Below are 63,357 nucleotides of genomic sequence, written 5' to 3'. Positions count from 1 at the left end.
ATATATATATATATATATATATATATATATATATATATATATATATATATATATATATATATATATATATATATATATATATATATATATATATATATATATATATATATATAATATATATATATATATATATATATATATATATATATATATATAACATTTATTTTTTATATATTTTGTTTGTGAACCTGCATGTCATGTGACCATTAACTAGCATCAGATAACTGTGAAGATGCAAATGTATTCTTTAAATCTAGAAACATTACATTTAAGTCTCAGGGGTACTTCAAGTTAATAGCTTAGATTATAAGACTTTGGTTTATAGAAAAGTTTGGGAATCCCTGGATTAGACCACACAGTTGCTCTTTAAAATGTCACTTATATATACATGTTAAAATCAGTGAGATTAATAGCATAGATCACCCAAAAATGAATATTCCTGAATGATTTTTTATTTTATTTTGCAGAACACAAATGAAAGTAAGTGAGGTCCAAAATAACTTTGAACACCTATTGTGTTCCACAGAAAAAAAAATAAAGTCATACATGTTTTAGAACATAATGAGGATGACAGAATTTTCATTTTTGGACGAACTGTCCCTTTAAGAAAATAACACAACTTCATAGAGGCCTCCCAGGGCAGCTTTACCCAGATCTGAGCTCTGTGGGTGGGGTGAATTGGAACACAGATCACGAGGCCACTGCACTACACAGCCAGATAATTGTGTTCTGACTCCAGCACATGCAGGGCTAACGATCTACAACTGGCCGGACAGTCTGTGCATCCTTAATTAGAGCCTCTCTGTGTGTGTGAGACATTGGAAATGAGCGAGGCAGCGAGCATCGACCAGTTTTGTCCATGCAAGGAGAACGTCACTCAAATCGCAAGATCACAGTGTCCTCTGTGTCAATCACAACAACCTCACACACACACACACACACACACACACACACACACACACACACACACATGTTGGGTTGACATGTTTTATGGGGACATTCCATAGGCGTAATGGTTTTCATACTGTACAAACCGTATTTTCTATGGCCCTACACCTAAACCTAGCCCTCACAGGAGATTGTGCACACTTTTACTTCCTCAAAAAAACTAATTGTGCATGATTTATAAGCCTGTTTCCTCATGGGGACCTAAGAAATGTCCCCACAAGGTCAAATTTACTGGTATTACTATCCTTGTGGGGACATTTGATCCCCATAGCGTGATGAATATCAGGTACACACACACACACACAGTCTGTAATATGTATGAAGCCATCATTAACATGTTCAAACATACTAAGTTCACATTTATTGCTTTGTTTTTTCTTTTGCATTTTCTACTCAACATGCTGTGCTCTGATTTCTCCCTGCTTCACTCCATCCATCTCTTTATCAGTCAGAACCTCAGAGACTTTGAGTCAGAGTGACTATCAATCAGTGCAAGGGCGTTTGCTTCTGGGCTGCCTAAACCGACACACAGATGCGCTTATTGAAAAATTGATGACAAGTGTTTAAAAAAGTGAACAGGGATGAGAGTGAGACTGGAAAACAACTCTGCACATACCACAACATTTTATACTTTTATATAACATATGCAGAAATGAAAGCTTTTTGGGAAAAACATAACTCACAGATGATACATCTACCTTATTTTCATGCAGACTTGACTGTGAGTAGTTGTTGTTGTTGTTGTTGGTTGTTCAGACAGACTGTGAATTTCAAGGCCACAGTGGGTATTTTTATGCTATTCAAAATATATCTCATAAACACCATCTAATAAGGAGAGGCTGGACAATTACCTCTATGCTTTCCCTCGCTGTGCTTGTGTGGGTGTCTTTGTATTTCTGTCTGGTTTGTGCTTGCACTCAGTAATTCAGCATGACTGCAGTCAATAATTCAACCTCTGATGGAACACCGGATAACTAGTTGGTTGAAAAAACAACAAGAAATGGAAAATGAGTGATAGATAGAGTTTCTTTCTAACAAACCCCACTTCCCTCTACAGCTCCAAACAGAGACAAGATGACGTCATTTGTTGACGGACTCACTTAGACTACAAATTGCTAACTCACTGGCCCCTTGTAAGTTGAAAGTAAATCTCTTTTTGTTTCAGCAACACTCTTCTATTATGTCACAGACGTGCCAAAGACTGAACTGTGGGTCCCTCTTTCAGCAATGACTGCTGATTACATAATGCAACTGCAGGTGCAGTTTGGTTTCACAATAATTATACTCTTGTCACACAATACACATGAATGAAGCTCTGTTTCTGTTCTTTTACTTGTTAATGTCTATTCATTTTAAAGAGGGGCTGTGTTGTCTATTACATCATTCATTTTTAGATCTTTAAAAGATGAGACTTTGTAGGCAATTGGGTTTGAATAAAAAGTTGAATTGAAAAAATTAGGCAGAAACACCAGTATGTTCTTTCATGCTGCAATTGCTTGAAATACAAAACGAATCTTCTAACAAGTGCACAAAAACACAAGGGTAGCAGAAATGTGAATGATTTAGAGAAATACATAAGATGCTATAAATGAACTTTGTCCGTCTCTGCCTAGTCAGGGCAAATATGTTACAATACGTGAGTTAAATAGTATATGATATTAACCTTCACATGTGAAGAGAGAACAACAGAAGTGAGAGAGTACAAAACTCAGGATGTCCGGAAGAAAAAGACTGGGGAAAAGGTGAGAAAAAGGGGGAGAGGTCAGTGTAAGAAAGCGGATGTCTGGATTAGTCAGAGTTCAGTCTGAAATTCTCTAGTGGCTGCATGGTTTCGATTGGCAACATGTGGATTTTGGAAAAAACCTCTGAAAACGGCCTAAAACAGCGTGTCGTCAGTGCCCTGCTGTACTGCACAGGAGAAATGCAACAATTACATACTCACATGCAGGGTAAGAGACCACTACACTACAGTACAGAACATTCAGGTCATACTTATAAAATGTACTAGTACTTGAAGTCAGAAATTTAAGAGTAAGTGCTAAACTGTCAATTCTTCATATTTGCACACATTGTATTTGTACTGATAAGATATGATTTAAGTGCATTATGTGTGTTAGTTAAAAAGGGCTATCGCTTTTTCTTGAATATGTGTATTATATCCTATTGTAACACATGAAAAGTATTGATTCATGAATCAGAGGGATTTGCGACCGCATGGACATCTCTAATGCACAGCTATATTAAAGACAAAGCTCAATCAAAAATGTGACCCTGGACCACAAAACCACTCACAAGTGTCAATTTGTTGAAAACGAGATGTATACATTATCTGAAAGTTGATTAAAAAGCTTTCCACCGATGTATGGTTTGTTAGGATAGGACATATTTGGTTGAGATACAACTATTTGAAAATCTGGATTCTGAGGTTGCAAAAACAAAAATCTAAATATTGAGAAAATTGGCTTTAAAATTGTCAAAGTTCTCAAAAATTAATTTTCGATATATTTACAATAGAAAATTTAACAAAATATCTTCGTTGAACATGATTTTTTACCTAATTTCCTAATGATTTTTGGCATAAAATAATAATTTATCAGTTTGACCCATACAATGTATTTTTGTGCTACTTATGACTAATTTTGTGGTCCAGGGACACAAATACAAATTTTGTCATCATGTAAACACCCAAAATGAAAGTTAATGGTGATCACGGTTGTCGAGTGAAATTTAAAGGCAAAAATGTTAGACAAAAAGTTTCACATAAGGCTATCATATGAGCTCAGAACAAGTGGAATATAGTATGAATTCTATGATATTATAAGGCTTTAATGATGCATCAATATCTGCTATTACCATATTCTGCTAACCATCTTTTGTTTTCTGCAGAAAAAAGAAAAGTATATGTGACCCTGGACCACAAAACCAGTCATAAGAGTAAATGTTTTGAAATTGAGATTTATACAGCATATGAAAGTAGAAAATAAGTCAAGTCAAGTCTAGCTTTATTGTCATTCCGCTACATGTGTGGACATACAGTGAAACGAAATGTCGTGTCTCGCAGGACCACGGTGCTACATAAATAAACAAATATAAACATACAACACTAGAAGAGCAATTTTTTAAACCTATATATAGCTTACTGAAGCTGTAATCGAACTGTACATATACTATAAATAGTTAACTATACACAAGACAAGACTATACAAGTACTTTACATAATACTACACAATATTGTGCAAGATATTGTGCAAAAGAGGTATTAAAAGCAAGTAGTGCATTATGACTGGTGGTGCATTCACAGTAAACATTTGTTAAAATAAGCTTGAGGGAAAATAATGATATAAGCTTTCCATTGATGTATGGTTTAGGATAGGACAATATTTGGCTGAGATAAAACTATGTGAAAATCTGGAATCTGAGCTTGCAAATAAATCAGACTTGAATAAATCACCTTTGAAGTTGTTCAATTCGTATTACTAAGCAAAAATTAAGTTTTGATCTTTTTACGGTAGGAAATTTACAAAATATCTTCTTGGAACATGATCTGTACTTTATATTCTAATGATTTTTGGCATGAAAGAAAAACCTATCTTGACCCTCACAATGTATTTTTAGCTATTGCCACAAATATACCCATGCTACTTAAGACTTTAAGGTTTTGTGGTTCAGGGTCACATACAGGTTTTTAAAACAACAATAAATGACAACATCATTTTCATTTTTGGTGAATTGTCTATATATCTCTCTTCATCTCTTTCCCTATGATTCTCTCCCAGATAAATTCTTCCCACTGCAGCTGGCTGAGTGCTGTTTGCGTGGGATCTCACGTGTGATTCTACTAAACAACCCCCTGAGTGGAGCTCTGATTTTGGCAGCACTGCTGCTAGAGAGCCCCTGGCAGGCTCTGCTGGGAATGCTTGGCCTTTTGGCCTCCACCTTCACAGCTGTAATCCTGGGGCAGGACTGGTGAGGAATTACACCCCCACACATGCACAAAAGTATATGCATAGACCAAAACATGCACAAATAAAAGCATACTTTGCCATCCAATTATGAAAAAACATGCTTATAGCAAAAACAATCATCCATCTATCTGTCTATCTATCTATCAAACCCTGCTCTAGAGCTTCAAACAAAAACAAGTTTGTCATTTGTTGACAGACTCACTTAGACTACAAATTGCTTATACTCACTGACCCCTTGTTAGCTGAAAGTAAATCACTGCAAACAAAAAAAACATCTATTATGTATATTATGTACAACGGAATGCGCAAAACACAAGTAATTACCAGATTAAACAGGTCCAAACCTACAAAAACAAACCCTGGAGGCACAAACTGCTTCGGTCTAGACAAACAATAGTGTGGTAACAGTCTGTTGTCAACTGATGAGATGATTGTAACAAAGAAGACATAGCAAACCAAAAACAAATATAATACAGCTCTAAAGCAATACAAATCCTATGTTCAAACTGTTTTCTTCTCAAAATCTCTTCAGAATACAAAGTTAATTCATGTAATTGAATGTTATTGATTCGTGAAACATAACTGGCTCATAAAATCTATTTTCTTAGATCAATCTGTTTGTTCATGATAAACATACAAAAAAAGGACAATAAAAGTTATTTGTGCGGGATTCGGATTGAATTGGTACCACTGTTTGTTCTTGATAAACAAAAAGTACTGGCTCATTAGAATAATTTGTTAGGTAATCAGAGTAAATGAACATGCTGTATCTTATTGATTTACTAGATAGAACCACCTCATAAGAGTAATTCGTCCTAGAATCAGAATTGCTTTGTTACTGATAAAAAGAACCACCTCATAAGAGTCATTCATTTAAGAATCAGAGTACATTGCCACACTGTATATTGTTGATTATCTACCTTATATTTCCCGTAAGAGCGGCCATGGCCATTTGTAAATTTTATGGGCCTGGCTTGGCTTCCAGTATCATCTGTGACCAGCTATTTTTAGCTGTAAAAAACAGCTCTTTTTGCTACTAGATATTGCAAACTGGTGTATCTTACCCTGTTATTTTAATGTATATCTTAATTATGGTTTGTAATGCAAACAGTACTGTTTACCTCACTGTTTACTGTTATTCTTCTTGTTATTTCCCTATACCGGCTAATGAATCAGAAGTCTTGCCAAGTCATAAAGTTACTTCCACGTTGAAGAATAAGGTGGATAACCAGCTAATAGGGCTTGAAGAGTCTTTCATGTGGGAATCAGATTTTATTGATAGTGCAGTTTGCTATTAACAAACTAAAAAGAACCAGTTTGAGAGCAATTTTTTTTCCAGAATTAGACTACAATGGTCATGCAAAAATCTTCATTTGTTCTTCAATTAAAGTCCAATTAAAGTATATTAAATATGTGTTTTGAGTTTGTCACACCACAGAAAAATGTGTTATTAACCACCCAGCCAAATGTGATTGCTATTAATCAGTAATCAAACAAATTACTGTTTTCTGGCGTTAACGTTACTGACAATAAAAATGTGGCGTTACTATAATTTGCGTTGAGTTCTTCTTCTGAGGTACATTCTAGCTTATTCCTCTCAGCACGTTTTCTTCCTGAAATGAAAAGTAGCCAAGATGAATTTCCATTTTTTTTTGGAGGTGATGTGGGCATTTACCTGCTTGTTCGTGTGTCTCATGTGGATGTTTAAAATTTGAACAATTTTGACAATGCAGTATAACATTGCTACAATTTCATGCAGCCGATGCTCAACATATAGACTTCTAGCCAAAGGCTAATTTGCAGCCCCAGTCCCTGGTTAGGTTTTTTTTTTTTTTTTTTTTAAAGTATATATATAATACAAAACCAAATGAAATAAAGTAGAATAAACAGCTGAGACTATGTACAACCATCAGTGTTCACATATCTGCTTTTGTTTGAACCACTTTTTCAGTTTTGTTTGAAAAATATTCAACTCTGTTTGCATTTTCAATTCAGCTGACAAGCTGTTCCATAGCAATGTACCTTGAACTGAAAATGTAGATTGTGCAAATTTAGTTTTTCTCCGTGGTGCTATACAGTTCTGTGTAGTTGCACCTCTTGTAGTGATCCCCTTACTACTCTGTTTTGATATTAATTTGCATATAACTTTTGGAGCAAGATTATTTAAACATTTAAAAAACATTTTAATAAGAGATGAATTTATAACATTTTCAAAACTAAGCAAACTATATTTTTGTAAAAATGTTACAGTGATGCCATCTGGTTGGTTTCTTATCCAAAACTTTTAGTGTTTGTTTATATAAGGATCTAACAGGTTTAATAGTCAGTTGAGAAACCTGACTCCAGACAGTCACACAGTAAGTTAAGTGTGAAAAAAATCATTGCATGCATGTATAACTTGGCTGCTTTTGTAACAGAGGCCAGCTAGTAGGTGCTGTGCAGGTAAACCTCACTCCCCGATCTCAAGAGACGCACTAGCGACAGACGCTAGAGGTTGCAGCCTTTAGCCTCCTTGTTAGTGCGTCCGCCTCCCGTGCCGGAGACATTCGAGACCCGCTCGGAGCGGGTGCGGTAGGACCCGGGTGTGAGGGGTTACACTTTCAAAGATATATATGGTCTAATCATGTAAAAACAATTCAGATTTGTTCTACACAGCTTCTTAATATACATATCAAATTTCAAATGAGAATCTAAAATAACACCTAAATATGTAAAATTATTAACTGTTTCAATTTCCTTTTGATTGATCTTAATTAAAAATTTCCTTCTTTCTAATTGAAAAACACATTGAGACAATTCAGGGTCAAACAACTGTTCTGTAACCACTGTGACACACCAATCATTTCATTTGTTAATATTTCTGCAGCTAAACTTGGAGTCTTTGCAGATACATAAATGACTGTGTCATCTGCATATAACTGACATTTTGTTTGCTTACAACAGTTTGGAAAATCATTAACATATAAGGAAAACAACAATGGGCCCAAAATTGACCCTTGAGGGAGACCCATCTTATTATTTCGTAAAGCTGATCTTGAATTATTAATTTTAACACACTGATCTCGGGATTCTAAATATGATCTAAACCAATTCATTGCCTGCTGGGAAAAGTTGAATAAATTTAATTTGTGTAGGAGAATTTCATGATTCACAGTATCAAATGCCTTTTTGAGATCTAAAAACACTGCACCTACTACATTACCTTTATCTAAAGATTCCTTAATACATTCTGTGAGATAGCAGTTTGCCATTTCTGTTGAATACTTAGGCCTAAAACCAAACTGTTTAGAATAAAGTAAATCATGTTTTTCTAAATAATTGATAAGTTGTTCAGCTACCAATTTTTCCAGAATTTTTTAAATTGCAGGAAGAACAGAAATTGGTCTATAATTCTGAACCTCATCAGCTGATCCTGCTTTGAAAATTGGAGTTACAATACTAGTTACTAGTTTAAATTTGATAAATTTATCAGATTTACCAAGGGCTTTAGCAAACAAGCACTATATGTTTTTACAAATGCAGTATCCATTCCAAATATATCTTTAGCCCTTGAGTTATTCAGTTGATTAATAGCGGCTTGGGCTCCATGATAAAATATATATTTTCCTCCACGTGCGAGCTACTGAAATGAGCCGCTCTGTGAAACAGCCAATCAGAGCAGAGCTCATCATTATTATGAACCTATCATGAACCTTCCAAATAATAACAGACCATTTCATTCTAGGGACAAATCCTAGGGTTGTAAATGGACCTGTAAAACCGTTTCTGGAGAATTTTTGCCCTTTCCTATATGCCATATACCTTCATATAGCTATTCAGTTGATTAATAGCGGCTTGGGCTCCATGATAAAATATATATTTTCCTCCATGTGCGAGCTACTGAAATGAGCCGCTCTGTGAAACAGCCAATCAGGGCAGAGCTCATCATTATTATGAACCTATCATGAACCTTCCAAATAATAACAGACCATTTCATTCTAGGGACAAATCGTAGGGTTGTAAATGGACCTGTAAAACCGTTTCTGGAGAATTTTTGCCCTTTCCTATATGCCATATACCTTCTATGTAGATATCAGAGTTCAAATATTGTATCAATGCATTCTATGGCACCTTTAACATATTTAATATTGGGGGCATCCAAGTTATTTGACATATTTGAAAAAAGAAATTAAACACATTAGTTACTTTACCTGGTAATTAGTTACTTTTATAATTATGTAACTCAGTTACTATTTGTAAGAAGTAACTAGTAACTATAACTACTTTTTAAAGTAACATGCTCAGCACTGGTGTTTAGAGACAATTCTCTGAATTCTCATACAGATACACACACACACACAAAGAAAACATTGACATGCACACAGAAAACACAGCTGTATTGGCATCTAAGGCTGTATCTAAGAATTCCCCTGGTGTGTTGAAAAACACAATTTATCTAAGCACATGTCAGACATAGCTAGAAGAGAAGCACATGCTGATTCCAATCTCACATGTGATCCTAACCTGCATGTGTGTCTGCAGTGATGAGATATCCACTGGCCTTTATGGATTTAATGGAATGCTGGTGGCTTTGCTGATGGGAGTGTTCAGCTCTGCTGGAGATTGGTACTGGTGGCTTCTGCTGCCTGCGTGTCTCGGAGGAGTTGCAACGTAGGATACAAGCCAATTTACATAATTCTGTCCTCTGCTGTCACATATGCAAGCACAAATATTTGCTGACCATTCCAAACCCAGACAACTCTTTTTTCTCCTGTCGCAGGACTTTTCTTTCCAGCAGTTTGGCTCCGGTTCTGGGTCACTGGGATTTACCAGTGAGCGTCTTCCCATTTAACACTGTCATCGTGCTGTATCTGGCCTGTACTGGCACTTCTAACCCCTATTTTCCAAACTATCCAGCTGAGCCACCAGGGGCACCAGAGAGCACCAACCACACCCAACTCTCTGTTCCACAGGTGAGAAGATGAAACAGAATGGCAGCAACAAATGATAAAGATAAATGAGAACAAAAGGACTGAGTGATATAAAAAAGGCAACTCAAATTATTTGCCATTCATGCTCTTAAAAATATCTATCCTGTCATCTTATTGATTAGGTTTTATTGTTTTGTCCTTCTCGCTCTGCTTCTCATTCCCCATAGCTCTGTCTTTTTTATTTGTCATCTTCCTGTTTTGCCTCTTTAACCTTCTTTATCTGCACTCACAGTCGTCTATTATTTTCTCCATCCATCTTCATCATCCTTCCATTTTGCATCTCTCCTGAGATGTGTGTGTTTGTTTTGATGTTTTATGTCATGATGATGATCATATTTATTGCATTACTCTGGTCTGATGACATTAGGATACATCGGGCTGATCCGCTTTCTTTTACACAGTATAAGAACCGACTATTATGGGCTGTTTATAGCCTACACTTTTATGCACAAAATAGTATCTGTGCTTTTACCACGTCTCCATGGAGACAGCTTGATCTGGTAATGACCGCTGCACAGGGCTGAAAGAGATAATGGACAAGAATTTTTATATATTTATATTGTATCTGTTTTTATCTCTTACTACCATGAATATTCATGTGAAAGCAGCAGAGTGAAAAGACCTTTAAAATTGGCTTTTAAAATTAGATCATATAATATCTAGCTTGAGTCAGCAAATGATTCATGCACAACATTGTGACAGGAATAATATCGGTATACTATTGGTATAAATGTATGAGATATAAATGTATGAGATACACTACCAGTCAAAAGTTTGGACACACTTCCCCATTCTCTTTGATGGAGAAGTGTGTCCAAACTTTTGACTGGTAGTGTATGTTATGTTACAAGTTGACAAAACACAGCTTTTAACATAAATTAAATAATTAAAAACGGCTATAACAATAGATGTCATTCAATAGGAAATACATAAGATCAGAAAAGAAAAATATTTTATAGGGTCTTTAAAATAAACAAATTCACATAGAAAAAAGATACTCAAATATGTAGTAGAAAACCCATGAAAGATTTATGTTATTTAAACGTGAAATGGTTAAGCTTTGAGAGCTACTGCTGCTGCTATTTTTACCACAACACAGTTCAGAATACACAACTCTGAAAATAAATGCTGATACAATGACCACAGCTACTGAAAGAGCTTACAGATGACAAGTTGGCTTAAACCAAATGTCGTACCATTGATTTTCCCCACAAGAAGTCTAAATGTCCACAGATACTCTGAGAACTCCTTTGGCTGCAGCGTCATGACAAGTGTTTACAAACTGCTAGGATTGCATCTAGCGTTTATTGTCTCTGCCAGTTTCTGTAACCTCTTTCAGTAGCTGTTGTCTACCAAAAGCCTGAAAAGGCAACAGGGCTGAAGTGGAGAGAACTAAGACGCAGGTCTTTAGGAAATTTATTCGTCCACAGTCATATTCCCATTCTTTGCTCCTCTTCTTATCTCTATGAAAAGCAGTGAAGACTTAAATCTCTTCACTTGTTGCCCTTTAACTAAAATTACAACCAAAAAGCCGCACAATATGGCATTGTATCAGTATTTTATTTTTACTTGTTGTGATTGAGTTGTGTTGTGGCAGTAGCTCACTGAGTGCAGCCATTTCACGTAACTGAAATAATGGCATTCCCAATAGTCCAAAATATGCATAAAATTATGGCGATTTTTTTAAAATAATGTAAGTCTTTCATGGGTTTTTTTCTACATATTTCAGTGAGACACCATTTACCATTTACACCATTACTCCACTTCCAAAATAAAAACTCCTGATAATTTACTCACCCTCATATCATCCAAAATGTTCATGTCTTTCTGTCTTCAGTCGCAAAGAAATAAAGTTTTTTAAGGAAAACATTTAATGGTACTCAACGGATTGAAGGTTAACAATGCATTTTCAGTGTAGTTTCAAAGAGCTCTACACGATCCCAGCCATGGAGTAAGGGTCTTATTTAGCAAAATGATTGGTTATTTTCTAAAAAATTTACAATTTATATACTTTTTAACCTTAAATGCTTATCTTGTCTAGCTTTGTGATGCGCATGCACACTCTGTGCACTCCAACGTAATACAATTAGGGTATGCTGAAAAACTCCCATCTCATTTTCTCCTCCAACTTCAAAATCATCTTACATTGCTACAGACGTAGAAGATGTTTACAAAGTGAATGCACAAAGGTCAAACACCATTTACAAATAAAGGTAAAACAGTCATGTAGGAATATTTTGAAGTTTGAGGAGAAAATGAGACAGGAGTTTTTCAGCATACTGTCTTGAACCGGAGTGTATAAAGTTTAAGTATATAAAGGTTTAAGTATATAAATATTAATTTATTAATCATTAATTAAAGAAAATTACTTTTATTTTATGGCTGGGATTGTTTAGAGCCCTTTAAAGCTGCATTGAACCTGCATTTTTAACCTTCCATCCGTTGAGCACCATTGAAGCCCACTATAGACGTTTTTCCTGAACGCGGAAGTAAGTCCGACTCTTAACTGAAAGAATGCTTTGCATTTCTGGTCTGCATTGTTTCTAGTCAAATTAGGGTATATTCCGAGCTAATAATCTAATGTTAAACCTATTAAAATGTTTTTAAATAGCACATGGCTCCAAAGCGCCATCACTTGGCAATGTCGCAATGACCATCAGTTGTCAATGCCTCACTTTAATGAGTGTAGATGACACGAAGCAGCTGATGTTAGCTACATTAAAAACAGATGGACGCTATTTGAATGGGTTCCTATGGAGACCGGAACAGAAAAGCATTCAATCAGTCGTAGAATTCGTAATGGCGGCGTTCATCGTTTACACAGGAAAAAGGTCTATACAGAGAAAAATCTTGGAATGTTTTCTTCAAAACTCTTTGCGACTGAAGAAAGAAAGACATGACTATCTTGGATATATGGGGGTGAGTAAATTATCAGGAAATTTTTATTCTGGAAGTGGAGTAATCCTTTAATACCCTTTAACTAAAATATTACCATTTGTAAATATGGCTGGTGTTACTACACTCAGAGAAGGCATTAGTAATGTAATGTATATAGGACTCATCTGCAGGTGTGTTTGCTGTTCCCATCAGCTCCTGCGGGGGGTGGTGTTAGGCGTAGGGCAGATCTTTGCATGTGGGACTCTATGCCCGTCTCTGCTCATCCTGGCTGCTGTTTTCCTCTTCTCACCCATTCTGGCCATCTACGCCCTCCTGGGGTCTGGCATTAGCACTATGGCAGGTAAGGAAATATCAACAGAACAGAACAGACTAATGAGACTGCATGCTGGTTTGAAAGGATATTGGATAGAGATACATGCCTAAACAGAACGAATCAAACATTTGTGGGTAAATCTTGTTTATTGGGTTTGTGCTGAGTATTCTGGCTGTGTATCTGTGATTTACTCAGCTAAAGCAGGCTGCAAACAGATTTCTTCGAACGCCCACTTCACAGAAGAAGATGATTTGCGCCTGCCGCTTGATAATTAGCCAGTTTTACTGTTGCGTTTGGCACCTCAAGACCATGAAAGGTGTTTTTACCCTTTCACTCATTCTCTCTCTCATATACACAGACACAGTCCTTCTTTCTGTTTTATATGTTTTATACACAGCCTTACGGAGACATGAGTCATCGCAGACACAAAGGCACTACAGAGGTTGGGTAGACTGTGTATTGTGTGTGTGTGTGTGTGTGTGTGTGTATGAGGAGTAGGTAGGAGAGACTGATGTAAGATACCTCGTCCCCGGCACAACACCCACACACACACACACACAATACACACTGTTTCATTTCATCCCCTGCAGTGTGATTCACAATCACAAACTTCAAAGCTGTCATGTAATATTCCATAAAAGAGCAGCAAAGAAGCTTATCAGGGACTCTGCAGTATATCTGTGTGTGTGAGACAACTGTCTGTTATTCCCCATAGTAGTGAGGGGGTTGATTTTTTAAAGGAAAACTCTCTTTTTCTGGCTCTCTTACCCTGTCCGAGTGTCAGCAGAACATTTAAATTTAATTTGGAAAAGGTTCAGATTGCTAGAGGGTTTGAACTGTAGAAGACAGATGGAGAGAAGGAGAGAAAGCAGTGCAGGATTATGGATGAGGCCAATGGGGCCAGTGCTTCAGACTGCATGGGTCCTCTAAAATCTCAGGCCCACGTTCTGAGACTGATAAAGGCAGCTGAACAGTGCCCTCGGCACATACACTGCTGTTCAAAAGTCTGGGGTTGGTAGCTGTTTTTTTTTATACTTTATACTTTAATTCAGCAAAGATGCTTTAAATTGGTCTAGTTCAAACAAATAGACAGAAAAAACGTTCTGTTTATCACTGTTTCCAAATATATTAAAGGGATAGTTCGCCCAAAAATGAAAATTCTGTCATTAACTACTTATGTTGTTCCAAACCCGTAAGACATTTGTTCATCTTTGGAACACAAATTAAGAAATTGTTGATGAAATCCAAGCGCTTTCTGACCCTGCAAAGACAGCAATGCAATTGACATGTTCAAGGCCCAGAAAGGTAGTAAGGACATCATTAAAATAGTCCTTGTGACATCAGTGGTTTAACCTTAATTTTATAAAGCTACGAGAAGACTTTTTGTGTGCAAAGAAAACAAAAATAATGACTTTATTAAACAATTTCAATGCATGGGGTTAGACATGTGCCAACAAGCCTGGCGGGAACCATGTTCCCACCGTGAATGTAAGTCTTCCAAAGAGCTGGTATCAGAAGACTGTCCCTCACACACACACACATCCTCACCATCTAATCAATACCACTCTTATCCCTCCACTCATCTTACCGTCCCATCCTCCTCTGTTTTATTGATTAATGGTTCACTCTTGTCTCCCTGGTGTAGAATTTCTCTCTTACTGCAGTATGAAATTACATCTGTATTTTACAAGAGAAAAGCCTACAGAGAACTAGACTCTCTTTACAAGATTGCACTTTCAGAGTTCTTCACAATCGAAAACAAGATAATTGTACAGGTGCTGTGTTTGCTGGTCTAATATTCTAAATCATGTTGAACATGTTGATTGTCAACCTAATGAGCTAAAACCAGAATTTGTCTCTAAATAAAGCTTATAGCCTAAGGGACATCAGATGCAAAATTCTTTATGAACTTTTATATAGTGTGTTTGCATATAAACGTGCCTAAGCAGTGTGTGGACACAACCACCAAACAAAAACATTTGCTCCTTCTTTGTCTCAATTATCAAGCTGTTTTGAATTTATGAGCAGTGTGTTGTCATACTTCTTAGGCTCCACCCACAACCGCTGATGGACTGTCCCGTATTAGCATATTACCACCCTCAAACAGTTGTATGTCGTCCGCCATTTTCTCCACGGTCGAGCAGCTGTGTCAACAATGTCTCGAGAAATGCTGATGTTTTGTAGTTCGATGTAAAAGTGAAAATAAGAGTCCTCATTTTCTCCCAACATCATCATCATTTAAATAGACATGCACCGAAACGACTCGTCCTGAGCTGTTTTTGACTATAGGTAAAAATGGTGTTGTTTTACATGACCACTTAGGAATTTTAACAATAGTATGTTGCAGACATTTAATGAAGACCCTAAAAAATCATACCAAATTGTGGAAAATGGGCATCTGATGTCCCCTTAATGTATATTTACACACCGTTAAGGTCAAACATTTACATACACCTTGCAGAATCTGCAAAATGTTAATTATTTTAACAAAATAGGAGGGAGCATGCAAAAAAAAAATGTTGTTTTTTATTTAGTACTGACCTGAAAAAAAAAATTCACATAAAAGACGTTTACATATAGTCCACAAGAGAAAATAAGAGCTGAATTTATAAAAATGACACCGTTCAAAATTTTACATATGCTTGAATCTCAATACTGTGCTGTTACCTGAATGATCCACAGCGTTTTTTTGTTTGTTTGTTTGTTTGTTTAATGATAGTTGTTCATGAGTCCCTTGTTTGTCCTGAACAGTTAAACTGCCCGCTGTTTTTCCGAAAAGTCCTTCAGGTCCCATAAATTCTTTGGTTTTACAGCATTTTTGTGTAATTGAAACCTTTCCAACAATGACTGTATGACTTCGAGATCCATCTTTTCATGCTGAGGACAACTGAGGGACTCATATGCAATATTACAGAGGGTTCAAACGCTCACTGATGCACCAGAAGCAAAAAACGATGCATTATAAGACGGGGGTGAAAACTTTTGAACTTTTCTTATTTTGCCTAAATATCATTTTTTTTTTCATTTAGTACTGCCCTTTAGAAGTTACAGAAGATACTTACATGTTTTCCAGAAGACAAAATAAGTTCAATTTACCCTGATCTTCCCAGATGCATTGTGTTTCCTTCTGAAGCAGCAGTGTGTGTTTGAACCTTCTGTAGTAGTTTCATATTTTTGTATTTAACTTAGTCTCTGAGTTGTCCGGTGTGAAAGATGGATCTCAAAATCCTACAGTCATACAATCCTACTATTCAAGGGACTCAAGAACAATTATCACTAAAACTGTATTAAGAATCAAGTGTATGCAAACTTTTAAACAGGGTAATTTTAATAAATCCAACTATTATTTTCTCTTGTGGACTATATGTAATTGTCTTTTATTCAGGTCAGTACTAAATAAAAAGTAACATGCATTTTGCATGATCCCTCCTATTTTGGTCAAATAATTTACATATAGCAGATTCTGCAAGGTGTAAACTTTTGACCTCAACTGTACATGTATTTATTATCTAGTAAGAAACATAAAAAAACATGTAATTATAAATTAAAGTCACATTGTCTGGGACAAGGCAAATCTGTTTACCTTGTTATACTCATATGAACAGGTGAACTTGTAAACCTTTGAAAATGGACTGAAATGTGAAAAGTAGTTTCCATATGACAAAGTTGGATAAGAGTAGAAATGGAATAATGAGCCCTGATTAATCATTCACAATTATACCAAGAACATTAAGTTCACTTCAAAGAATATGATGTTTATAAACATTGACAGCAGACTTTCAGCTGTTAGAGGAAAAAATGTGGTATCATTTATCATATGTCTTTTGTACCTTGCAGAAAAACATCTGATCTAAATCTAATCAACAACTAATTAACTCTACAATCAATTCTCAAGACCTTCGACACCAAACATATTAAGTGTAGTGGTTTCATTGTAGATAGAGTCTTAAGAAAGTGGACTAAAAGAGAAAGAACTAAAAGTGGTATATATGTTAGTTTGTCTAGAGATGTCACTAAATCGAAACTGAATAGGGACTCCTAATCCTGTCCCGCAGCATGAAGTGTGGTCCACTGATAATGAGGTCTGGTGTTTAGCAGACAGGCTGTTCATGCTGTCCTCTCTACATGACTCATAGTATAAACCCAGTGAAGTTAGCACGGGTTCACAACTGATGATCCCGCACACGCGGATGCACAAAGAGGGGCCCGTAACCATGGTGATAGTGAAACTAGGAGTATAATGAATCCATTCTGGGTCACAGATGTTGAATTTAGGTTATAGAATTGCATAGATAGCATATCAGTGTATTGTAAGCGTTATATAACCAGATCAGAGATGAGTTATGGAAACATCAGAAAAAAATCCTGCATGCTTTGTGATTCACAGCATTTGCATTGGAAATGAAGACCTGATACCCTGCTGCACTCAAGATTATGTGTCTGTGTGCTTGAGAAGGAATCTTTTAAATCTGTTCTATTGCAATGACACACTAAATCATGAAACGCCACAGCAGAAATAGAATTTTTCCACATAATACAATCTGTTTTTTAATTAGTATGTCGTCTACGGATGTTTACCAATTTGTAACAGCTTGAAGTCTGTATACCAGTCAACAAGCTCCTTGTGTGAAAATGTACAACCATGCAAACGGATTCATGTGACAAAAAAAAAAAAAACATTTGTTTATAAAAAGAAAACAAATATATGAGAGCAAAAGAGAGTGAACAGACGGTACAAGCCTCCTGGGTGACAGTGCTTTCCTGTTCAGACGGGAAAGAGAGTTCTGGGTGTGTCCTTCCTGCTGCTGCTGATGCTAGGTTTTCATCTCGGAGCTCTTTTATTGGCAGTCCTTTTATTGGGAGCCCTTCACTATAAAAGAATGAAACATAAAAGAGTCCCAAAAGTGCAGTCAGAAGAATGCACTCAAATGTTTCGCACTGAAGCTCATTTTCTCTTCGGCGTCCCTGTATACATAAGTTGACATTTTCCATGAACAGGGTATAAAATAGGAACTAAATTTTTTCTCTTTTTTTATATTACGCCATTTTTTAACAAAAAAACTCACAAGTTGGGGTACGATTCTTTCTAATTGTATTCTAATGTTTCTGAGAAGTCTCTTATGCTTAACAAGGCTGCATGTATTTGTGCAAAAATGTAGTAAAAACAGTAATATTGAGAAATATTACTACATTTAAATATTTAAATTTAAATAAAATTATTCTATTTGAATATACACTACCAGTCAAAAGCTTTTTTGGTTTTTTTTAAGAATTCTCTTCTGCTCACCAAGCCTGCACTTATTTGATTCAGCAAAAGTACAGCAAAAACAGTTAATTTTTAAAAATAGTTTTACTATTTAAAATAACTGTTTTCTATTTTTTTAATGTAATTAATTCCTGTGATGTATATGTCTTTTGATCAATTTAAAGCATCCTTGCTAAATAAAAGTATTAATTTCTTAAAATATATTCAAACAGAAAACATATATTTTAAATTATATATTTCACAATATCAATGATTTTGCTGTATTTTGAAAAGTAAATGTTGATTTCTTTAAAAAACATTAAAAATCTTACTGTTTAAACATTTTTGACTGGTAGTGTATTTTAAAATGTAATTTTTTCATGTGAAAAGCTGTATTTTCAGCAGCCATTATTCCATCTTCAGTGTCACAGTTTTGTTTTGCTAATCTGCCACTCAAGTAACATTTCTTATTTATATTATCAATGTTGAAAACAGTTGTGCTGCTTAATAGTTTTGTGGAAACATTGATAATATTTTTTTCCAGATTTTTTGATGAATAGTAAGTTCTATAAAGCTGTACCATAGTCAGGAAAAATGGTGAATGTGACATTTCACATGTCATCTGTGAGAGCAATAGCTCTTGAGAGCAATTCCATGTTCTGAAGACAGAGTAAATTGAGGGGAAGGTGAACACAGCGTTCTCTGAAGGTGAACTGTTCAATGACAGTGTTTTCGTTTTGATCTTCTGTCAGAGAGAATCAGGGGCGGAACTTGTTTGTTCAGTATGTGAACCCAGACAGAAAAACCATACCATAATGGGGAAAAAAACACCCTAAAAATGCTCATGACATGCTCAAATCTATTTTTCACAATAATATTGCTGAGAAATATAACATTACATTCCAAAGCCTTGACTTCTTTTTTTAGGCAAAGTAGTCATCAAATGTGAGCATCCGGCCATGCAAATATCCTATCAAATATCAGCTACCGTAAGAGGTGTGTTCTTGAGTTTTATCGAATAGATTCATGCTGAGAAAAAATGCAAAGAGAGAGAGAGAGAGAGAGAGAGAGAGAGAGAGAGAGAGAGAGAGAGAGAGAGAGAGAGAGAGAGAGAGAGAGAGAGAGAGAGAGGAAGAAGATGTGCTACAACAGAAGAAAGCTCTAGGGAATGGTGGGCGGTTAGTGAAGTCTGAAGGCTTGGGCAGGAACATGGGGGCAGCAACTATAGAGTAAAAACTATATTCTGTGATGAACATACATTGCCACCTTCAGTTCACAATCAGAACTGCAACCAACAACCCAAACCCACTTGAATACATTTGCGTACACCAGATAACCAAAAATTATATTGCAATTTACCCTAAAAATTTAAAACTGACCCATCAAGAAGATTAAGTATGTCATGTAAAACACATTCCTTTTTATGCAATCAAATGTAATACAGTTTAAACATTCATTGTAGGCATACAGTCTATACTATGCAGTATAAAGGTAACAGTATGCTAGTATTTAATTCTGAACACAACCATAGTAAAGAAATCAAAATACCTGGAGAAAGCCATCCGGTAACATTCCTATTTATGGTCTCAATGGCAGTTTCTCAGGCAGCACATGTAGAAATGGAGAACTCTGTTCCAGAGACAAACTAGTTTTAGCCAATCACCAGCAATGGATAGCATTTTACTTAAAAGTGTAGTAGGCCAGAGCTCTACCAACAGCAGCTAGCTGCTAAAGCTAACCAGACAAAGCTTAGTCCCCCTTCCTAAATGCCTTATCAGAAATTTAGTTACATCACAATAGCACATTCTAGCTAATCTACAAGAGCATTTGACATATTTAGATTAAGTTTGCATTACACTAATTAATAAGCCAAATTGTTAGCTTGCTAACTAAAGACTAGGTATACCAGAAAACGAACAAAGAAGTATGTCTAAAGGCTAACGTGGAAGTTAGCATCACTCTCATTTCCTCAACAAAAATCTAGTAGAATTTTTCTATTGGATTTAGGATAATTGCCGAAATTAAGCTTTGTGACCAACAGAAATGTATGATTCTTACATATTTTATGACGATAATCTTCCCAAATGAGCACAACTTTTTTTAATTTTGAAGCCTAAATACAATCACCACAGTCACATGACTTCAACATCACCACTATTAACTCGTTCGTCTATTTAAAAAAACATTTTCCTAAAAGTTTGAGTCAGAATAGAGTTTTTTCACAAAGCGTCATCAATCGGCCATATTGGCTGCACTGAACATAAACAATGCCACTGGTCTGAATGGAACTTGAAAATTTAGCTGATTATTGCTGCTGAAAATGGTCAGTTATTGTCATGTTTTGGGCTGTGCTAATTGGTCAGACTGGGAAAACATTTGGAGTACTGTAGACTGTCAAAAGTTATAACAAATTAAGGAGAAGAGTGCAAAAAACTGTCTGTGGAACAAACAGTTTGTGGTTGGCCAAACTAAACCAGGATTTCCAGGTCAAGAATCTTTACAGCATTCATGTTTTTCTTAATATTTCCAGTCAGGTAGGTGAAATATTAGGCTAATGTCCTAATTAATACTTCTCATACGTATCTTTGCCATCTATTAACTTTAGTTTGTCAAAACATTGCGCCCTTTCCTGCTTACTAAGTCCTTCTCTATTTGATTTAACAGCTTCCACACATTCATTTCTGTGGTTTAAACAGCATGAATGAGCAGAACAACATATTTAGTAGTTCATTAACCATTGCAATCCATGCTGTTGTTTTTATTTGAGTATCACCAATATGGCCATGTATCCGGGTAACTGACCCAATCGTGGCGTAAGTGCAAACCCTTTCCATTTTCCATTGGATTTTGGATAACTACAGAAAATAAGCTCTGAGACCAACAAAAGTTTAGGAATACAATAAAAATACAGTCAACTAAAAACAATCACTAGAAGTAAAAAGCTAAACATTAGCTATAAAGGAACTACACCACAGTCACATGAAGTAATATCACCACTATTTACTCTTTCAGTCTATTTAAATAACATTTTCCTAATACTTTGAGTAAGAACAGTTAGCACAAGTGCAGTTATGAACACAACAAGGCTGTAAAAACACTAGTGAGTTAATGAGTTTACCTGTTAAGTATGAACATGATTACATTTATTGTCCCAGACAACCTCTGTAGTCCCATTTAGCCATGTGTTAGCTTAGTTCAACAAAAATATGTCATTTCTGCTGCAGTCTATTGCAAATTCAGTCTAAATTTTTAGCATGCCGGTCTGTTGTTGTAGTAATATATTTCAGCCCCAAAATGGCATGCAAAACAAAACAAACCTGTCGAGGTGGGTGGTTCTTGGCAAGAATAAGTTGCAGTGTGGACCAGCCATTAGTCTATGACTAGCAAAACTTTGCCATGGGCAATAAGTGTATGGACTCATGTTTTCACTGTTGCCTTCTGCAGGTCTGTCTATGTCAGTCCAGCACGAATTTCTGTACTCTGGCCTCTCAGGGTTTAATGGTGCTCTGGGTTGCATGGGTGTGGGAGTGTTCTACATAATTAGTTGGAGAACACATCTCTTATCTATTGCAAATGGTGAGTAATGCACATTCTTTGTAGTATTTTACTTTTTTTAACAACTAAATTATTTATTCTGTCTGCAGCCTTACTTTCGGCTTACACAGACATCGCCTTGAGCAACCTGCTGGGAGTTGTGAGTAGACACACACACACAAATATGCACACTCTGTCCAGCACACCCTCTGGGTTTCATCTCTGTATTCAGCCAGTTTTTGTTTGTTTCCCTCTCTCCTGTGCAGGTGGGTCTCCCAGCATGTAGCTGGGCTGCAACTGTGACAGTCACTCTGGTGCTGTTGCTGACAGGGAAAAACCTCGAAGAATACAGAATCCCTACTGGAAAAGTAACCTCGCCAGAACAGGGCTTACGCTCACATAAGCAATGGTCTGCAGCCAATACAAACGCAACTGATGTATAGTGTTTACATTTTATGGATAATATATAAATATAAAATTAATAAAAAATGAATTATATGTTGTGTATAATGGTTTCTACAAAAAGAGTAAGCAGAATGTTTTCAACATTGATAATAAAAAAATGTTTCTTAAGCACCAAATCAGCATCTTACAATGATTTCTGAAGGACCATGTGACACTGAAGACTGCAGTAATACATTTTCAGCTGACATCAAAGGAATCATTTATATTTAAAAAAGTATATAAAAAAGAAAAATATTAATTGTATTCATATTTAAAGGGTTAGTTCAGACAAAAAATAAACGATGTCATTAATTACTCACCCTCATGTCGTTCCAAACCCGTAAAACCGTTCATCTTCAGAACACAAATGAAATCCGCTACTTTTCTTACTCTGCATAGAAAGGTAGTAAGGACATCGATAAAATAGTCCATGTGGCATTAATTTTACCTTAATTTTATGAAGCTATGAGAGTACTTTTTGCGCAAATAAAACTAAAATAACGACTTCAACTGTTTTTCTCTTCCTTGACAACGTCGTGTTACTCTCGTGAACGCGCGGCGCGTTTAAGTCTTGACACGGAAGTTACATTTTTTTGAATAAAGTTTTTTTTTTCCTTTGCCCACAAAAAGTATTCTCGCTGCTTCATAAAACTAAGACTGAACCACTAATGTTACATGGACTATTTTATCGATGTCCTTGCTACATTTAAACATTAAAAAATAACCTACAGACTTATGAACAGCAGTGAGTTTATCTATATCTATCTATAATACACATTAGTGTTCTGATGAATATCTTAGACGGATTTCTGTAAAATTAATATAATGTAAATGTACCATACATACACGTAAACAAAAAAGAGATGTTTTGCAAGAAAGGAAAGGTTTTAATGATGCTGTAAACACTTTTTTTTCCATTATTACAAAAACTGCAATTGTACTGTACCATAATCCTTAAAAACATTAAATGCAAACAATTTAACATTAAATATTACTATCTATGCTGAGACCTTTCAGTGTACATATTACAATTCCAACATTAAAACCTGCAGAAATAGTGAAAGAGTGCTCTAAAATGGATGAAAAGTAAAGGTAGCATGCAATGTACAAAAACTATACCCAATAACCTCAAATCAATAAAAGTATATCAAACAGTATCAAACCAATGGTGCAGAAAAGCAGAGTTAATTTTTTATGTTTCTTTTTCTGATTACCTTGGCGATTAAAAAAGGTTAATGGTTAAAGATCAGAAGGCATATTATTGAAAGTGTGGACAGACGTGCATACAATCAGTGTGTGTGTGTGTGTGTGTGTGTGTGTGTGTGTGTGTGAAGGGACAAAGAGAGAAGGCTAGAGCTAACAATAATTTAGCCTCTCAGAAGATTTGTGAGTATGTGTAAGAGAAAAATAGAGTTCATTCAAAGCAAGAGCTATAAAAAGCCCTGCGAGATGCACCATGATTCATCAATCCTGTAGCAGAGGAGGTCAAGGCCCCCTCAGCACACTTGAGGAGCTATTACGTGTCTATAACGTGACAATATTGAGGCGTCTGCTTTGTGAGCCTGTCCATGACCGGCTAGGGAAAGTGTGTGTGTGTGTGTGCTGAATAAAAAAGAGAAATATTGTGCTTTTTGCTCCTACAGCCATCCATAGCTGCAATACAGACATTCTCAATAAAAAACAGCAAGTTTTATTTATCCCCAAAAGCAGAGCCAAAGGTTTATACTCCAAATGCATGGTGCAGTGAGAAAGCAAACTGAATGCTGATTAATGAAGATAAAGCTGTAAACAAGTGATCACTTCACTATTAAGTTCTCATTTTGTCCTTAATGTTTCGTCACGTCACACCCCCAGCTTGGAACATGAAGCTTCAAGGCCTGTTGTTCACACCAAGTCCAGTGTGACTAAATGTGAATAAAGAAAAAATTAAATAATCACAAAAAATGCCTACAGACAATCTCTGGTGATCCCACAACTACTTTCAGTGTAAACAGATAACATACACCCACATTTCACTGAAGCCCCATCCTACTGTCCAATGTCATGGTTTGTTTTGTCAAATTCTTGCATTATTATAAATATTCACCAAAAAAAATAATTTAACACAAAAACAAACAATAAACCCGATGCCAAATGTTTGTTATTCTCTGAAATAAAAATTATTAAAAAGCCTTAAAAATTGTTTTTTTTTTTATCTGATCTTAGATTTGATTTTAGCATGCAAAATGCATTTTGTTTTTGTTTTTTTTGGGAATAGTTCACCCAAAAATGAAAATTTGATGTTTATCTGCTTACCCCCAGAGCATCCAAGATGTAGGTGACTTTGTTTCTTCAGTAGAACACAAGCAAATATAATGGCAGTCAATGGGCTCCATGGCTTTGAGAGTCAAAAAAACATACACAGACAAAACCAAATTAAACCCTGCGGCCTGTGACGATACATAAGACACCAAACAATCGGTCTGTGCAAGAAACTGAACAGTATTTATATAATTTTTCATTGCGGTGGATCAGAGGTAAAAAATTATATAAATACTGTTCAGTTTCTTGCACAGACCGATTGTTTGAATCGAAATTTTCATTTTTGGGTGAACTATCCCTTTAATGCTTCACCAAAGCAGTTTCTAAACCTAGCCAACTAACTCCATCTCCAGCCTCAAACATGGCAAGATGTTCATCTAAAATCTGATTTTGTTTCAGCTAGATCCTGTGTGTTTTGGCTATTCGCTTATAACAGCCTCCCCAAAACTACGCCCTCTCTAGGCCGTGCTTCTCCACGGAGGATCTCCAGAAATCCCAGCTTTGTCAGAAATTCCATCCGTAATCCATCTGTAGGCTGAACCTCACAAAATACACCCTGTGAACCTGAGAGAAAGAGAGAAATAAAATACTCAAGACTAATATCAAGGATACTATCAGCTAGCCTTGTTGAAAAAAACAGGATAGGCTTAGGTATGTTTTGAAGCATGGCATCTGGTTTAAGATGGTTATGTGCCAGCTTAAACCAGCTCAAACCAGGTGCCATGGTTCAAAACATACCTAACCAGCATATGCTGTTTTTCTTCAACAGGAAGTCTAGAAATTTGCTTTAAAGTACAATCAACATTAGCTCACCGTTAGCTTTGAGGGCTGTTAGCAAGGCTGTGAGGAGGCTACGACTGACACTACAGTCCACCAGTTCAGGAAGAGCCTCAAGTCTGAGCTGAGATGGGAAATGATACAGCAGGGAATCTGGGTAGTCCTGTTCTTCATGGAAATACAGCAGCACCTCCTAGGGGTTTGGAGGAGAAAGTGCAATTCACACCATGTCAGGATGTTGCTATTGCACCATTTTAAAAGCACTGCAGAATAACTGTCTAAATTCTGGCTGTGTGTTTAGCTTCAAAGGGATAGTTCATCCAAAAATGGAAATTCTGTCATTAATTACTCATTTCCAAACCCAGAAGACCTTCATTCATCTTCGGAACACAAATTAAGATATTTTTAATGAAAAACACTTTGTGACGTTTGTGACACTGCATAGTCAGCAACGGTACTACCGTTGGGAAGGACATCGTTAAAATAGTCCATGTGTCACCAGTGGTTAATTTTAGAAAGCTACAAGAATACGTTTTGTGTGCAAAAGGGTCAGAAAGCTCTCGGATTTCACCACATCTTAATTTGTGTTCTGAAAATGAAAAAAGTTCTTAAGCGTTTGGAATTATATGAGGATAAGTAATTAATGACAGAATTTTCATTCACCGGTGAACTATCTTTTTAACTCTTACCTTTGTTGCAGTATGTCCACTTGCTCCATGGGGGCGTGAAGGATATTTGTCCCTCATAGCGGGTAACCAGGTGGCCTGACACCGTTTGGCAAAGGAGCGGACATCCAGAATACCCACAGCGCACCCACATACACCCAATTCATCCTCCAGAACCAAGCTGTACTCTGGGCACAAGGCCAGAGACGCACCCAGACACCTGAAACACAAAACACACACCAGAGAGAGGTTGATATTTCTCATATCCCTCACTTATTTTTTAGGACTTAGAACCATTAAGGAATTACGTTTTAATACAATCTCCTTTTTCTTTTTCTTTTTTTTTACAGAATGTGTTTTCCCTTTCTAAATACAGCACAGTTCTACAAGTTTGGGGTTGATATGATTTTTTTTTATGTTTTAGAAAAACGTCTCTTATACTTGCCAATGTTGCATTTATTTGGTAAAAAATACAGTAAAAACAGTAATATTGTGAAATATTGTTGACATTTAAATTTAATATTTAATATACAGTGGTGGTCAAAATGATTAGAACCTTAGTATTTTTTACCAGCTAAAAATGGTTTTAAGTTAGTTATTTCTATCTTTTGCTGTAGTGTGTCAGTAGGAAATATCAGTTTACATTTCCAAACATTCATTTGGCCATTAATTGTAATAATCCAGTCAGATATTTGTTTGCACAAGGGGTCTGATGACAACCAGTGCTCCACACAGAGATCCGATCTCATCATCATCCAGTCTGTCTGGAATGACATGAAGAAACAGAACAAACTGAGACAGACTAAATCCACAACAACTGTGGCAACGTCTTCAAGATGCTTCAAAAGACCTACCTGCACACCTGAAAAACTATGTGCAAGTGCACCTAGGGCAAAAGCTGCTTTAATCGCAAAGAATGGTCACACCAAATGTTGATTTAACTTAGTTAATAGAAGTTAATTGATAAAGAAAACCTATTAATGATATTATTTTTGACAGCATCCTCATTTTACAGCATTTTACACAAGTGCCTTTTAACAGTTTTAAAACTTTTAACAGATTTCTTGAAGCATCTTGGAGATGTTGCCACAGTTCTTCTGGATTTAGTTTGTCTCAGTTTGTTCTGTTTCTTCATGTAATTCCAGTCAGACTGGATGATGATGAGATCAGATCTCTGTGTGGAGCACTGACTGTTTTCAGGCTCTGGATTATTACAGTTAACGGCAAAATGAATCTTTGGAAATGTAAACTGATATTTCCTACTGACACACTACAGCAAAAGACAGAAATAACTGACTTTAAACCATTTTTAGCCAGTGAAAATACTAGAGTTCTAATACGTTTGGCCACCACTGTATGTCAAAATGAAGTGTATTCCTGTGATGGCAAGGATGAATGTTCACCAGCCATTACTCAAGTCTTCAGTATCACATACATTTATTTTGTATCATTATAAATGTCTGAACCGTCACTTCATCTCAAAAATCAGTGACTGCAATGGGAAGATACAGCTTGGTGCTCAGATGGAGGCACCTACTGAACAATAAAAGTCAGAACATATTATATACAGGCTGTGATATGCATGAGAGCAATTCTTGCCTGTCCCCAATGAAGTCTGGATGGGAGATGGCAGCATCCTGGCTCCCTTTACCCCTCTGATACAACTGACGCACCATTCGGTACAGCTCCACCTAAAGTTGTGGGCAAAACAATGATAAGAGTCATACATGTATAATGAGATGTGATTCAATAGGTTGCTTGAAGTATGCTTGAATCACCTTGTCTTTTTGCTGGAATGGCCGTATATTATAAAGTCGAGAGGTGGGAAACAGAGGGGGAGGGTGACTAAACAACTCACTGCTGGTCCCCACAGGCAGAAGCATCTGATTCACACCAACACCAGAGGCAGACAAAACAGGAACAAGACAGAAAAGGTATGACCATGTGAAAAATCTGTCCCTTTATCCTACTTTGAAATTTGTAACTGAACTATTATTCATATCATTCCTACCTGCACCTCTCCAGATAGCCCCCCTTTAAACACCCATGGCTCCGCCTCCACACCATGGAGCTCCGCCCCTGAAGAAGCTCCACACCCTGTTAACAATCATGTACAGTTGAAGTCAAAAGTTTTTGTGTATTTGAACCCTTTCCAACAATGACTGTATGATTTTGAAATCCATCTGAGGGACTCATATGCAACTATTACAGAAGGTCCAAATGCTCACTGATGCTCCAGAAGGAAACACAATGCATTAAGTGCCGGGGGGTGAAAACTTCTTGAATTTAAAGATCAGGGTCAATTTAACATATTTTTTCTTCTGGGAAACATGTAAGTATCTCGTGTAGCTTCTGAAGGGCAGTACTAAATGAAAATAATATGATATTTAGGCAAAATAAGAAAAATGTACACATCTTCATTCTGTTCAAAAGTTTACACCCCGGGCTTTTAACGCATTGTCTTTCCTTCTGGAGCATCAGTGAGCGTTTGAACCTTCTGTAATAGCTGCATATGAGTCCCTCAGTTGTCCTCAGTGTAAAAAGATGGACCTCAAAATTATACAGCCATTGTTGGAAAGGGTTCAAATACACAAAAATGCTGAAAAACCAAAGAATTTGTGGGACCTGAAGTATTTTTCTGAAGAACAGCAGGCAATTTAACTGTTCAAAACAAACAAGGGACTAATGAACAACTATCACTAAACAAAAAAAAAAACACTTTTGTGGATCATTCATGTAACAACACAGTATTAAGAATCAAGTGTATGTAAACTTTTTTCATTTTTATAAATTTAACTACTATTTTTTCTTGAGAACTATATGTAAATGTATTTTATGTGAAATATCTTATTCAGGTCGATACTGAATAAAAAATAGCATGTATTTTGTATGATCTGTCTTATTTTGGTAAAATAATTAACATTTTGCTGAATCTGCAAGGTGTATGTAAACTTTTGACTTCAACTGTATATCTAAAATATTTAATTTATGCCTGTGATTGCAAAGCTGTGTCGTGTGATCCTTCAGAAATCATTTTGAAATGAATAGTCTACAGTGTATAGGTGCATGTCTGACACTCACAGTGGAAGCAGTTCTTCCAGGAGCCTAGTGGAGAACCTTCACTCAGTATACGACCCTCTGTGAAAAGAAGAGGGAAGTTGGGTTTTCAATTTTTATTAATACCATGAGGGGAAAAAGACCTACATGACAAGACAATATCGTCAAGATCAAATCATCCATACTGTCACTCTCACCTAGCCAGCAGATAAAAGCCTTGGCCACCAGCAGGGTGTTTCTCAGGTCCCATATGTAAGGGTAAAGGTCATAAAGAACAGCCCTATTGATGCTGTTCACAACAGCGCTGTGCAGTAATGCCACATCATCACACGCAGCCAGGAAACGGCCTGCATGGTCCCGCCATTCCTCTACCTGAGAGAGCAAAAATTAACAACAAAAAACTCAACTAAATAAAAAGACTTAAACATCTGTACGATGTTCGATTGGAGTTGCCTAGCATAATAAACACAGTTTATGAACTACATCCATAATGAATCATTACTATGATTTCTATAGCATCAACTTTATTAAAACACATCAAGCGACATAGTAGTGAATATAACATTTAATAGAAAGGATCTTTTTACCTTCTGTGGCACGACCTTCTTGCCATTGCCATTGACACTGACGCAGTGACAGTTGGCTTTGAGCCATGTGAGGTCCTGCAGCAGATTCTGAGCATGTGGTCCATGTTCATGCGGCAGGTAGTACAGGCCTACCAGCAGCCGGACCTGGGGCTCGCTGAGAGGTACCCTCCCAGAACATAATCCTCTTCCAGAGGTCTTTTCATGGCTGAAGCTCCTGAAGACCTGGTACTCCCCAGCTTTCAGATCCTGGCTCATAAAAGGGTCTACTGGGATTTCATCGCTAGCAAGAGCGCCTGTGCTCCGGGAAGAGGTTATGGGACATTTTGGCTGGGCTCCATGTTGATTGTCTGAGCTGTCGGAGGACTTTGATTTAACAGAGAGCGTCGAGGGCTTGAGGTCTGTTGGCCTCACCTGACGTCCTAAATGACACAGCGAGCAATAATTGGACTCAAAGATCAAATTCATGTCAGTGCTTACAAGAGATTCTTTGTGATAAAGAAAATAAAGAAATCTTCGATCAGTGATCAATTAGTATAACTTTTACTTTAAAAAAAGTAGAAATGCTAGAAATAATAAAAAAAAAAAAATAGAAATATTACCTTTGCAACTAACTGAAATAAAACTAAGTACTAAAATTAGTGAAACTAACATTTAAAAAAAATAGTGAAATTGAAATAATCAAAAATTCAAGTTACAACTTTAAAAAATTAAAACTTATACTAAAATGACAATTATAACTAAAAATATAAAAATAAAAGCTAGTTCAAAATTATTAATAAATACATAATACATAAACAGCACTAAACAAATATGTCAGCACTTACAAGAGATTCTTTGTCATAAAGAAAATTAAGAAATATTCAATCAATTACCCATTTGTACTTTAAAATAAATATAAAAAAATATATGCAAATACAACTAATAAAAAAAAAAATATCACATACAATTACTAAAACTTAAACTAAAATGAAAATAAAAAATATACAAATAAAATCCGGTTTAAAATGATGAATAAATACCACAATAATAATAATACATAAATAACTTGTAAAAATAATAGGTCAGCACTTAAAAGAGATTCGTCATAAAGAAAATTAGGAAATATTTGATCAAAGATCAATTTGTGTAACTTTTAGAAAATTTTAGAAAAAAAAGAAAAATTAGCAATGTTGCCCTTTTGCAACTAGCTAAAATAAAATAAGTACTAAAATTAGTGAAATTAACACTGAAATAAACAAAAATTAAAGCTTGAGAGAAATATAAAAAATACAATACAACTAATAAAAAACAAAAAGCACATCAAATTACTAAAACTTCAATTAAAATGAAAATTAAAATTGAAAATATAAAAATAAAAGCTAGTTCAAAAAATTAAATATTAAAAAATACCACAATAACACATAAATAACACCATAAAATAATATGTCAGCACTTACAAGTAATTCTTTGTCATATAGAAAATAAAAATATATTTGATCAATGATCAATCAGTATAACTTTTACTTAAAAAACAACTGAAAATGAGAAATGAACTGAAATAAAATAAGTTTAAGTACCAAAATTTTTTAACACTAAAATAAACAGAACTCTAACCTAAGTTCAAAAGAAATATAAAAAACTAATAAAAAAACAAAACGCACATAAAATGACTAAATCTTAAACTAAAATTAAAATTAAAACTGAAACAATGAAAAAAAGTTCAATACTAGTTTATACTATAATATATAAATAACGCTAAAAATAATATAATCATATGTTTTTTAGTCATTATTACATTTTATGAAATAACAAACAAAAAGCCAAATATATTTAATGTACATAAATCACGTTTTTTACAATAGATGTTTTTAGTTATACCAGGCTGTAGAGGAAGGCTAAGCTCCTTCATCCAGTCTTGCAGGGCAGCTGACAATGCTCTGTCCACACTATAGGCCTCTTCATCTCCTACAGAGGTCATACTGGGTCAGCAAGGGGCAGAATGTTCCCACAACAACTTACATTTCATTCAAGATATATATTTGATCAGATTATGCATGCCCTGGAAATCAGTTTCATAATAATGACATTTCTATATCTATCTCTGTTCTCATTCCTTTCTATCCTCTATTCTGCTCTCACCTTTCCCCTCGTCCTTTCCTTTATACCAGCTTCCCAGGGTATGCAGAGGGATAAAATTGGCTTCAAACTCGCAGTTTGGATTTAGCAGCAGACCCCTCAGATGAGCCCTGAGTCCAGGGGGGCGGCCCTTAAAAGGCCCCAGGAAGACACGTCGGGAGTCATAATCATTAGCATGGAGGTTGTCCCAAATGAGGGGTGGCCGTCGAAGCACCGACTGGACCTCAGCTAGCGATTCAGGACTCAGTTCCCGTGATATCACTTTATTTCCTATAGGAGAGTGAAGACCAAATATGTGAATGTGAGAAATGTGGTTTCATAACAAACTGATACTGAGTGTGAATTTTTAAAGGACACATGGAAAATGTCTCTCACCGGTCCAGATGACAGAGATGCCAGGGAGAAGATCCTCCCCAATAGTCAGCAGGTAGGGAGACTTTGACACGCTAGGAGTGCACAAAGAACTACAGTACTCTAGAGAGAAAAAAAATAACAGCACAGTACTGTTTTGGAGGAAAGAAGGAGAGAAAAATGTAAGAAAATGCACAGAGAATGATGACGGGGTTTTAAGACAGGAAGAGTAATGTAAGATCATCCAAAATGTAGATAAGACTGTTTCATCACTGAAACAGATTTGAAGAAATTTAGCATTTCATCACTTGCTCCCCAAACAAACATCTGTAGTCAATGGGTGCCGTCAAAATCAGAGTCCAAGCCTTACAAAAATCCACAAGTACTCCACGCAACTCCATCAATCTATCAATAAACATCTAGTAAACTAAAATCTGGGTGTTTGTAATAAACAATTCATTTAGACTCTCATTCTGATGGCACCCATTCATTGCATATTCTCCAAATATGTCCCGATGAAGACACAAACTTATCTACATATTGGACAGCCTGAGGGTGAATAAATTTTAAACTAATTTTTTTAATTATTCCTTTAAGGTGTCATTAAGGAAATGTGTCCAACCATTAAACTGATTTTTGTTCTGTGATGAACTAAGCTTGATATATTTATGTATTAGCTTACCAGTAGGACAGAATAGGAAGACAGGTGGTTCCCCCAGGAACCGGAAGATCTCATTGGCCACGGTGACTTGGGCGTGAGCAAATGAGGAAAAGGCCTCTGTATCTGACTGGCACATGGAGTGATCAATGTCATCAAATAGAAGGGCAAAAGCCTGACAGCCCAGGTCTGACACCTAGTGGTGAAATAAAACAGAACAGGGCATAAATGAACTAACATTTTAGTCAAAGAGTACAACAGTTGTGCAGATACTACAGTTGGTAAAGTACTAATAGGAAAAAAAACTGTAACCAAATGTGCGTTTGAGCACAGTAAAGTAAGACTTACCTGTCTCAGTTTGCGTTTAAGCAGTGTAAGGTCACAAGAGCTGGAGAAGACGATGTCCTGACCCGGAGAAAGAGCATATACAAACGTCAAACCCCTCGACTCTGCCTCACTCACCAAAGCTTTCAGCTGACCTGGAGACAGTGAGAGAAATATGGAGAGAGAATGAAAATTTGAAAGGTTCTCCGGTGTGATATGGCCCCAAAAACACTGACAGAAATATACTATTGCAATGGTTAAAAGGTAGCATCTAAAAAATCATACCATTACAATTCTAGAATTACACTATATTATAACAATACCCAGTCAATTTTATCATACCTAATGCAGGCATCATTTTATATACACTTCCTGTCAAAAACTTTTTATCAGTAACGTTTTTAATGTTTTTTAAAGAAGTCTCTTCTGCTCACCAAGTCTGCATTTATTTGATTCAAAGTACTCAAAAAGAGTAAAAAAAATTCAGAAGAACAGCATTTATCTGAAATATTTTGTAATATCATAAATGTCTTTATCATCACTTTTGATCAATTTAAAGAATCCTTGCTGAATAAAAATACTAATTTCAATAATAAAAAAACTAAATATTATAATTACATATTGATAATAATAATAATAATAATAAATGTTTAAGTGTAGTTAATTATCTGAAAAAGGCATTCAGGTTAAGATATGGCATATAATATGGCATATAATGGCAAAATATGATTTAATACGAATATGTTTGTATATTAATATGATTAAGTCCAATTTGGAAACTACATTCTTAGAAATTAATCTTAACTATCTCAGCTAAGACGACCAAGCATTTGTATTCTGATTGCTCAGATTATGGTTTTAGATAATGAAAGCTTTTAGCTTTAAATAGACCAGTAAATGAACTTAAAATAAACAAATTAAATAAACACTAAAGTAAAAAACACATACCCTCTTCCTCTGCTGAATAAACTTCCCTCCATAGTAACCTGTGCTTCAGATCATCTTTAGGACCATACAGATATGTGTTCAAACTCCACATCTGCATCCTGAACAGGGCAATAGGGAACAGGTGCATTAAGAAAAAAATCATTTCGGAATTTAATAAGGATTTTCCATCATGCTTTGAGAATATTGTAAGCACAAGAGACCGCAGAGAGAAAGAAAGAGAGAGAGAGAGAGAGAGAGAGAGAGAGAGAGAGAGAGAGAGAGAGAGAGAGAAAATAGAGACATTCATTGATCTTGATTCATTAATAATATAAGGGGTCATATTTCCTGCAGAGAATGAGTCTGAGTTTAACAACAGCAAAGGGTCGATTCCTCTGCAGAGGAAAAAAGTGAATGGTCTGCCTCTCAATGAATTTTAACCTATTTATAAAGAAAAGCAGTTTAACTGCAGTGCAATATTTGATTGTTTTATTTTATTTTGGTGCCAATGACAAAAGCCTCTAAATAAATATAATATCATATAATTCCAAACCCATAAGACCTTCATTCATCTTCAGAACACAAATTAAGATAATTTTGATGAAATCAGAGATCTTTCTGAGACAGCAATGCAACGGAAAAAAAAGGAATTGTTAAATAAAGTCTTTTTTTTTTTTTTTTGCGCACAAAAAATAATTCTTGTAACTTTTTTTGGTAACATGGACTACATGAACGATGTCCTTACTACCTTGAATGTGGTAGTTCCGTTACTGTCTATGCAGGGTCAGAAAGCTCTTGGATTTCATCAAAAGTATTTTAATTTATGTTCCAAAGATGAACGAAGGTGACAGAATTTGCATTTTTGGGTGAATACTCAAATATATACTCAAACACTCAACAGAATAAGTACTCTAGACAGAGTACTGTGATTGATCTGTTTTAGATTGACAAAGAGGATGTTTTTTTTTTTCAAATTAGTGTCTTAATCAAGATCTCAGACAGAGTTAACTATAACTGAAATATTACATCTTTGCCTATCATAGAATGAGTGTGTCTGTGTTTGTATATGTGTGTGTGTGTGTGTGTGTGTGTGTGTGTGTGTGTGTGTATGTGTGTGTGTGTCTCATGAGAAAAAAAAATATTATTATATATATATATATATATATTAAAGAACCTCCCCAAAGGTTAACCTCAAACAAGCGTTTGCACACACTCACACACACACACACACACACATGTTGGGTTTACATGTTTTATGGGGACATTCCATAGGCGTAATGGTTTTTATACTGTACAAACCGTACTTTCTATCGCCCTACACCTGCCCTACACCTAAACCTAGCCCTCACAGGAGATTGTGCACACTTTTACTTCATCAAAAAAACTCATTGTGCAAGATTTATAAGCCTGTTTCCTCATGGGGACCTGAGAAATGTCCCCACAAGGTCAAAATCTACTGGTATTCCTATCCTTGTGGGGACATTTGGTCCCCACAACGTGATGAATACCAGGTACACACACACACACACACACACACACACAACGCTAATTTTGGGTCTCTCCCTCTCCAACCTATTTAAAATGCTAATGCACAGATTGAATCTATCGTTCGCTCTTTCTCTCCTTCTTCCTCCCCCACTTTCTTTTTCTCCTCCTTCTCTCTCTTCATCTACTGCATCAGCACAATCACTTCACTCTCACTTGAGCGTGTAAAAGTTCTCATCCCCCTTCTTTCGCCTGCACTCTTAATCTTTTCATCCAGGGCTGAGTTGGACCAGTGCCTCTATTACTTGTATATGTGTGTGCGTGGGTGGGTAGGATACTCTCTCACTTCTCTCCTTTCTTCCTGTGCAGATGAATTCCCACACACTTTAATTCCTGTCATGTCTGAGCCATTGTACACTAATGTAAATTCTACTGATTTGGATGTCCAAACCCAAGGCATCAATCAGAATAGGTTGAAAAATATAAACAAATCAGTAATACTTCACATATGCCATATGCCATGTTTAAAAAAATGTTTTTATGAAGTTTTACATTAAAGAATAGCAAATGGTAAAGAATAAATCACAAGCAATTATGCCTTTTTTAGTTTAAGAAAATCTGCTGTACTAAGCTAAAGGAAGAGAACTTCTGTTTTGCATATCAAATCTACTAGCTCATGCCAACTCGCTAAGCAAAGTGTGAGCTTGTTCATTAGCACTGCAGCAGAGAGAGGAAAACTGCTTGATGACAAAAAGGGAGCAGGGACTCAATACAGGAAGCATTAAAACATATTTTAGATGCTGGTGTGTTGGTGTCACCACCAGGCTACTTAGATAAACCTGTAAGACTTCCTACACTTTTAACCTGAATGCTGGGTCATTTTATTTTATTAAAAATTGAGTTATTTTTAACTGCTGGGCTGAGCCTGTCTCCAACGAAACACCCAGCTGTTGAGATTGTATCCTCTACAGGAGAGAGTGGTTCTCTGTGCTGCCGCTTTGGTGCACTTCTTCAGCGAAAATAAAGGTTTGTATACATTTTATTTCATTTATAAAGTCTTTACTGTGCTGTAAATTATATTATTTTACACAATGTAACATACAAGGATGAGAAAACGCATTTTGCCTTGCATAACATAAATTGATTTATTTGTTATAATACTGAATTTAATTTAATTTGATGTTAAAATATGTTCTCTAATCTCAGTGCAGTTTTTTTATGGGCAGGTTATGGAGTGACATTTTTCAGCTACAAGTTAAAACACAAAGCGGCGGTCTAAGGTTCATAGTTCCCTTGGCGAACAGCAACCCAACACCAGCTCAGATTTCGCTGACATGAGAATTTGCACTGTTTTGGTTAAAAGTGACTACAGAGAACATTTGAATACACTTAAATTAAAATGCTGCTTTTAAATGTTAATTTTTTTTATTTCAAAAATGCTTGTTTAATGAGTTTAATGGTATGTAATATTGTAAACTATGCTGTATTCACTTAAATAAATCCAGTTTGACTTATATTTTGTCCATGGGTGTTCTTGCTTAATAATAAATGTTAATAATAGTTAATAATCTTTTAATTATTGCTGTTGCCTCTATAATTCTGTTTGTGATTTTTAAATTCCATCCCATTTTATGCCAGCAATATAATCATTTTTAAACAATGGTTGACTTAAATAAAACAACCCAGCATGTTGGGTAAAAACATTTAGCCCAATTAGCTTGGTCAAAATAACCCAGCATGTGTTCTGTCCAATATTTACCCAGCACTGGGTTGCCAAATAACCCAAGTTGGGTTGTTTTTAAGCCTGCATTTTGTAGAGTGTAGGTTAACCAGCTTGACCAACAACTTAAGTTTTGTTGGAAACCACAGTGGCTACGGGCTAGACAAGTACTAAATCAGGCTGAACCATCATAAAAAGGTGATGTTTTCAGAAGGGACACCTCAAAAAGTTTATCTAAAATGAACATTTTCTAAATATTTACTCACCCTCAGGCTATCCAAGATGAAGATGAGTTTGTTTGTTCGTGAGAACAGTTTGGGAGAAATTTAGCACTACATCACTTTCTCATCAATGCATCCTTTGTAGTGAATGGGTGCTGTCAGAATGAGAGTCCAAACAGCTGATAAAAACATCTCAATAATTCACAAGCAATCCACACAACTCACAGTCCATCAATTAATGTCTTGTGAAAAGCTGTCATAAACTTTGTAATAAACAAGTTCACACACGTTTTAAACTTTAAACCCTCACTTCTGGCCAAAATACCATAATTCATAATAATGCTTTCTGCTTTAATACTTGATCTGTGCTAACTGTTAGTGTGGATTACTTGTGAAGTATTGCGATGCCTTTATCAGTCATTCTGATGGCGCCCAATCACTGCAGAGCATCCAAAAAATGAGCAAATGATGCAAATGCTAAATTTCTGTTTCAATCAACAAGCAAACTAATCTAGGATGACCTGAGGGTGTGTCATCAAAATTTCATTTTTGGATTTACTATTCATTTAAAGGGTTAGCTCACCCATAAAAGAAAATTAATTACTCACCCTCACGTTGTTCCAAACCCATAAGACCTTTTTTCATCTTTGGAACACAAATGATGAAATCCAAGAGCTCACTGACCCTCCATAGACAGCAAGGATCCTACCACGTTTAATACCCAGAAAGGTACTAAGGACATCGATACAGGAGTCCATGTGACATCAGTGGTTTAATCATAATTTCATAAAGCTATGAGAATACTTTTTGTGCACATTTTGTGTCTATGGAGGGTCAGAGAGCTTTTGGATTTCATCAAAAATATCCTCATTTGTGTTCCGCAGACGAACAAAGCTCTTGTGTCTTCTTACCCTTTAAGAAAATAATATATCAAATATCAAATATCTCTTCTTCTACTTTACCCATGCTCTGATTTAAAATGGACTTGTTCCTTTCCACTGATTTCATCATGGCTAATGTCTGAAGATGTGTGAAACTGGCTCAGTGGAGTCATGCTGGCACCAATGTCCAGTTATTAGTCATAAAAAGCCATTTGTCTCTCAGCCTACACAACTTTACACCTCTGCAACGCACCAGCTGCTCTGTGCTGCCCCCCGGGCAGCCTTACTGTACAGCTCTGATACCACCAAGTTGCCAACATGATCTGAATAATTATCCCATTTTACATTACATAACTGCGACCTATAATATGTAATATTATGTGTCCCTTTAATAAGCAATCTCATCATTCCATCTAACTGTGTGTGCACTCACTGATCCCATACTCACCACTGAAATAGCACCTTCCTTTGTTCCATTGACCAGGGTCTGCCATAGAAACCTAAGGAGTAGAATATACAGATATATCACACATATAACACATGCAGACACACACGTGATTTGTTCTGTATTTACACAAGGCAGCATTTCATAACCATCACAAAGCTTTAGTATTTCTGTTTGCTTCCACCTCCTCTTCACTGCAACCCACTCAAAACAGACGGATTTTGGGCAGACTCTGAATTATGGGCTTGGTGCTTTCATACTATACTGGACCAGTTATATAATACTAGTCAGGGCCATCGCCGGGGGGCATTAAAAAGCGGCGCAAGATGATATGTATCAAAGTTTTGTTTGAGACACTCTAACTGCATAGTTTACTTGTTACAGAGTTGTTTATACAAAGTCTATAGTATGAAAGCCTGTTTCAGACCATTGAATAAAACACTTATTTGAACACTTATTGTGACTTTTTATCTCACAACTCTGACTTTTTTTCTCAGAACTGCTTAATATAAACTCACAACTGAGTTTATATCTCGCAATTCTGACTTTATAATTTGCAATTGTGAGTTTACATCTCAAAATGTTCAGAAAAAAGTCAGAATTTCCAGTTTGTATCACGAAGTCCTAACAAAACATACTATACATATATTTTAAATTTTTCCTGTTTTCTGTATAAGTTTTCATTGAGACTGCTTGAATTTGCTCTGAAAACTGTGAATTCTGAGAGAATAAACTGTTGCGAGATATAAACTCACAATTCTGACTTTATTTCTCAGACTTCCTTTCTTTCTTTGTCAATTCTGACATTATAACTCGTCAAGTTTATATCATGCTATTCTGACTTCATCTTTCAAAATTGCGAGTTTATTTCTCACAATTCTGACTTTATAACTTACTACTTGTACTTACTACTAACTATAACTTTTATATCACAATTCTGAGAAAAAAAGTTTAAAAAAATAAACTTAATAAATAAAAGTCTAAAAAAATAAACTTAATAAATAAAAATAACTTGCAATTGCGAGTTTATATCACAGTTCTGACTTAATTTCTCAGAATTGTGAGTTTATATCTTGCAACTGTGACTTTATAACTCGCAATTGCGAGTTTATATCACACAATTCTAAGTTTATAACTTGCAACTTCAAGTTTATACAACAATTCTGAGAAAAAAGTCAGAATTGTGAGTTTATAGCTCACAATTATGACTTTATAACTTGCAATTGCTAGTTTATATCATAGAATTGTGAGTTTATATCTTGCAAGTCTGACTTTATAACTCACAATTGTGAGTTTATATCTCAAAATTCTGAGAAGAAAAAGTTAGAATTACCACTCTGTATCACATAGTTCTGAGAATTATGAGAAAAAAAAAGAATTAAAGATAAAAAGTCCCAATTACCCCAATTACCATTTTTATTCAGTGCGGAAACAGGCTTTATACAAATATTTCACTGTTTTTCCTGTGTTTTCTGTACAAGTTATTTACAAGAGACCGCGTTAATTCACTCTGAATACTGTGTGTCTGATCATTTCACATGTTGGTCAAGCTTGGCCAGAATAAACTGCAACGACAAACAGATATTTGAAGCAAGCAGACGTTTTGCTGCAAAATTCTACATTGTTTTATGGTTGCTTGTGCAGAAAACATGAATCGTCTTATGAATAATTAGTAAAACGTTTAAATACACAGAATTCATGATTTATGAAGTTACAAGTAAATACATAATACATAACTTATTATATAATATATATTTAATACTGATTTAATTATTATTAGCATAAAAAAAATTCATCTTACATCCATATCCACATTTATAATACGCATTCCATTTATAATACACACCAATTCCATTGTCTCAATAAAAAACTCAATTTAACTTGTACTGAGAGCTAACAAATAAATTCAAGACACATCCAATGGATTTTTTATCTTAACTTCCAAAAACTTTATAGAATTTGGCAATGACAGAGTTTGGCACCGCACATCATCCTGCTGTTCTAGCCTTCTAGGATTAGATTTTGCTGCATTAGGTAAGACAGTGGTTGGTTATTATTTATTATTCATGCTGGCTGCCACGCTGATGGAAAAACAAACCATGCATATATATTCCTGCTTGATTTGCTTGAGTAATTATGAATATGATGTGATTGGCCTTACTGGTATGTGAACAACAGCAAATCAAGCATTTGTATAGAATACATTTAGGCTATATGGAAATATTTTGTTTGGAATACTTTTTAGTTTTTTAATGTGGTTATTACTGGTATGGTTATTCAAGTCAAGACAAATCTATTTTATTTGTATAGCGCTTTTCACTAAACAAATAAGCTGCATATGAAATCTCATACTGTCTGGCAAGAATCTTCATTTTGGTTTGAAACTTAAAGTATAATATATGTATATAGATAAAGTTGGATATACTTTAATATTTAACTTCATATAGAGCTGGGCGATAAATAATAATAGTTTACAATTTGCAACAATATGAAGGATCACATAGCTAGCCAAGATTTGTTATAGTTCTGTGTGTATGCAAGTTAAGATAGATTTACTTCTAGATCACAAACTGAGTCTCCCCTCTTCCTTACCACATGTTCTAGCAACAACCCTGATATTGGATATTCACAGTGTGGTCCTAAAGTTTGCAGCTGTAAAACAGAAGTGGGTCAGTAAGAAAAAGCTACTGGAATCCAGCAGGGTGATATTTCCACCGGAGAAAAAAAGACAAATCACCCACCGAGCCAATAATGTGACACTGAGCTGCAAACAAGAGTAAGGCCAATTAGGAGATACGCACAACATGGTGTGTGTGTGTGTGTGTGTGTGTGTGTGTGTGTGTGTGTGTGTGTGTGTGTGTGTGTGTGTGTGCATTGGGGTCGGAAATGTGTGTGTAATTTAGAGAGAGAGAGAGAGAGAGAGAGAGAGAGAGAGAGAATTGAATTTTAACCAACCTTTAATACAGTTTTCAATTACATTACACAATCAGTACTTTACTAACATACATATATTAATTAAAACATTGCAAACTCCAAATTGTCATTGACAACTTCACACAGGGCCCTCTTACAGCACCAAATCGTTTCAAAGCACATAAGATCTCCCATAGTTTTATAATACCGAAAATCAATCAGAATCCTAGATTTCACACGATTAAAAAAAACTATTTGTAGATTACTACTTACATTTTGTTCAATCTTAATTTTCCGAGTATCATAAATTGACATTTTTGCTTCACCCACAAGAAAATTCAACAACTGACAACAAAATCTGTGTTTTCGCGTATACTTAAATCCGCAAATAAACACTTCCAATGAAAAAATCTCATCAAAACGATTAAATAAATCACTTAAAACTTGAAACAATGGACAGAGCCTATTACAGTACACAAAAGTATGATATACAGTTTCTTTCTGGAAACAAAAAGGGCATTCATCACTGCTACCTGGGTTTAAAACTGAAACAAGAGCATTTACAGCTATTGCGCCATGAAGAATTCTCCACTGTAAGTCTCCTACTTTCTTTGACAAAGGAGATTTGTACAAGATTCTCCATTCTGGCTTAACATTCTCTCCTAAATGGAGGACAGCACGCCATGGAGTATCAACTCTTTTGTGTAAAACATTCTTATTAAAAGATTTCACACAGCTCTTATACACAGTTTTTCCAGATACAGAGTTAGGCCCCATTAAAACCAAAATACTATTTTGTAAGAAAAGCCCCTCAAACTCTTTAAAGTCAGTCAATAAGTGCAAATCTGGAAATGAGTCATTACAATTTGGAGCAATTAAACCTTCAGTATATTCATGCAACAACTTGACTTCTTCAGGTCTAAGAGCAGACTTCCATTTTTCCAGCAGTTTAGCCACTATACGTTTTGACTTAACCCCAAGACAACTAGTAACTGCGTCAACATTCTCAAAGGCTAGTCCAGCCAGGTCAAAAAGATGCCCAAAAGTCAAAAGTCCAGCATTAATAAGTGTCTCATTTACAGAAGGGAAGATCCCCTCACTTGATAAGTCCATGCGCGATCCGTAAATCAGTGGTTCTTGAAGCAACCAATATAGAGAAGTTGTAACATCATGTCTTTGCACTTTAAACAGGGACCACACTTTTAATAGATTCTGATAGAAGATTGGTAGCTTAGACAGGTCCATCTTTTGCGGATCCAACCAAAATAAAGATTTCTCAAAGTTCAGGTCTCTGAATCCTCGCAAGATTGCACAAGCAGCAAACTTCCAACTTGAGTCTACAGGTCCAGTAAGCAGCCTTTGAATGAACTGAATCCTGAAGGCCGCTATTCTGCTCTGTACATGCATTAAGCCATGTCCTCCTTCTTCTTTAGGCAGGTACAAAACAGATCTTGATACCCAATGCATCTTGTCCCAAAAAAAGTCTACTAAAATTGACTGCAATCTTGACAGTAGATCTCGTGGAGGATCCACACAAATTAGTCGATGCCAAAGAGCAGATGCGACTAGGTTGTTAATAATCAATACTCGTCCTTTATACGACATTTTGGGGAGCAGAAACTTCCATTTAGCAAAGCGACCGTTAACCTTTTCAATAATTCCTTCAAAATTTTTCTGCATAAACATGTCATTCCCCAGAAACACTCCCAGATATTTAAAACCTTCTTTGACCCAAAATAACCCTTCTGGGAGCCTTGGCTTAACATTTTGCCAGTTTCCAACCAGTACTGCTTCGCTCTTAGACCAGTTCACTTTTGTAGCAGAGATCTTATTAAAATCATTCAAAATTTTTAACAACATGTTCACATCACTTTGTCCATTGATTAACACAACAATGTCATCAGCATAGGCAGACAATTTAAAACGATTTTTACAATTTGGAATAGGCAGTCCACATAACTCTGATCTTATTCTAGTTAAAAAGGGCTCTATGGCCAAAGTATACAACATGCCAGATAAGGCACACCCCTGCCTGATGCCTCTAAAGACCTTAAAAGGGGCACATAAATTCCCATTAATTTTTAAAACACTTTCTACATTGTTATACAAAGTTCTTAACATAGTCAAAAATTCATTGTTAAAACCAAAAGCTTTTAGTGCATTCCACAAATATGTGTGCTCCACCCTATCAAAGGCCTTTTCTTGATCAATCGACACTAAGCCGAATTTCAACTTAAAATTTTCCCCAATATCTAAAATATCTCTAATAAAGGAGATATTATCAAATATTCGCCTTCCTGGGACACAATAAGTTTGGTCAGGGTGAATAATATAGCAGAGAACTTCACTTAATCTATTGGCCAGAACCTTGGAAAGTAACTTATAGTCAGTACACAACAAACTAATGGGCCTCCAATTTCTGATGTCATTTAGGTCACCTTTCTTGGGCAATAAAGTAAGAACTGCCCTTCTACAACTTAAAGGTAACTGCCCATCTACCAAACTTTTGTTAAGAACTTGCAACAAATCCATACTAACTTCTGCCCAGAAAGTCTTATAAAATTCAATCGGCAGGCCGTCGATACCCGGCACTTTGTTGCATTCCATGGTTTGGAGCGCCCTTTGCAACTCTTCTATAGTAACAGCTTTACTTAAAACAGAATTCAGGTCCTGAGGTACCTGAGATAAATTTTCAAAAAAAACACTCACATTTGACTCATCTAAGACTAACTCACTTTGATATAGCTTTTGATAAAAGCCAACTGCCCTATTTCTTATTTCAACTGGATCTGATAATAAAACACCATTCTCAGAACGCAAGTTATATATAAACCTCTTTTGCCCATTCTTTTTTTCCAAATTAAAAAAGAACTTTGAAGGTGCATCCATTAATTCAATATTTTGAAACCTTGATCTGACTAACGCTCCTTGTGCAGTCAGATCTAATAAATTATTTAAAAGGGTTTTTTTCCCCTGAAAGCTCTTTATAAAACAAGAATCTCCTGAGGCATCTCCATGTTGTGGTATATCCTTTAAATCTTTTTCTAATGATTCAATCATACTTTTCCTTTCCCTTGTCACATTAAAGGTATACTGCTGGCACAATTGTCTAATTTGTATCTTTGCAAAGTCCCACCACTGTTGTATAGATTGAAAGGATGCTTTTCTAGATCTAAAACCAACCCAGAATTCCTTAAAGACGTCTTGAAAGGAAAGATCACATAAAACATTAGTATTTAAGTGCCAATAAGCACTCTTAGGCACAATAAACCCCATGGTTACAATGCACTTAACCAGACTGTGATCTGAAAAACCAACGGGAATGATTGAACACTCTTTAAATAGATTGATTTGATGCCTATATCCATAAAACCTATCTAATCTGGCTAATGATAGCCGATTTTCATGGACATGAACCCATGTATACTGTCTTTGCAAATGATTAAAGTTTCTCCATACATCTACAACTTCATTAGAGTTTATTAATTGTACAAGTCTCTTACGTGACGACATATGAGGTTCCACGTGATTTCTATCTAGTAACTGCTCTGTACAATTAAAATCCCCACCTAAAATCAAAACATCCTCCGTATTGCAGTTTGCCAAAACATCACTCAGAGTATCTAAAAAAACCATCCTTTCGGTTGCCCTGGTAGGCACATATACAGAAATAAAAACAAAAAAACTATTTTCGAACTGGGCCCTAATCTTTAAAAGTCTGCCTTTTATAATTTCTTCAACTTGATACGAACAAGGAATAAAACTTTTAGAAAATAAAATTGCAACACCTCCACTACTGGAGCTCAAATGACTTAAAATAGACAGTCCATCAAACTCCCTAACCCAATCACATGCATTTACTGCATCACTATGGGTCTCCTGAACAAAGAGAACATCAATTCGTTTATGTTTAGCTACTTCAAAAAGCTGAAACCGCTTTTTCCCCTCCCTAGCCCCATTTATGTTAAGAGATGCAATGCATATTTCTCCCATAAATAAGGAAAAGCAAGAGCAATATAAAATTAAGCCCCACATAAACGTACTAATTAATTTCCTGTATTAACATTGGATTCCGATTGGATATTAAGTTTAGCAAGTATTTTCTTAAGACGGTACACTTCTTGATTGCTAAAACACCCTTCGTTCCTATATATTCTCACTTTATCAATGAACTGAATCACGTCCGGAAAATACTGCTCAATGCGAACTTTTCTCACGTTCTTGGTTTCTTTCAGAAAGGATTTAATATCATCTGCACTGTAGCTTCTACTAGAGAATCCACTTTGCGGCAAACTGCACGATATACTACATTCTGAGAAATCACTTTCGCTTTCCGTGTCAGTTTGACTTAGATCACAATTAAATCCTCTCTTTGCTTGCTCATCCGACGGACGCTGCTCTAACCTTCTCTTCTGTGGCGTTTTAAAAGCACAATCAACCAGCTTAGGCAAACTCACACTTTCGCAATGAACAGAAGACTCACCCGCCGCGTCATTTAATCTACTTTCGGCTTCATTCCGTTCTATTGGATTAACGATCATCTCTTCCTCCTCAATTGATTGGTCTACCGGCTCTACCTCCGCTACTTCCCCATCCAAAACAACCGCTGTCTGCACTGAACTCGGCCCAGGTACCTCACCATCAATGACCGGCACTATAGCCTTTCTGTTCTCCCCAGCGTTTACACTAATCTCTTCAACCGGTAAGGTTGCCTCATTCGGCTTTTCCACCCTATTAGGGCACGCACGAGCCAAATGACCCATTCCATTGCAACTAAAGCACTTCATATTGTTTGTTGTAGCGAAAATAACGTAATTGAAATCTTCGTATCGAAAATTCAGAGACAAATCCAACTCATCAAGGTGCTCCTGCAAAATCATGTACACATAACGTCTAAAAGACACTACGTGCTTTAAAAGAGGAGACTTGGTACCAATCGGAATCATCTTTATCGGTGAGACTATTTTACCATAACGTACAAGCAAATTGGTCAACGCTTCATTAGAGATAAAAGGTGGCACGTTTGACAATGTTACTTTTCTTGACGGCGTAGACAAAGGGAGTACTGGTGTAAAAATACCATTAATCACAATCCCGTTCAGCACTAACTGATTTGCTAGATCAACTGTTTTTGCAAACACCACGACAGCGCCACTCATGCGGGACGCTGACAAAATATTCTCGTGACCAATCTCTTCCCCCACTGCTAGGCCACAATCCTCTACACTGGCAGTTGAATCTATTTTCACACCATGACGCCTTGACAGTGAATTAAAACTCCCGCTGCCTGGGGCAGCCATGCTCCCTAACACGTGAGAGCGGACGCCCCGGCTAAACAAAACACTCACTCCTCTATTTCCACAAAACACCTAATAATTAACAAAAACAAAAAACAAAAAGACACAAACAAAACCAAAGAAAACTCCTCCAAAAAAAATAAAGATAGAGAAATATAGGCCACTCGTACCTCACACAGCAGCCACACGCTCTCACTCAACACTCCGCCCACTCACCCAGCACATGCGCACGAGAGAGAGAGAGAGAGAGAGAGAGAGAGAGAGAGAGAGAGAGAGAGAGAGAGAGAGTGTGTGTGTGTGTGTGTGTGTGTGTGTGTGTGTGTGTGTGTGTGTTATGGTTTCTGACCAGCTGCTTCCTATCACACTCCAGTGTAAATCTGGAAATAAATACCCAGGATGCTCCACGGCGCCTCAACAAGATGAATTGCCCTACTAGCCCATAAATTGGAAATGGGTTATTTTAGAGGCTAATTATAGGTGTCTTTATAGCTTGGTGCTTGTTTTTTTTCGTAGTAAATAACGGTTTGAAGATACATCATCGCACCAATTCACGTTAAACATGCCATTTAACCTAGGCTATAATTCTAATGTGTTCGGTCGTATCTGTGGCTCCTACCTAAGAATCCAGATAAACGATGTTTTCGTAAACTTACCCTCAACAACACCGCATAAAAACTCGTGTCGCCCCTCCATCATCGCTGTGATTGTCTATCGGGATGCTCAGGATGCGGATGCTTCAGTCTCTCCGCGCCTTGTCATCCGGACTGAAGTCTTCAGCTGCGCATCCTCTCCTCCGACACACACTGAGTGCGTAAACTGAAGCCGCAAGCCATGAAGATAGAGAAGAATTGCGTTTGTTATAGCTGTTATGTGTTGTTTTTTAATAATCAAACATTGGCAAACTGTCAAACGTGGACGTTTCTTGTCTATGTCAGCTCGGTTCTGCCTCCTTCTGTCTATTCGCTCAATGCACTCTACGCAATGTTGCCAGATCTCGCAAGACATACAAGCAACCTGGTTCGATTATAAAAAGAAAAGAGAAAACAATCCAAAATAACAAGAAGTACCCTACTTAATTTCACTTAAAATTAATCATAGAAAACATTAAAACACTGGTTAAGTAAAATCGATTTACCAAAGTTTTTTGGTCACCAAGCCTGCATTTATTTGATCTGAAATACAGCGAAAACAGTAATATTGTGGAATGTTTATTATTTAAAATAACTACTTTATATTTAAATATATTTTAATATGTAATTTATTCCTGTGTTCAAACTTACATTTTCAGTATCATTACTCCAGTGTTCAGTGTCACTTGATCCTCCAGAAATCATTCTAATATACTGATTTGCTGTTCAAGAAACATTTTTATTATTATTATCAATATTTAAAACAGTTGAGTACATTTTCTCAAGATTTATTGATGAATAAAAAGATCCAAAGATCTGCATTTATCTGAAATAAAAAGCTTTTGTAACATTATACACTTATACCATTTAAAAGCTTGGAGTCAATATATATTTTAACATTTAGAAATTATGCTTATGCAAAGATGCTTTAAATTAATTGAAAGTGATGATAAAGACATTTATAATGTTACAAAAGATTTCTATTTCAGATACCTTCTGTTCCTCTGAAAAAAATCTACTCAGCTGTTTTTAACACAATAATAAATGTGTTTTGAGGAGGAAATCAGAATATTAGAATGATTTCTGAAGAATTTGCTTTGAAGAAACAGCTTTGAAATCACAGGAATAAATTAGCTACATTTTAAAATATATTAAAATAGAAAACTGTTATTTTAAATAGTAAACATATTTCTGTTTTGCTACTTTGGATCAAAGAAATGCAGGCTTGGTGAGCAGAAGAGACTACTTAAAAAAATAAAAAATCTTACTCTATAAAAAATTTTAACTGGTAGGCTAGTGTACATTATTATACAAAAATACTTAAAATATTTCACATAACTGTCTCAGTCTCCCTGTTTGTAGAGCGAGGCCTAAAGTGTAAATAGTGGTTGATCATAATGACATTTAACTATTTCATCAACGTTTTATTGTTTTAAGGCCCATTCACACCAAGAACAATACCTGTAAGGACAACTATAAAAATAAGGATAACTATAACATCCACATCAACAGATGATAACATTCTGTTTTAAAAGAGTTGCAGTTATGTGATTTGCTACTTTACTGTGGAAAAATAAATAATAATAAAATAATTCTGAAGTAATTCCACATTTCCCACATTATTTAAAAAATGAGTCCAATAAGTCCAACAAACCTTGCATTATTACATTATTATAAGACTTTATGAAAAAATAGGCTATATTAGCTTATAATATGCGGACATGGCAACACTGCCTCCAGTAGAGCATGTGGCGCCATCTTGCGGCCAGCGTGTATCATGTCAACACACAACACATTTCAAACACTGCTGTTCACAATTGTTTTTTCCAAAACAACATTGAATTAGGCCTGATTATGAATCGTGTACGCTTTGAATTACAAAATAAATTATCAAAACAAACTTTTATACATAATATGCTGTGAATCTGGCTCCTACTGCGAATGTTATTTGTGGTTGTCTTGGTTACACTGTGCAACCAACTGTGCGAGTGGAAAAAATTAACTAGACTGATTCGGTAGGCTTTTGTCGTTATAAGTGTACTCTATGCGAGTTAACAGTTTGTCTAGGTGGTTTTAGGATGTCGTCAAAGAAGAAAAACGAGTCAGCGAGCCAGCAGGACGCAGGTGTCTCGGCTGAGAGCGCTGAAGAGGATGAATCGCAGAGACAGATGGTGTTACACAGGGAGTGAGTTGTCTGTTGAGATGCAAAGAACATTTTGAATAACTTTGATGTAGTTCGTCAACCTAGTTAATATCGATTTGCAACCCACAGATATGAGACTCTAACGGAGAACCTAAGCACAATGAAGAGGAGAGTTGAACAACTGTATCCTTTTGTGCAAACAAAAGCACCATTCCTTGCTGAAACCAGGCTGAAGTGGTTAGCTTTTCCTGATCCGACCTGTCAAGTCTGGTTTTATGCTTTTAGAGTAGTTTATAGCATTTAGCAAAACCACCTAATGTTAGAAAAGCTTAAACCTGCTAAGATCAGCAAACCATTTTAAACTATTAATGCAACTGTATGTAGTTTTGTGGGAACGAAACAGAAGCCATTCACCCTTTTAGAAGTCAGTGTACCATCATACCATTTCAAGGCCATGTAAAACAGTGTTTACTGTTATTTGAAGATTGCACATGTGCATGGAAAAAACACGGGAAAAGAATGGAAAGGAACCTCTTCATATCTTTTGACCACTTTTATGTTAGTGTTTGACAGTTTAACACAATTAACTCCAGACGAAAAGAAAATGAGTTTCTTCAGAAGGAGATAGCTCAGAGCCGTATGGAAAGTGTAAGTTTTCATAAATTAACACAGATCTACATAATTCCTTTAATGTATAGACACACAATCATGTTTATTCTATGTGCTGTGCAGAAAGAGTACATGTCATATATGTCTGAAAGAGCTGAGAAGAGACAGAATGCAATAGTGACTTTGAGTGATCAGAGCCAAAAGAAACTTGAGGAGCTGCAGGGACAGAGACAGAGCATGCAGGATAAACATGAGGAGCAGACCAATGGTAAGACAAATGTGTATGCAGCTGTACAGGAAATGAAGGATAAATGTGTGACTGAAGATAGTTTGTCATATCCTGCATTACAAATCAGTTCATAAACCGCAGGTGCAATCAGTACTTGGTTAGATGCTATTGAAATATCAAATGTTGCACTTCAAATGTGTGTTGTTTGTGTTTTCAGAATTGCAGATGGAGATCCTGCAGATGGAAAATCAGCTGGCCCGGCTAAATAGTGAAATTGCCGACCTGATAGAAGTTAAGGTAGCAGGATCTCTTTCCTTATTCCTTTGTGTGTTTGTTATATAAAATATAATTTACTTCTGTAATGCAAAGCTGAATTTTCAACATCATTACTCCAGTCTTTAGTATCACATGAAATTTCAGAAGTTAATCTAATATGCTGATAAATGTTGGTAACAGTTTTTTGGAACCTGTGATACTTTTTTCTCAGGATTCTTTGATGAATAAAAAGTTAAAAAGAACAGCATTTATTAAAAATAAACAAATATTTTCTAACAATATAAGACTTTACTATCACTTAATTTAACAGTGCTGAAATATGCTAAATAAAAGTATAAAGCAATTTTCAAAGAAAGAAAGAAAGAAATTACTGACCCCAAACTTTGAACAGTGGTGTATATTGTTACTAAAGACTTCTATTTTAAATAAATGCTGTTCTTTTTAATGTTTCACTCATCAAAGAATCCTGAAAAAAGTATCAATGGTTCTAAATAATATTACGCAGCACAACTGTTTCTAACATTGATTATAAATCAGCACATTACAATGATTTCTGAAGGATCTTTTGACACTGAAGACTGGAGTAATGATGTTAAAAATTCAGCTTTGCATCACATGAATAAATTCTATTTTAAAGTATATTAAAATAGAAAACCACTTTTTTAAATTGCAATAATATTTCACAATATTACTGCTTTTTCTGTATTTTTAATCAAATTAACGCAGCCTTGATGAGCAGAAAAGTTTTCTTTAAAAAAAAAACATTAAAAATCATACTGATCCCAAACAAATAAGTGGAAACTTGTGTCAGCATTTTCATTATTTTTTTCATCAAATTTACATCATTTTTTAGTGGAATGATTTTTTTTACATACAGTTGAGGTTAAAAGTTTACGTACACCTAGCCGAATCAGCAAAATGTTAATTATTTTACCGAAATAAGAGGGATCATACAAAATGAGTCCCTCAGTTGTCCTCGGTGTGAAAAGGCAGATCTCAAAATCATAGTGGTTCAAATACACAAAAATGCTGGAAAAAAACTAAAACAAATGGAAACTCAAGGATTTTTTTTGAAAAACAGTGGGCAGTTTAACTGTTCAGCACAAACAAGGGACTCGTGAACAACTATCAGTAAACAAAAAAACACAGCTGTGGATCATTCAGGTAACAACACAGTATTAAGAATCAAGTGTATGTAAACTTTTTAAGAGGGTCGCTTTTATAAATTCAACTATTATTCTCTCTTGTGGACTATATGTAATTGTCTTTTTTGTGAAATATCTTATTCAGGTCAGTACTAAATAAAAATAACATCTATTTTGTATGATCCCTCTTATTTTTAACATTTTTGCAGATTCTACAAGGCGTATGTAAACTTTTGACCTGAGCTGTATGTATTTACTTGTATTTGTGCCGTAGACTCTACAGCAGCAGCAATCATGTCGTATTGCTGAGCTGGAGGAGGAGTTGTCTACCATGCAATGTCATCATTCAGAGTCTCTGGTGGCTCAGAAGGCTGACTTCATTGAAAAGAAGAAGAGCTTTGAGCAACAGGCAGAATACACTGTGCAAGCTCTCACTATCTCAGCCAAAAAGGTGAGTGAATGCTGTTGTAAATTCAGTCATTATTATTGTATAGTCACATCACCATGAGTTACCAGGTCAGGATGTTTTCTTTCACTTTTTCCCAGGAGGCATCTCGCTCGCTGATGTCCTATAGGAATAGGATGTTTGAGGAGAAAAAAAGCATGCATGAGGAGTGTAAAAACGTCTTACAAAGAACTCAGGCTCTACAAAAACAAAAGGTCACTCTACAAAATCATCGACAGCAACTGCTGCTGGAGCAAAAGTGTATGCAGAAGATTCATACCCAGTGGATTTCCCCACGTTCAAAATACACAACACCAGCCAATGCCAACAACAATGAACACCCGCAGAGCAACCACCAATAACTAAAGCCAGTTCAGATACAACAGTTGTTTTCAATAAACACATGAAGCCTATTGTGTAGACTTAAGAAAATTATTTGCTCAAGTGGAAAAAAGCTTTGTTTATTGACTTCTTTACTATATCAGCAGGTTAAGATACAGAAAGAGCAACAGCTGGTCCAGTATTTTGAAAATGAATATGTCAGAAATCAATCAGTCAAATTAGTCAAGCCCAAAATTATTCATACCCCTGGCAAATTCTGACTTAAAGTTACTTTTATTCAACCAGCAAGCTTTTTTTTTTTGACCGGAAATGACACAGGCTTCTCCCAAAAGATAATAACAAAAAGTGGCATGTCCAAAATTATTCATACCCTTTGCCATCTGTCACAGTCTATGTGAAAATCCAAAGTTCTATACCATTCCAAATAGTCCAAGCCGTTCTAAAGCATCCTAATTACCCTGATTCATTGGGAACAGCTGTTTTAATCAACTCAACAGGTGAAAAACAGACGCTCTCTGCTGTTGGTTTGTGGACAGTCATGGCTAAGACAAAGGAGCTCACTGAGGACCTGTGGCTGCTTATTGTGGCTGCTTACAAGTCAGGAAAGGGTTATAAGAAAGGGCTACAGTGCAAAGTATAATTAAAAAATACAAGACATTCCGCACTGTGAAAAATCTCAGAGGACATGGTCGGAAGCCAAAAGTGACACCTGTGCTGACCAGGAGGATAGTGAGAGAGGTAAAAAAGAATCCAAGGATCACCACCAAGGCCATCCTGATGAATCTGGTCTCTGCTGGTGGCAACATCTCAAGGCAGACAGTCCAACGGACACTAATCACCGCTGAGTTCCACGGACGCAGACCAAGGAGGACACCTTTTCTCCAGATAAGGTACACAAAAGCCCGCTTGGACTTCTGGTCTTCTGTTTTATGGTCAGATGAAACAAAAATTGAATCGTTTGGGCACAATGATGTAGCCTTCATTTGGCGTAAAAAAGGAGAAGCCTTTAACCCTAAGAACACCATCCCCACTGTCAAACATGGTGATAGGAACCTAATGTTTTGGGGTTGTTTTTCAGCTGGTGGACCAGGGAACCTAATCACAGCAAACGGCACCATGAAAAAGGAGCAATACATCAAAATTGTCAACAACAACATCAGGCAGTCTGCAGAGAAACTTGGCCTTGGGCACCAGTGGACATTTCAGCACGACAACAACCCAAAACACACAGCAAAAGTGGTGAAGAAATTGTTAGCAGACAAAAACATTAACGTTTTGCAGTGGCCCAGCCAGAGTCCTGACTTAAATGCAATTTAGAATCTGTGGAGGGAGCTAAAGATCAGGGTGATGGCAAGGAGACCCTCCAACCTGAAAGAGTTGGAGCTCATTGCTAAAGATGAATGGGCAAAAACACCAGTGGAGACATGCAAAAGGCTGGTCAGCAATTATAGGAAGCATTTGATTGCTGTAATAGCCAATAAAGGCTTTTCTATTGATTATTGAGAAGGGTATAAATAATTTTGGACATGCCACTTTTTGTTCAAATGTAAATAAAAGAAGAGAAATATTTTTTTTCCACAATGATGCCTCTTGTACATTGTCTTATTATCTTTTGGGAGAAGCCTCTGTCATTTCCGGTCAAAAAAAGCTTGCTGGTTGAGTAAAAGTAACTTTAAGTCAGAATTTGCCAGGGGTATGAATAATTTCGTAGTCTTCGTAATTTCAAGTCTTGTGTATATACAACAAGTCTTATAATTGTTGTATATACATGTTGCTTACAATACAATGTTGTATATACACATTCTTATTTTTTCATTAATTCAAGGGTCTTATAATGCTTTTTCACTTTTTGAATTTTAGTCAGTGTGTGGTGCATATGTTTGGGCATAAAAAACATCTGCAAAGTTACAAATCTCAAAGTCTACTCAAAAGAGAGATATTTAGTTTTTAAAAAATCCCTTTGGAAGAACTACAATGAACGGCTTCTTTGGACTACCACATGGCTCCGGGGAGGTCAGTAAAAGCCTCCTGTAGTGAACCGATGTGTTTTTGTAAGAAAAATATCCATATTTAAAATGAAAGAATCAGTTTAATCTAGCTTGCGCTAACAGTTGTACATGAACTTGCTGCTATGGAAATGGGCGTGATTGGACTGAAACGCTGTCTAAGCTGTTCGCCAATTACAACGCAGTGGGACTGCTAATCAATTACAACATATTTTGTTTTTCGGAAGGCGGGTGTTCATCAAACCCGGAACTAATCAAGCCATTTGTCCTAGGCTGGGGAGAAAACTACTGTTTACTGTCCAAGGCTGGGGAACCAAGCATGAGAGCATGTTCTAGTGCACCCCCAAAACAAAATAAACACTTTGTAAAAGAGCATAATAGGACCCCTTTAAGACATTTTCGCATAAATCACTAACACACTGAGGGATGGTTCACCCAAAACTTGTTTTTTAAAACTAAAACATGACCTTCTTTTGTGTAAGAGCTGCTAAAGAAGGTCATACAGGTTTGGAACAACATGAGGTTGAATAAATAATTAAAAATATATAATTTTGGGTGATTTTCAAAGCAAAACATTAATGATATATTTGCATTTACAAAGACTGATTGCTCAAACCAAGTGACATTTTAATAATATTTATATATTATTTTAATATTTATTAATATTTTGAATTAGCTTTTATTTTTATACAGTTGAGTATAAAAATAAAACTTTTTATTTTTTCTTGTGGACAATATGTAAACATCTTTATGTGAAACATCTTTTAATACAACAATAAAACAACTTTTAATAGTTTTATTTTCAGTTTAAAATATAGGCAGCTGCGTATATGAAAAAAACCACATAAGCCTAAAAAAATTCTAACAAAAGTTTTCTCAGCTGTTTTTTGTAGTATTAGGTGTCCTTAATTACATACTAAAAGTTTACCAAAGTTTGACCACTAGAAAGGTGTCATTTTCAAGATGGCGTCCAAGATGGGCAGAAAACCCTTAAAATATCCTAATTCCTTCATTATTTGACCTAGGCAAGTAATCTTGGTATCTAACCCCATGTTTTCTGGGTCTATGAATGTCACGTTAGGGGATGAACGAGGTCTGAGTCCAGATGCAGGTAAGAGATTTATTAACAGAAAATAAACAAAACAAAAAGGCCAGCACGGCACAAACTGAACATAAACTGAAATACTCAAAAACCAAAATCAAGAACTCAAAAGCCAGGGCAATCCAAACACATAAAACAAACAGGACACGAGACAATGCAGACATGAAGCAGGAGTGAGAAATGAGAGTTCTTATACAAAAGTCCAGATGTTGAACAGCTGTGAATGAATCAGTGCAAATGACAAGACAGACGTGAACAATCAGGGGAGTGCAGTGCAAACAGCGACCTCAGGTGGCTGATGGAAAACCCACAGCCCCGATCATGACAATGAATCCATTGGACTTGTCTAACTTGCACTACTGTCATGATCGGGGCTGTGGATTTTCCCTCAGCCACATGAGGTCGATGTTCTGACACTGCACTCCCTTGATTGTTTCACCTGTCTTTGTCATTAGCACTGATCACCCACATCTGTTCACAATTATCATCTGGACTATAAGAGATCCCACTACTCACTCCGCATTCATGTCTGCATTGTCTTATGTCTTTTGTTGTTTTGGTATTCTTGATCTTGGCCCTTGACCGTGTTTCTTGTTTTGTTCAGTTAATGTTTGAGTTTATGTTTGATTGTGCCGTGTTGGCCTTTTTGGTTTATGTTTATTTGTGTTTTGTTATATTAAAGTCTACTTACCCTGCATCTGGACCCAGACCCCTATTCTTACGTGACAGAATGCAGACATCACAGATGGGTCCAGCGGGGAGTAATTTTTTTCTTTCTCTCTCAGAAGAGGCGGCGTCTTTTGAGGCGGCATCGGCCGCACGGTTCGAGGAAAGGATTCGCATCTGCCTGGCCGAGATGGAGGCCTGCAGGGCCGAGACGGCGCGACGGCGTTCCCGCTTTTCGGTAGGGACAGAGTGGCTTCTCTGTGGGAAGGCGGAAGGGTCCGTTATCTCCGTGCCTGATGCGCCGGAGACCGAGATCCCTGTCCCTGACGCTGAGGCGGCTGCGCGCTCTGTTCCGGGCGCTGAGGCGGCTGCGCATCTTGTCCCTGACGCTGAGGCGGCTGCGCGTCCTGTCCCTGACGCTGAGGCGGCTGCGCGTCCTGTCCCTGACGCTGAGGCGGCTGCGCGTCCTGTTCCTGGCGCTGAGGCGGCTGCGCGTCCTGTTCCTGGCGCTGAGGCGGCTGCGCGTCCTGTTCCTGACGCTGAGGCGGCTGCGCGTCCTGTCCCTGACGCTGAGGCGGCTGCGCGTCCTGTTCCTGGCGCTGAGGCGGCTGCGCGTCCTGTCCCTGACGCTGAGGCGGCTGCGCGTCCTGTTCCTGGCGCTGAGGCGGCTGCGCGTCCTGTTCCTGGCGCTGAGGCGGCTGCGCGTCCTGGCGCTGAGACTGCCGCGCGCTCTGTTCCTGGCGCTGAGGCGGCAGCGCGTCCTGTCCCTGACGCTGAGGCGGCTGCGCGTTCTGTCCCTGACGCTGAGGCGGCTGCGCGTCCTGTTCCTGGCGCTGAGGCGGCTGCGCGTCCTGTCCCTGACGCTGAGGCGGCTGCGCGTCCTGTTCCTGGCACTGAGGCGGCTGCGCGTTCTGTTCTTGACGCTGAGGCGGCTGCGCGTTCTGTTCCTGGCGCTGAGGCGGCTGCGCGTTCTGTTCCTGGCGCTGAGGCGGCTGCGCGTTCTGTTCCTGGCGCTGAGGCGGCTGCGCGTCCTGTTCCTGGCACTGAGGCGGCTGCGCGTTCTGTTCTTGACGCTGAGGCGGCTGCGCGTTCTGTTCCTGGCGCTGAGGCGGCTGCGCGTTCTGTTCCTGGCGCTGAGGCGGCTGCGCGTTCTGTTCCTGGCGCTGAGGCGGCTGCGCGTCCTGTTCTTGACGCTGAGGCGGCTGCGCGTCCTGTTCCTGACGCTGAGGCGGCTGCGCGTCCTGTTCCTGGCGCTGAGGCGGCCGCACGCTCTGTTCCTGGCGCTGAGACGGCTGCGCGTCCTGTTCTTGACGCTGAGGCGGCTGCGCGTCCTGTCCCTGACGCTGAGGCGGCTGCGTGTTCTGTTCCTGACGCTGAGGCGGCCGCGCGTCCTGTTCCTGGCGCTGAGGCGGCCGCACGCTCTGTTCCTGACGCTGAGGCGGCTGCGCGTCCTGTCCCTGACGCTGAGGCGGCTGCGCGTCCTGTCCCTGACGCTGAGGCGGCTGCGCGTCCTGTTCCTGGCGCTGAGGTGGCTGCGCGTCCTGTTCCTGGCACTGAGACGGCTGCGCGTCCTGTTCTTGACGCTGAGGCGGCTGCGCGTCCTGTCCCTGACGCTGAGGCGGCTGCGTGTTCTGTTCCTGACGCTGAGGCGGCTGCGCGTCCTGTTCCTGGCGCTGAGGCGGCTGCGCGTTCTGTTCCTGGCGCTGAGGCGGCTGCGCGTTCTGTTCCTGGCGCTGAGGCGGCTGCGCGTCCTGTCCCTGACGCTGAGGCGGCTGCGTGTTCTGTTCCTGACGCTGAGGCGGCTGCGCGTCCTGTTCCTGGCACTGAGGCGGCTGCACGCTCTGTTCCTAGCGCGGAGACGGCTGCGATATCTGTTGCTGGCGCGGCGGGGACTGCGCTGCACGGGCCTGGCCCGCCATCCCTCCCCCTGATTCACCTTCCCCCGTTCATCCTCCCTCCAGATTTTTTTGTTTGGGAACGTCTGGAAGCCGTTCCCTTGAGGGGAGGTACTGTCATGATCGGGGCTGTGGATTTTCCCTCAGCCACATGAGGTCGCTGTTCTGACACTGCACTCCCTTGATTGTTTCACCTGTCTTTGTCATTAGCACTGATCACCCACATCTGTTCACAATTATCATCTGGACTATAAGAGATCCCACTACTCACTCCGCATTCATGTCTGCATTGTCTTATGTCTTTTGTTGTTTTGGTATTCTTGATCTTGGCCCTTGACCGTGTTTCTTGTTTTGTTCAGTTTATGTTTGAGTTTATGTTTGATTGTGCCGTGTTGGCCTTTTTGGTTTATGTTTATTTGTGTTTTGTTATATTAAAGTCTACTTACCCTGCATCTGGACCCAGACCCCTATTCTTACGTGACAACTACATACTTATGGAATACATGATTTTGTGAGATTACTGTAAGGTTTTATCTTTGTTTGGGGTGAACCAGAGATGGAAACGATTTAGCCTATGTCATGTAACTTCTACTCAGTATGTGTTTTTGGACACAGACTTGACATTCAATGTAAAAGTTATTGCACCCAAAAATTCCTTAAATTGGAGTTGTATAACTTTGATCATAAACAACTCTGAATTAGCCCGAACAGAGGCCTGTGTGTGAACCCTCTAAAATGGTCACTCATTTCAAATTGCTTTAATATATATTTGTACTTGTAATCACTTATGCATCTCAATAAATTAGAGTGTCGTGGAAAAGTTTATTTCAGTAATTCAACTTAAATTGTGAAACTTGTGTATTAAATAAATTCATTGCCCACAGACTGAAGTAGTTTAAGTCTTTGGTTCTTTTAATTGTGATGATTTGGCTCACATTTAACCAAAACCCCACCAATTCACTACCTCCACAAATTAGAGTACTTCATAAGACCAATAAGGTCTCTTGTTTCTCATTTTCCTCTTGACAATACCCCATAGATTCTCAATGGGGTTCAAGTCTGGTGGGTTTGCTGGCCAGTCAAGCACACCAACACCATGGTCATTTAACCAACTTTTGGTGCTTTTGACAGTGTGGCAAGTGCCAAATCCTGCTGAAAAATGAAATCAGCATCTTTAAAAAGCTGGTCAGCAGAAGGAAGAAGCATGAAGTGCTCTAAAATTTCTTGGTAAACGGGAACAGTGACTTGGTTTTCAAAAAAACACAGTGGACCAACACCAGCAGATGACATTGCACCCCATGACTTGTTAAGTTCACCTAAATTCTTGAATCGATTTTGCTTGACAAGCCTCTTAAGGCTGCGGTTCTCTTGGTTGGTTGTGCATCTTTTTCTTCCACACTTTTTCCTTCCACTCAACTTTCTGTTAACATGCTTGGATACAGCACTCTGTGAACAGCCAGCTTCTTTGGCAATGAATGTTTGTTGCTTACCCTCCTTGTGAAAGGTGTCAATGACTGTCTTCTGGACAACTGTCAGATCAGCAGTCTTCCCCATGATTGTGTAGCTTAGTGAACCAAACTGAGAGACCACTTTGAAGACTCAGGAAACCTTTGCTGGTGTTTTGAGTTGATTAGCTGATTGGCATGTCACCATATTCTGATTTGTGGAGGTAGTGAATTGGTGGGTTTTTGTTAAATGTGAGCCCAATCATCACAATTAAAAGAACCAAAGACTTAAACTACTTTAGTCTGTGTGCATTGAATTTATTTAATACACAAGTTTCACAATTTGAGTTGAATTACTGAAATAAATGAACTTTTCCACAACATTTTAATTTATTGAGATGCACCTGTATCTATTATGCAAATATGCAAATTAAAATATTACATGGCCAAAACATGTATCAGGCACCAGTATTCCTGGTCTAGGAGGAATACAAAGGAGTAATGGTCATTTTAAGGACCTGACGGCTGCCATTTTGAAAATGGGGCCTTTCTTGGAGTCAAACTTTGGTAAACTTTTAGTATGTTTTTAAGTACATCTGATACTACTGTAAACCACTGAGAAACCTTTTTTTAGAATTTTTTTGGGGTCAAGTCATATTTGCAGCTGTCTAATAACAGCACTGAAACAGACTGTTGAATGTGTGTGTGTCTTTAAGTGTTTGAATGTGTGATTTCTGGTTTGACTGGTTATCCTCTAAAAGGAAGTGATAGCAAGTCTTAAACACTGTTTACAGGAGACAAATCAGGTAAGCCTTTCGACTAAATAATTTGTATTTATTTTATTTAACACATAGAGTACTCTTTTTAATAAAAGACATTCTGTTTCTTTTCAGTTGTTTCTTTGCAGGGATGAAGTTGGTTGCCGTGGCTCTGATGTTTTGTGCAATTACAGATTTAAGATCAGGTAATCATTCTCACCTTAAAGAAAACGCAGACAGTGCTGTTCTGTGATCAGGGTGATTGCTGTATTTGGTACAGTCATGTAAAATGGCACAGATTAAGCATTATGAGGTATTAGATGGGTTACTTTACTTTGTCTCAACATGCTGAGCTGAAGTCACTAACATTTTACTACCAATTCAGACATGTTTTTCTTTGTTTTAGAGATGTATAATGTTGTGGGACCGGTACAACCTCTCTTTACTTTCACTGGTGAAGATGTGATCCTGCCCTGTTCTATTAAGCCCAACACCAGCGCTGTGAACATGAGAGTGGAATGGTTTAGACTCGACCTTCAAGACTCAGTAGTGTATCTCTATGAAAATCGAGAAAACAAAATCGCAAAGCAGAATCAGTACTTCAGAGGACGAACAGCACTGTTTCTAGAAGAACTACACAATGGAAATGCATCACTCAAACTCTCCTCAGTCCAAGTCGCTGACGATGGAGTTTACAAGTGTTTTATTGAGTCCAGCTCCTGGTATGATGACATCACTGTAAATGTTTCTGTTGGAGGTGCGAAGACTACAAAAATGATGTTTTCTGATAGCAACAAAAACAAAAGTTGAATGAGAAGATCAATTCCATGATTAAATTTTCCTGATAATTTAATCACCCTCATTTCATCCAAGATATTCATGTCTTTCTTTCTTCAGTCGCAAAGAAATTACGTTTTTGTGAGGAAAACATTCCAGAATTTTTCTCCATATAGTGGACTTCGATGGTGACCAACTGGTCGAAGGTCCAAATTGCAGTTTCAAAGCAGCTTCAAAGGGCTCTACACGATCCCAGCCGAGGAATAAGTGTCACATCTAGTGAAACAAACAGTAATTTTCTAAAAAAAAAAATAAATGTATATACTTTTTAACCACAAATGCTTGTCTTGCACTAGCTCTGTGATACAATCACGTTGGAAAGGTCACTCCAACTTCAAAATCGTCTAACATCATTGTTTTATTTATTTTTTTTGTAAAGGGCGTTTGACTTTCTTTGCATGTTCGTTTGTAAATACTGGGTTGGTACTTCCACCTACGTCATGCGTGAGCAATAACGTAATGCATCAGGTCAAGCATTTGTGGTTAAAAAGTACATATTTTTGTGTTTTTCTTATAAAATGACACATTATTTGCTAGATAAGACTATTTTTCCTCTGCTGGGAATGGGATTGTGTAGAGCCCTTTCAAGCTGCATTAGAGCTGCAATTTGGACCTTCAACCCGTCGGCCACCACTGAAGTCCACTATATGGAGAAAAATCCTTGAATTTTTTCCCCCAAAAACCTTCATTTTTTTTACTGAAAAAAGAAAGACATGAACACCTTGGATGACATGGGAGTAAATTATCTGGAAATGTTCATTCTGGAAGTGAACTTCTCCTTTAATAGTATAGATAATATACTGTACAAGTACAATAAATTAATTACTCTTATCCTTGATCTCTGCAGCTATAGGAACTCATCCACTGCTCACTGTAGAGGGGTTTGATCATTCAGGAGGGCTTCGTCTGCTATGTGAATGTGAAGGTTGGAATCCTCAACCTGAGCTTCAGTGGTTGGACAGTAAAGGAGAGACTTTGATTTCTGATTCTACAGAGACACATAAAGATGCAAATGGCTACAAAGTGAAACAAAGGATCACTGTGCATAACAGTGAGACCAAGTATCACTGTAGAGTCAAACTGAGACATCATTTGCTGCAAGCGGACATTATTGTCTCAAGTAAGTATGATTTGTGTAGTTTATCATTCTCAAATTTAAAGGTATTTTGAAGTTGTAAATGTTTTAGTATATAAAATGTTTGCCTAAGTTTATGTGTGTTTACTATTTACATATAAAATATGTAATCTGTCACTAGGATTGTACCCATTCAAAAGGTACCAATATATGTATACTTTAGGTACTATATGTGACTCTGAACCACAAAACCAGTCTTAAGTAGCATGGGTATATTTGTAGCAATAGCCAAAAATACAATGAATGGGTCAAAATGATTGATTTTCCTTTTATTTCAAAAATCATTAGGATATTAGGTAAAGATCATGTTCCGTGAAGATATTTTGTAAATTTCCTACCAGAAATATATCAATGATTAGTAATATGCTTACTAAAAACTTCATTTGGACAACTTTAAAGGTGATTTTCTTAATATTTAGATTTTTTTTGCACCCTCAGATTCCAGATTTTCAAACAGTTGTATCTCGAACAAATATTGCCTAAGAAACCCTAGATTAATAGAAAGCTTATTTATTCAGCTTTTAGATTATGTATAAGTCTCAATTTGAAAAAATGACCCTTATAACTGGTTTTGTTGTCCATGGTCAAATATGTACTTTTAAAGTACTAATATGTAATTGTAAGGTACTAATATACCATCAAGGTGTACCCTTTTTT

General features: G+C 37.0%; 4 protein-coding genes across 4 annotated transcripts in view; 3 read left to right on the top strand and 1 right to left on the bottom strand.

Annotated features, from left to right (window-relative positions):
• Nucleotides 1-2,786: 2,786 nt before the first annotated feature.
• On the top strand, nt 2,787-22,317 carry LOC141332502 (urea transporter 2). The gene is made up of 8 exons (XM_073837638.1): nt 2,787-2,897; nt 4,725-4,914; nt 9,435-9,563; nt 9,673-9,865; nt 12,974-13,121; nt 21,784-21,915; nt 21,984-22,033; nt 22,140-22,317. Exons 1-8 carry the CDS (start codon nt 2,792-2,794, stop codon nt 22,314-22,316), a joined length of 1,125 nt encoding a protein of 374 aa, XP_073693739.1. The 5' UTR covers nt 2,787-2,791; the 3' UTR covers nt 22,317.
• Nucleotides 22,318-23,194: 877 nt separating this feature from the next.
• LOC141332124 (protein O-GlcNAcase) lies at nt 23,195-47,979 on the bottom strand. Its single transcript, XM_073837220.1, has 17 exons — nt 47,692-47,979; nt 38,832-38,883; nt 34,101-34,198; nt 33,177-33,307; nt 32,853-33,024; nt 32,195-32,293; nt 31,823-32,089; nt 31,562-31,648; nt 29,705-30,123; nt 29,315-29,489; nt 29,142-29,198; nt 28,072-28,157; nt 27,839-27,943; nt 27,660-27,751; nt 26,085-26,280; nt 25,432-25,588; nt 23,195-25,182 (listed from the first exon to the last, which is right to left on the bottom strand). Exons 1-17 carry the CDS (start codon nt 47,732-47,734, stop codon nt 25,046-25,048), a joined length of 2,373 nt encoding a protein of 790 aa, XP_073693321.1. The 5' UTR covers nt 47,735-47,979; the 3' UTR covers nt 23,195-25,045.
• Nucleotides 47,980-49,745: 1,766 nt separating this feature from the next.
• ccdc166 (coiled-coil domain containing 166) lies at nt 49,746-52,909 on the top strand. The gene is made up of 7 exons (XM_073836643.1): nt 49,746-49,852; nt 49,940-49,993; nt 50,404-50,458; nt 50,543-50,687; nt 50,866-50,945; nt 52,344-52,520; nt 52,616-52,909. The coding sequence occupies exons 1-7, from the start codon at nt 49,746-49,748 to the stop codon at nt 52,874-52,876; spliced, it is 879 nt and encodes a 292-aa protein (XP_073692744.1). The 3' UTR covers nt 52,877-52,909.
• Nucleotides 52,910-60,856: 7,947 nt separating this feature from the next.
• LOC141331595 (butyrophilin subfamily 1 member A1-like) overlaps nt 60,857-63,357 on the top strand; it is a 5,167-nt gene continuing 2,666 nt past the window's right edge. The window contains exons 1-3 of the mRNA XM_073836641.1: nt 60,857-60,934; nt 61,135-61,485; nt 62,413-62,685. Of these exons, the coding sequence (XP_073692742.1) occupies nt 60,880-60,934; nt 61,135-61,485; nt 62,413-62,685 (679 nt within the window). The 5' untranslated portion in view covers nt 60,857-60,879. The remainder of the gene's footprint in view (nt 60,935-61,134; nt 61,486-62,412; nt 62,686-63,357) is intronic.

Source organism: Garra rufa, chromosome 3 (genome assembly GCF_049309525.1).
Source record: "Garra rufa chromosome 3, GarRuf1.0, whole genome shotgun sequence".
NCBI lineage: Eukaryota > Metazoa > Chordata > Actinopteri > Cypriniformes > Cyprinidae > Garra > Garra rufa.
The sequence above is the reverse complement of the archived record's forward strand: the minus strand, read 5'-3'. Positions and strand labels throughout refer to the sequence as shown.

What these genes read in the sequence shown, in the direction of transcription:
- LOC141332502 (XM_073837638.1), top strand. Translation starts at nt 2,792, where the DNA reads ATGTGGATTTTGGAAAAAACCTCTGAAAACGGCCTAAAACAGCGTGTC. An exon ending in GTAATCCTGGGGCAGGACTG is followed by an intron (nt 4,915 to 9,434) that starts GTGAGGAATTAC and finishes GTGTGTCTGCAG; the next exon opens with TGATGAGATATCCACTGGCC. An exon ending in TCTCTTATCTATTGCAAATG is followed by an intron (nt 21,916 to 21,983) that starts GTGAGTAATGCA and finishes TTCTGTCTGCAG; the next exon opens with CCTTACTTTCGGCTTACACA.
- LOC141332124 (XM_073837220.1), bottom strand. Translation starts at nt 47,734, where the DNA reads ATGATGGAGGGGCGACACGAGTTTTTATGCGGTGTTGTTGAGG. An exon ending in AGGAAGGTGCTATTTCAGTG is followed by an intron (nt 34,199 to 38,831) that starts GTGAGTATGGGA and finishes TGCCCTGTTCAG; the next exon opens with GATGCAGATGTGGAGTTTGA. An exon ending in AACAGCCCTCAAAGCTAACG is followed by an intron (nt 25,183 to 25,431) that starts GTGAGCTAATGT and finishes TCTTTCTCTCAG; the next exon opens with GTTCACAGGGTGTATTTTGT.
- ccdc166 (XM_073836643.1), top strand. Translation starts at nt 49,746, where the DNA reads ATGTCGTCAAAGAAGAAAAACGAGTCAGCGAGCCAGCAGGACGCAGGT. An exon ending in CCGACCTGATAGAAGTTAAG is followed by an intron (nt 50,946 to 52,343) that starts GTAGCAGGATCT and finishes TTTGTGCCGTAG; the next exon opens with ACTCTACAGCAGCAGCAATC. An exon ending in TCACTATCTCAGCCAAAAAG is followed by an intron (nt 52,521 to 52,615) that starts GTGAGTGAATGC and finishes ACTTTTTCCCAG; the next exon opens with GAGGCATCTCGCTCGCTGAT.